The sequence below is a fragment of the Ziziphus jujuba genome, chromosome 2 (assembly GCF_031755915.1).
Source record: "Ziziphus jujuba cultivar Dongzao chromosome 2, ASM3175591v1".
In the NCBI taxonomy this organism is placed as follows: Eukaryota; Viridiplantae; Streptophyta; class Magnoliopsida; order Rosales; family Rhamnaceae; genus Ziziphus; species Ziziphus jujuba.
Genome location: NC_083380.1, coordinates 13,837,039 through 13,901,075, shown reverse-complemented (window position 1 = coordinate 13,901,075; position 64,037 = coordinate 13,837,039). Strand labels below are relative to the sequence as shown.

Here is a 64,037-nt window from a genome sequence, read left to right as displayed (position 1 = left end):
TATTGTTTAGGAGATAAAATGATATTAGTTTTTTATTTTTTATTTTTTGGTAAATGATATTAGCTTTTAATAATAACAAAACGTTGTTGATAATTGTAATGTCAATATCAAGACTAAGTTGTCAATCGAAATCAGCTAGAAAAGGCATTAAAAAGGTTTATTTTCTTAAATTGTCTTTTTAACACCCCACCAACGAAAATATTATTTTCTAAATGGGATGAGTGCAAATATTTTATCAGTTTAGGGGTACTTAAGGATAAAAATTAGATAAAAAGGTTGGGATATCATCTTCTTAATTTGGTCATTGGAAAATGACAATAGTACCAACCATTTATATTCATAGCAATACCAACCATTTATATTCATAGCAATAATGATTAATGTCTAAGCAAAACGAGAATAATGCACCTAATACTATTTTATTTCCCTCATTTACCAAATGTCGTTTAGCAAATGAACTGCACATATATAAGCAGTACTCTGATTTATTTTATTTTTTTATTTTATTCTCATGATGCTGTAAAAGAGGAACAAACATGCCACATGAATTTGTAGACCCATGACCAGAGTTGCTAATCTTTTTAATTAATATTTTTCTCTTTTTCTGAAAAAATAAAAATAAAAATAAAATTGCTAGATTCATAAATGGTGGGCTGCTGATTCTACTCATGATTTGCTTTTAGTTTCCCATCATTTAACATCCGTCGAATTCGAAGATATGATTTTTTATTTTCTAACTATCAAAGTGGAAATATATTTATTTTATCCTATCTTTTTCGTATTATCGCTTGCATGGTCCACCATATTAATTTCTCTTTCTCATATATAAAATACTTGGTACAAATTAAGTCTTTGGTATTGAAATTTATTTGGAAAAAAATGATAAAGGAAAAAAAAAGTCACGGGTTGATCATGACATTAAAGTGGAAAGAATTCATTAGGTTATATAGTTAGGATATGTGTGTGAAGAAAGATGTTTCAATTTATAAAATTAAGATTATCCTTCCTATTTTTCCAATTTGGTTAATTAAAACACATTATTTGATTAATTTTTTTTTCAAAAAATAGAAGCACTAATGATTTATTTTTAGCATGTTGTTAATTTAGAGAAATTTAATAAATTAATATATATATCAATCCTAATTGAATTGAATATGTATATATATATATATATATATATATCAATCCTTTAAATATAGAGACTTAAATTTATCTTTAGCCATTAGAATGCTTTAAGGGTAGATACTTAAAATATTGGTGAACTATTTTATGATTATAATGAAACATTAAAATCAAAATAAATTTTGTATGGACTTGGATAAACCCCTCTCAATCTTTAAAGCAATTCAAATCAATAAAAAAATGTTATAATATTAAAATTTCTATATATATAATATAATTTCTACAGTGATTGAGGTTGTCCCTTTTTTTGGTAGGAGCTTGCGGCCTATTACCAATTATAGGAGCAAACTGTCTGTCTGTGTATATATTTTATATATTTATAGGTAAATATTTTTATATCTACATAAAAAAACAACTATATATATATATATATTCAATTCCGATATAATTATTTTGATTTTATAAAATTATGATATAGATCAAATTAATCAAAATATATTGATCATTTTAACATAATATTTTTAATTATATTTTAACATTATAAAATTAAAATATTATAACCCTAATAACAACTTACATGCCAGTATGGACAAAAAATTAAAAATTAAAAAATATCCTGAGTCCAATCAAGAGGGAAAGAGAGAGGTTCCGAGTTGTTATTACAAAACAATGTGTTCATTAAATGAAACAAGCATGAGAGAGAGAAATAGACTCCTTAAGTCCAAGCCTTTCTTCTTTTTTGTATACATATTTATTTATGAAATGACTGACGGCCAACATTTTGAAGTACTTCAAGCATCGCAAGTTGCTTTATTGCGGGATTCTCTAACCAGTACGCTTCATTACCATCAATTGTACCAGAAGCAATATCCCAAGTTTGAATATATCAAGGATACTATATAGATAATTGGTTTTCAATAACTAGTCTATATACTTGCAACATTATAATGGTAGACGATCGTACACATAACAATATATTATTTAAAACTAAAAGGAACCTGAAAACGTATATTATGGATATATGAATTAAGAAAAATTAAAAATCTAATTGGATTGGTGAATCTAAGATTATTTGTCACGTCAATTTATTTCTCATTATAAATTGAGAGATATTTCCATAAGATCAATTTTGCTTGTGGCACACGTTAGGAAAATGAGTGTGCATTAATTTACATATTATATCAAATAATATATAACTACAAAATGGTTAAATTTTATTCAGGTAACATAATATAAAATATTAAGTAAACATAATATAAAATATTAAGTATTATACTAAATAATAGAATATATAAACATAAACATGACAACTTTATTCAAGAAACATGAAAATAAAATAATAGCATATAAGAATAAGTAAAGATTATAGAAAAGCCAGTATTAGATCAATGCTAGAATTGAACTTTATATCTTTAAGATGAATTTTTCCACCCTGTGTTCGTGGTTTTATGGCAATTGTTTTCCAATATATAACCATCTTTCTTAACAATAATAGTACTTCAAATCATCAAGATCAATGAATCAAACTTGACTTAAATTCCCCCACAAATTATGTAACACTTCATATACTTTAATTTATAAATATATGATTTTAAAATGAAATAATTTTTAAATAGGTAAAAAATAAATAGAATGAGTCTATTTATAAAAGTTAAAATAATATGTAACCAAAAAACATATCAATTTATAAAGATATATTTCTATATAAAAATACTTTCAAGTGATTAATAGATATCTTTATAAAGATAACATTTATTGTGAAATAATATAATTCTTTAAAAATGAAAAGGCACTTTTAATTTCTATTAAATATTGAAAAATTAATTAATGTAATTAAAATATTTTTCCAACAGAAAATTTTATAGACTACACCTTAATGAATAATCTAAAATCCGGATTACATTTTCAGATCTTCCATTATAAATTTGAGATAATTCCTATATCCCGTATCATATATGGATGGGCATGGTCTCTTATATTATTTGTGGTTTATTTAAGATGAATCTTAATGTCTAATTATATATAATTCATATTATATATATTATGTATACATATATATATATATATATATATATATATATATATATATAGTATTGATGAACATGGCCTCTCGTATTATTTATAATATGTTTGGATGTACAATTATATATAATTCATGTAATATATATTATGTTGAATTATATGTCATTGATGTGAGCCATAACGTGGGCCATGATGTACAACATAACATAACAAAATTTTATAAGTATAGCATTTAACTTTCTCCAGAAAGATAAGTTCTGTTAGGTCATGGAAGCTGTCTATTGAGCTGGAAAATAAATGCATATTTTCTGCAAATTTATAATTCAACCAGAAAATAAAAATTAAAAAAGAAAAAGGAAATGATACGTGAATGGAACAGATTAATACATGTCTCAACTATCCAACAAATTAACACTTGTAACATTTCCAGACATACCACGCAGCTCAGATGCTTTAATCTCTCTGTCTTTTTCTCTCTCACAGCCCACTCCACTAACAGAGACCTTCTATGCCCTCTCCGTTGGAGCCGTGTCAAAATTCACCAAAAAATGATAACAAATAAAAAATAAAGAAGAAGGAGATTTCAGCATTGAATGCAAAGGAATGGGCACAAAAATATAATTTCCATCTTCTAACTGTTCATGCAAAGCTGTACACACAGATTTACATTGTCCAACAATGACTTACCACTTTCCGTTTATGTATATATACATGGTAAGCTCTTTTCCTTTTTTCTCTCAATTATCCTAAACAGTAACCATAAAAAAGCAGCAAAAAAGTCCTTTACTTTTCTCCTAACACTTTACAAGAAACAAGCTTCTGAACAAAAACCCAAATATATGGCATTCTCCGTTTTCTCCTCGAAGTCCTTTGTTCACCCTCAGCTCCACAATATAGTGTCCAAAATGACTCTCCTCGACACCTTGCTGTTCTATGTTAGTTCTTCAACATTCTCTCTCCCTTTAATTTTTCATGTAATTAAACGTAAAAATTATCACGTTAGAATATCCTGATTACAAGTAGCTAAAGTCAGGATATTCTTGTGTGATCAAGATTTAGTAAAATATGTATGATTGAATGAATATTGTATATATGTAGGTTATACACTTTGTAGACAAGCTGGATTTGTGGCACAGACTTCCAGTTTTACTGGGACTAGCCTACTTGGGGATTAGGAGGCATTTGCATCAGCGTTATAATCTTTTGCATGCCGGAAAATTCACCGGAAATAAATACGATACAGAAGAGATTTCTTATCGGACCGCTGATGGAACTTGCAACCACCCTACTGATAATCTGATCGGCAGTCAGGGAACTCTATTCGGTCGGAACATGCCTCCATCCACTTCTCGGTATGGGGTACGTACGGAAATCTTTGTCCTTATCAAATTTTTCTTCAATTTTTTTTTAAAGAAAAAAATTCTTATAAGCATGAAGTACAGATAATGATAGAATATTTTAATAGTATTTTTTTTTTAAACGAAATTTTAGTCGTAGTTTTTTTTTTTTTTTTTTGAATGAAGTTTTAATGGAAGTTTGTAATCATAAAATAATAATAATAAAAGTCCATATAAAATCGTGGAATATAAATTGATAAACATTTTTTAAATAAAAATTTTAATTATTTCAATATCCATATTTGTATAAATATATTTGATTATGATTAACTCATTAATAAATTATTTATATTTACAGCTACAAAGTTATGGGCTCCTAAATACTTTTTCAAATGATAAAAATAGATATATATATATATATATATACATAATGACTATTTCATAGCAAGAACTAATAAATAAGAGAAGGATCAGAAATTCAGATAATTTGAAATGTAAAAAGATGAAAGAAAAAAGTCAAAGTCTTTGTTGACTGTTAAGGAGGAGATGTTTTTTTGAGCATTTTGAAGGCAATAAAAAGAACAATGTTATTTGTTATTGTTATTTGTTATTGGTGGTGACTACTATTATTATACAGTAAATTTATATATATATATATATAAATAAAAAAAATTTAAAGTAGATCTTTTATATATATATATATATATATATAAAAAATGATGATAATCAATACTTCAATAAAATAAAAAATGATGGTGGGGTGTTGTCAAATGCATCATAGTCAGCTCTGAAAAAGGTTACCAGAGGAGAATTATTAGTGGTGGACCCCACTGCATGCATTGCTCGGAGGTGGACCAAGAAAATGTTGCAAGTTGCATCCTGCACTTTTGCATGTCCAACATTGTTTTTAAGAAATTATTGGTCATCTTTTCGGCACAAATTTTGATCCACATATGTGCCTCTGTGGGGATGTGTGGATGAACATACAATCATCGTATATGTGCAGTTGTCTCCAAAAGAACCGTAAACGTGTTCTTAAAATTAATTATAATTATTGATTACAAGATTGAACAAAAATAATATTTTAAATCAATTCCAATAATTAGTTTAGGTTCCGTTTGCCTTTGCCATGGTATTATTTGATAACGGTTTCATTTTTGGTTTTTAATTTTTTCTAAATTTGCTCATTTTAAATATTAATTAGTAATAATTAAAATTTATTAACTGTCTTAATTAATTGTAAATTTAAAATTTTGGTATTTATCATTTTAAAAGATTATTATTAGTGGGACTATTGCTTATGTGGCAACTAATTGCTAAAAAATCTAATATAAGAAAGTGAACTTTAGTTTATCAGTGAATTAAATTTACATATGACATGTAAGTTTTAATATATTTTTTTCCTCTTTAAATTTATAGTTATTTAAGATACTTATCAAATTATAAAAACTATTAACCAACACTAGCAAACAATTTAAAGTAGGCTTGCTAATTACATGCAATTAAGTAGAAAAAAATCAATATATTAACAAACATTTACATCCTAATTAAGTTTAGTCCAATTTTTAAAACTAGTTCAGACAAATAAACTCCAATTTAGTTCCAAAGGCCAAATGGACCTAAAAGAGTAGGGATATTGATTCATATCACTCCAAGAAAAAAAAAAAAAAAGAACTATTAGAAATTTTAAGAAATAATTTATTCTAACAAAAAAGTTACCAAATTGTAATTCTATGGATACAGCTACTGGAGCCTCACCCAACAATTGTAGTCTCAAAGCTTTTGGCAAGGAAGAAGTTCATAGATTGTGGGAAGCAATTCAACATGATAGCCTGCTCATGGATACAGTTCATGATTCATGACTGGGTTGATCATTTGGAGGATACTGAACAGGTAATAACTCAACTAATAGCAATTGTCTTCAAAAATCATTTAACTTCTTGATAAATTAAATTAAAATAAACCATATATACAGTACATCCCATTTTTTCCTTTCCAAAAGTTTCTTTAACATCAATATTGTGCCAATTTTGGGCTTTACAGATAATGAGTTTTCTTTATATATAATGTTTGATGAACCATGAAAACAGGTGGAAATTAAAGCTGCTGAAGAAGTTGCTAGTGGTTGTCCATTGAAGTCATTCAAGTTCTTAAAGACAAAGAAAGTTCCCACTGGTTCAGCCCATATGAACACTGGATGTTTGAATTCAAGGACTCCTTGGTGGTAAATGTTCATAGCATCAAAGTCTTTGTTAGGATTCACAAAATTTTAAATTAGTGACATTTACCTTTTAATTCAACTAGATATTGGTAGTTGATACCCTATTTTTTTCAAGAATCTAGAAACCCTTAAATTTCGAAGGAATGTGAAACAGAGGATATAAAACATGAGTGAAAACAATAGGAAAAACCCAAAAGCTGAAAGATACTTTGAATACATTTTTTTCATACTTGAAATTTGAACTACTATGAAAAATATATTTTCCATGAAGAACAAGAATCATGCTAGGAGTAAATATTTTGAGTTGTTATGTAAGCAGGGATGGAAGTGTAATCTATGGGAATAATGAGGAGGGCATGAGAAGAGTGAGAACATTCAAAGATGGAAAGCTGAAGATCTCAGAAGACAATCTTCTTGAACATGATGAAAAGGGTATTCCAATCTCAGGTGATGTAAGGAACTGCTGGGCTGGATTTTCTCTTCTACAAGCCTTATTTGCCAGAGAACACAATGCTGTTTGTGACATGCTAAAAGTAAGTAAATGTTTTTTCATCATTCAATCTTTTTGCACATTGATGAATTTTATGGAAAATATATAAATATTTTGGATCTATATAGCTAATAATTTAGTGGGTATGCTTTGTTTTAGGCAAATTATCCAGATTTGGGTGATGAAAAGCTATATAGACATGCAAGACTGGTGACTTCAGCTGTAATTGCTAAAATCCACACCATTGATTGGACAGTGGAGCTTCTAAAGACTGATACTCTTCTAGCAGGGATGAGGATCAACTGGTAGATGAAAGAGTTTGAAAGTGTTAAACTTAAACGATAAGTCGTATAAAATACTGAGATTATCAGTTTATATTATTACGCTGTTGGCTAATAACAGTGTGTAAATTGTTTTTGGTGTAGGTATGGATTCTTGGGGAAGAGATTCAAGGATATGTTTGGACATATTTGTGGACCAATATTCAGTGGTTTGGTTGGAAATAAGAAGCCTAGAGACCATGGAGTTCCTTATTCATTAACTGAAGAGTTTGTGAGTGTATATAGAATGCATTCACTTCTACCTGATAAACTCATCCTCAAGGACGTCAAATCTACACCTTCAGAAGACAAATGCCCTCCAACACTTGAAGAGTATATCCCATATTACCCTCCTTCCAACTGTTTGATTATATGCATCACTTATATTAAGGCACCAATCACCATTCCATTTAAGAACATTTTTTTCACCTTCAATTTAGGCTCTTTTTTTTATTTTTTATTTTCTATTTTGTTCCTCTATTTTAAGAAATTGAAATTTAGCGGCAACAATTTTCAGGGTGCCTATGAGGGAGATGATAGGTAAAGAAGGAGAGAGAAGATTGTCAAAAATTGGAATGGAGCAAATGTTGGTATCAATGGGTCATCAACCAACTGGAGCTCTCACATTATGGAACTATCCATCATGGATGAGGAACCTTATTGCTCATGATATCAATGGAGAAGAAAGACCTGATCCAATTGACATGGCTGCCTTAGAAAGTAAACCATTTTTGTACCTTTTCAATGTCTTATCTTTATTTTGAAGCATTTCTGAGCCTCCATAGTTTTTCTGTTTTTCTCCTAATCACTCTTAAATGTTGGACTTGTAGTTTATAGAGATAGAGAGAGAGGAGTTGCGAGGTATAACGAATTCAGAAGAAACCTGCTAATGATTCCTATTAGCAAGTGGGAAGACTTGACAGATGATGAAGAAGTTGTTGAAGCTCTTCGAGAGGTTTATGGAGATGATGTGGAGAAGCTTGATTTGCAAGTTGGTCTACATGCAGAGAAGAAGATAAAAGGCTTTGCCATTAGTGAGACTGCTTTCTTCATCTTCCTACTTATCGCATCAAGGTATATTTCTTTATATTTTCTCACCCAAATCAATATATAATATATGGATATATACAAATTTGACCTCCTAAGAACTATCTTCCAACTTAACTAATAATAGGACATATGAAAGGACACAGGACGTGACAAATAGCTAGTGCTGCCATACCACAACTAGTTTATCAGTGTCAGCCATACAATTTGTCATGTCATTATGTCAACAATTATAAACTGAAAAATAGTTTGCACAAGAACATTTTTCTCTTTTTAAGTATAATATATATACACATTTGGCTTTGGATTCATAATATGCTTCTTTATATGTGATGGTGTAGGAGGCTAGAAGCTGATCGATTCTTCACAACCAACTTCAACTCCAAAACCTACACAGAGAAAGGACTTGAATGGGTAAACAAGACCGAGACATTGAAGGATGTGATTGATAGGCATTTTCCTGAAATGACAAAGAAGTGGATGAGGAGCTCTAGTGCATTCTCAGTCTGGGATTCATTGCCAACTCCTACAAATTACATACCTCTTTATTTCCGCCCTGCTCCTTGAAATTTTTTTATATGAACTTTTAGTGAGGAAATCTAATCATATATATATATATATGTCTTTTTTTCCTCCACATCAAGAAAACAGATTGTTTGGACTGAGAAGCTCCCTCCAGTCTGTATAGAAATTAAGAATACAAGTTCATATGATCAAAATCTCATATGCAATGCCAATTTACGAGTTTTAATGTAAGATAATGTATATATGTTTTTTAATGAATGAGATTTGGCTGTGGAATACATCAGCATTCAGCACAAAATTTCAAGTAATAGAAATCCTGAAAACAACTTACTATTTCTTCAGTTATAATGTTTCGCACTTGAAGTATCCCTTGATTTTGGTTGCAATATAATTTCATATTCAATTTCATTCTATGTTACTACTACGATTATAATGGCTAGTCATTCAAAAAAATTAATTTGTTAACAGAAATTGCTCTGATAATTGGTGTGAAAAAAACTTAAAAGAGATATTTCGATAATGGTTGAGAAACTAACCGCTGAATCCTTAGAAGCTGATGACTTCTTCATTGAAATTAACAGGACGCGAGGGTCCTTCTTCTGGGATAATGCTCTCCCGGTTCTTTTTTTGCAAGAAACTTGAAAATCTTTAAGAATTTTAACACGGTCCTTCAATTTTTTGTTCTGCTCAATTTTTGCTTCAATCTGAACCAACTTACTTCGCAGAAACCTCTGACAAGATCTATTCTTCTTAATAGCATCCATAAACATTTTTGCAGACTTTGGGAAACTTGAACAATTGGGAGGCAACGCCGATGGGTTGCAGGGATCTGATTGATGCCATTCAGTGGAAGCAGAAGGTTGCATTGCCAAATTTTCACCCAACCGGTGGGATGGATGTAGGACAATCATACTCAGAATCTGGAAACCTTTTACAACCATCAACATATAAGTTATTGGAAGTCTCCTTCTCTAAGGATATACCAGAAGCATGAACACGCTCCTCTTTCTCTGAAGAATTCTCTTTTCCATTGTCTAACGTATCTGGAATCATAAGTTATAAAATTTTAGAAAGAGCATAAAAGAGACATGGACAAGAAAACAAAAATCAATTAAAACCAGACAAAGAAAAATGGACAGAAGAGAGTGCATCCTTTGTGCATTATATTCGTCTAGAAAAAGATTGAATTTCTTCATTTGATCAGTCAAGAAAAAAGAATTCTTGCATATAAACATGGACTGAAGTATAAATTTTCAAAGCAAACGGTTAAAGTTATAATTTAAGAACTTCAAATTTGCAAATCGGGAACACATATTTGAGCAAGCATAAACTATAGGAACGCATTAGAACCACAAGGTAAAATGCCTAAACTAATATATTGATTTGATTATAATAGCAACAAAATGGGAAAAAATATTTAATGCATCGATCTGCAAGGTACATGTTTATGAAAAAAGAAGAGATGATTTACGATATGTTCATGCTTGTGTGTACCTGTGTGTGTGCTAGTTCTGTAAACGAATGCATGCAGAACTAAATCATAACGAATATGCTGTCAGAAACTGTCGTTGAGACAGGCAGTACCTAGCAAAGAAAGTCTGGCATTTGAGAATCATAACCACAAATTGAAAACAGTGTTAAAGATTACGAAATTGTCAGTTTTAATGAAAAGACTTCTTTTAGCACGAGCAGAGATTTCCTGAGGAAACAATTTGAAGCATTAAACCCATATGCTACCTAAAAAGTCAGTCTTTTACAAAATTCAATATCCAGTATCTACCATATCATACAACTGAAGCAGTTTAAAATTGAAATTAACAACAGCTCTTAAATTCAAACAACGAAACGCAAACGGTCCAAAATCCCTACATCCATGTAATTACATGGAATAAAGCAAACAAAAATTCAAGATATTACTAGCATACATGCGTTCTAAGTTTTGTTTGTGAGTACATTAGCATATAACTACATACTCTTACATACATATAAATTCACATATAAACGGATATACAAAGACCATACCATTATTGTAAGCCCCAAAACGCTTCTGAATTACACGCAGTGTTTCGAAATCATTATCTTCGAAATCATTAATCGAGAAGCGACACCTTATCTTGCGAAGCACCTGGACTTCATCTTCATCGGAGCTGGATTCTTGGGCGTCGAGAACCGATGAGTCGGCAGTGGCGGTGGCGGTGGTTGTTACATCAACAATTTTGAAGAGTTCAAATGCAGAGAACGAGTCTTGGGTTGATCAGTTAGAGTTACTGGAGTTTGGTTAATTTGTTAGCTTCCTATTTCTTTGATACTAGTTTCCTATTTTCTTGTATTAGTTTTCTATTTTCTTGCATTGAAACGTTGGGCTCCTTCTTTAAAAAAGCCTGCCAATTATTGAATAAAGTATTTCACTTGTCTTGTCTACGTTGGGAGGAGTTGGTCCCTCGAAGTACCAACACTTTTATTCATTATTTTTTCTTTGGTTCCCCGAAATATTCACACTTTTACTCTTTATTTATTTTTTTGAAAAAATAGACTTGATACTATATCATATTTTGGTGTCAGAGCTAAAATGAGCTGCAAGAAAGAGTTGAAAAATTATAAAAAAGTTTAGACGCTCTTGCTACTAGTAAAAAAGATCTGCTTTGTCATGTCACAAAGAGGTTGGAAAAGATGAGTTAGATGTTTTCAGGTAGGAATACTTAGGAAATGGGAGAAAATTCCACTCCAGGGTCACACAGATTCCAGGGAAGACTACTCATTCTGCACCACAAAGGATCACCACTTTTTTGAGCAATTTCATTCCTAAGACGATGAAACTTGACTTTCCGAAATATAACGGCAAAGAAGATCCTACTACTTGGGTTTGCCGTGCTGATCATTTCTTTGCACTTCATGAAATTGCTGAATCTGATAAGGTAACTTTGGCTTCCTTTTACTTAGAAGGTGATGCTCAACTCTAGTTTCAAATGTTGGAGCAGGAAATTATGTATGTTACTTGGGAAGGCCTCAAGAATGGACTTTTTGCTGGATTGGATCAAACCAGTTTGAAGATCAATTTGGAGAATTAATCAAGCTTCGCCAAATAGGGACAGTATTAGACTACCAAAGTGCTTTTGAGAAGCTATTGTCCAAAGTTGGACCATTGTCACCAGAAAGAAAGGTTAGCTGCTTCACAATCGGGTTGAAAGATAGCATTCAAACTAATGTGCTTCCTCATCGACCTACTACTCTAACTATGGCAATCGGGTTGGCAAGGCTATTTGAAGCTCAAGATCAAGTACAAAGAAAACCAGGTACTCAATTATTCCAGCCAACTAATATGGTGAAGGCCAATTAAGGAGTGCCGGGTCGCAACCCATCAATGGTTAAGAAAATAACACCAGAAGAATTGAACGAGCGATGGAAAAAAGGGTTGTGCTTTCACTGTAATGACAAATACTCATCTGGACACAATTGTAAAAAACTTTTCTTGATAGATCCAAGTTGGGAAGAAGACGATGATGAAGAAATGGAGATTGAGAGTGACACAAAGCCGGAAATCTCTTTGCATGCAATGGCGGGCATACAAGCTCCAAAGACAATGAGTATTTGGGGTGGACTCAAGGGACATTCGATGGTTTCTCTCATTGACTCCAGAAGCACACATAACTTTATTAGCTCCTGAATAGCACACCAAGCAGGAATTCAACCAAATTTTTCAACAAAACTTGAGGTAATGGTGGCATCTGGTGAAAAGTTAGTAAGCCCAAGAAAATGTGCTTCAATTCCTTTCAAACTTCAGAAGGTATCATTTTTGGCTGATTTCTTTGTATTACCATTAGAAGGATATGTTGTTGTGCTAGGTATCCAATGGTTGAGAACACTAGGGCCTATACAGTGTGTTGTGGAAAGCAGCAAGAACAAGAAATAAAATCAATGAGATGCACACACGATTTAACGAGGTTCGGCCAAATACTATTGCCTACGTCCTCGTGCTCAGGTTCTGAGCTTCTGCTATTATTGATAAAATGAGGAAAAACAAGAGCTTAACAGATTCTTTAATGGTGAATCACTCAGAACAACACCCAACCCAACCCGTAAGCCCACATACACCCTCACTCAATCTGTCTTAACCAATCTCACAAAGAAATTGTTCTCACACCTACAGATTATCTTGATGAGTTTGTATAAACACGAAGAACTCGACTTCCTCTCACAATCACTGATACACAAACTCAACCCTTAGCTCTGCAATTCTACAAAAACCAGAAGTAAGAATGAAGAAGACGAAGACCGTTATATATATATCCAGCATTGCTGTTGCTGATGTGGCAATCCAAAATGACGTGGACCAATGATACTTAGACCTTCATATAACCACCATAACTAATTCACATGGCCTGTACGTGATTCTGTTATCCAGATAAAACCACCATTGCGCCAATACGACACCGTCCTACTTAAATCATTAAAACCAGATGCAAAACGCTGTCGTTCTTCTTCTCAAAACTATGTAAATGTATTATATCCAAAAACGACATCGTTTCTTACTTCCTTTATGCACAAGCTTAAACAGCAGATGCACATCAGTTCTCAAACTCCTCAACTCTTGAGGATTATTTCTTTACATTTCTCCACCTAATCCTCAAGAGTGTAATTATAGCAGAAACTCTGTGAACCCTCCTTGCAATCTTCCCTTAAATCAACATTAACCTACCCCAATATTGAGCAAGGTTTTACATGAATTAAACCTGCTCAGGGGTAAAACTTTAGTACCCATATCAATAGGATTAAGTTCTGTAGGTACCTTTTCTAACTTTACTTCCTTCCTTTCCACCATATCCCGTATGAAATGATATTTAATCTGAATGTGTTTTGATCTCTCATGAAATACAGGATTCTTAGAAAGATGTATTGCACTTTAACTATCTGAATAGAGTATGACAGCCTTGTGTAACATATTAAGTTCTAACAGTAAACCTTTAATCCATATTGCTTCCTTTGCAGCATCTGTTATTGCCATATATTCTGCTTTTGGAGTAGACAAAGCTACTATGGCTTGTAAATGTGACTTCCAACTTACACAATTCCCACAAACAGTGAATACATATGCTGAGATTGAATTTCTCTTATCTCGATCTCCAGCATAGTCTGCATCTGTGTAGCCAAGCAATTCTATTCCATCCTTGCTGCCTTTAAACACCAATCCTTCATTTGCAGTGAGTTTTAAATACCTTAAGAGCCACTTTACTGCATCCCAATGACTCCTTCCAGGATTTGACATAAACCTGCTGAGCACACTTACTGCATAAGTCAAATCTGGCCTTGTACTGATCATAAGATACATAACTAAACCTATTGCACTTGAATATGGTACAGTAATCATATCTTCTCTTTCTTGTTCATTACTAGGACACTGTTCCATTGACAACTTGTAATGACCACCTAGAGGCACAGAAACAGGCTTAGCTTCACTCATATTGAACTTGGAAAGTATCTTTTGAACATATGATGTCTGTTGAAGTTTCATCTTTCTATTTCTTCTGTCCCTCTCAATTGTCATGCCCAAAATCCTTTTTGCCTAACCAAGCTCCTTCATATCAAACTCTGAACTTAGTAACTTCTTAACTGAATCAATAACTTTTGCATTTGGTCCTGACAACAACATATCATCTACATACAAAAGCAGAAATACAGCATTTGAGCTTGCTGTCTCCTTGAAGTACAAACAACTATCAAAGTTGCTCCTTATAAAACCAGCCTTCACCACAAAGGTATTAAACCTTTTATACCACTGCCTTGGTGACTGTTTTAGACCATAGAAAGACTTCTTTAGCATGCATACTAACTATCCACCCTTTCTAGTCACTTCATATCCCTCTGGTTGTTTCATGTAAATAGTTTCTTCCAAATCCCCATGAAGAAAAGCAGTCTTTACATCCAATTGTTCTAGTTCCCAATCAAAATGTGTAACTAAAGAGAGAATGATTCGAATAGTGGTATATTTGACTACACGTGAGAAGATTTCATTATAATCCACACCTTCAACCTGGGTAAATCCCTTTGCTACCAACCTTGCCTTGAATCTCACTGGATCTGACTTGGTCAACCCTTCCTTAACTTTATAAATCCATTTACAGTCAACAACTCTTTATTTTGCAGGCGCCAACACCAAATCCCATGTATGATTATCATGAAGTGACTGCATTTCCTCATCCATTGCTTGCTTCCATTTTGCTGATTCTGGAGACTTCATAGCTTCTTTATAATTCTGAGGTTCATTATCAGAGAATTCTTGAAATCCAACTAAAGCATATGCAATAAAATCTGCATAGTTGTATCTCTTATTTGGAATAATCCTCCTTCTGGCTCTATCTCGAGTCAACAGGTATCCTGGTGATGCAACAGTTCTTGAAGGTGAAGAAAGCTGTTGTCCTTGCCTTTCTTCATCTGATTCTGATTCTGAATGCTTAAGGAGTTCCATGGACTTCAGCTTCTGATGATGATTCCTTTGGTGCACTTCCCCCATTGTCTTGAAAATCAATGTCAGGCATTACTAAGTCCATTTGCCTTGACATGTGTTGTGGTTGTTCACTTTCAGTACCTGCACTGTTAGTATTCTTGCAAGGCATAATATTTTCATTGAAAATGACATCTCTACTAACAATGAATTTAAAACCATTTCTGTCCTTAACCCACAGCCTATAGCCTTTGACACCTTGAGGATATCCTAGAAAAACACATTTGATGCCTCTAGGTTCAAGCTTACCTTCTGACTGATGTGCATATGCTGCACATCCAAACACTCTCAAATTATCATAATTTGGCAACTTTCCAGACCAGACATACTCAGGTGTTTCAAAATTTAAAGCAGTTTGATGGTGACAAATTAACAAGATACATAGCATTCATAACTGCTTCACCCCAAAACAACTTTGGTAAGCCTGATGACACTAACATACACCTTACCTTATCAAGCAAGGTCCTATTCATCCTCTCAGCAACACCATTTTGCTGAGGGGTATGCTTGACAGTTCTGTGTCTCACCATTCATTGAGTCTTACAGAAATTATCAAACTCCCTATTACAGAACTCAAGACCATTATCTGTTCTTAAAGCCTTTACTGTCCTATTTGCTTGTTTTTCAACAAGTAGTTTCCACTCTTTAAACTTATTGAAGGCCTCATCTTTGGACTTCAATAAGATGACCCACACTTTCCTAGAATGGTCATCTATGATAAACATAAAGTATCTGTTTCCACTTTGAGTGGAGACTTTAGTAGGACCCTAAAGATCAGCATGAACATAATCAAGCACAGCTTTAGCTCTATTTGAATTCAAATTAAAACTGAGCCTATGTTGCTTACCTAAAATGCAATTTTCACAAAAATCTAATTTGCTTATCTGATCCTTACCAAAAACTTATTGCTTATTCAGATAATACATGCCTTTTTCACTTGTATGGCCTAATCTATTATGCCATAGCAGAGTTTTATCTGCAGAAGTATGAATTGAAGCATTGCAAGAATTAGACACAGCCTCACCAAGCAAAACATACAAACCATTTTTCTTAATGCCTTTAAAAGCAACAAAAGAGCCTTTTGAAATCCTCATTTTTCCATTCTCAGTTTTAGTGGTATAACCAACCTCATCAAGCATTCCAAGAGAAATTAAATTTCTCCTTAAACCAGGCACATATCTAACTGAGTTTAGAGTCTTAACAGTACCATCATCTAGTTTAAATTGAACATTACCTATACCAACAACTTTACAGGAATGATCATCACCAAGGAGAACTTGTCCTCCTTCATATTCCTTATAAGACTGAAAAATATCTAGTATAGGACTCATATGGAATGAACATCCTGAGTCTAGAACCCATTCAGTCTTATTTTGTTCAGTGTCAGCCACAAAAACCTCACCAGACTCTTCACTTGAGGTGACAGCAGCAAGATCACTACTCACCTGAGTCTTACTTTTGTCATCTCTCTTCTTCTTGTAGCAAAATTTCATTATATGACCTTCCCTCTTACAGTAATAACATTTTCGACCTCTAGTTCTAGACTTGGATTTGGAGTGATCTCTACTCTTGGCTCTAAACTCAGAATTACCAAAAGTCCTTGTTTGACTTCTTCCTCGAACATTAAGTCCTTCACCCTTAGACTCAGATTTCATTTCAATGTCCCTAGATTTTAAAGAACTTATCACCATATCTAAGGACAAGAAATCACGGCCATACTTTATGGCATTCTTGACCTCTCTATAAGACTCTGGTAAAGAATTTAACAAAATCACAGCATTGTGTTCATCATTGAAAGTGACTTTACAATTTGCAAGATCAAGTATTAAACGATTAAACATGTCAAGATTAGAGTCTAAATCTTTATTGGTGTCCATCTTAAAGCCAAAGAATTGCTCAAGCAAAAGAATACGATCAGGTAAAGACCTTACCAGATACAGTTGTTCCAGTTTATGCCACATTTCAGAAGTGGTGGTTACATCATCTACCTTTCTTAGCACATTATCTGACAAGTGAAGAATGATCGTACTTAGAGCAATCTCATCCATCTCCAATTTCTTGTCTTCTGAGAGATCTGCAGAGAATGTTCCATCTATGGCTCTTGCTACTTTCATCTGGACAAGAACAGCCTTCATTTTCTTCCTCCAAAGTAGGAAGTCCCCTTTGCCATTGAAGATCTCCACCTCAATCTTCGAGGCTATTCTTGATCATATGAAATTACCTAGTTCTTGATAAAGAATCTCCACCAACTTTTCTAACCTTGCTCTGATACCACTTGTTGTGGAAAGCAGCAAGAACAAGAAATAAAATCAATGAGATGCACACACGATTTAACGAGGTTCGACCAAATACTATTGCCTACGTCCTCGTGCTCAGGTTCTGAGCTTCTGCTATTATTGATAAAATGAGGAAAAACAAAAGCTTAACAGGTTCTTTAATGGTGAATCACTCAGAACAACACCCAACCCAACCCGTAAGCCCACATACACCCTCACTCAATCTGTCTTAACCAATCTCACAAAGAAATTATTCTCACACCTACAGATTATCTTGATGAGTTTGTATAAACACGAAGAACTCGACTTCCTCTCACAATCACTGACACACAAACTCAACCCTTAGCTCTGCAATTCTACAAAAACCAGAAGTAAGAATGAAGAAGACGAAGACCGTTATATATATATCCAGCATTGCTGTTACTGATGTGGCAATCCAAAATGACGTGGACCAATGATACTTAGACCTTCATATAGCCACCATAACTAATTCACATGGCCTGCATGTGATTCTGTTATCTAGATAAAACCACCATTGCGCCAATACGACACCGTCCTACTTAAATCATTAAAACCAGATGCAAAACGCTGTCGTTCTTCTTCTCAAAACTATGTAAATGTATTATATCCAAAAACGGCATCGTTTCTTACTTCCTTTATGCACAAGCTTAAACAACAGATGCACATCAGTTCTCAAACTCGTCAACTCTTGAGGATTATTTCTTTACACAGTGGGATTTCAAACAACTCCAAATGAAGTTTTTTTGGAAAAATAAAAAAGTGGTTCTACAAGGCATTACCAACGTGAGGAAAGTCAGTGATTTTATTTCTTTAACAAGAGTCATAAAACAACAACCTACTGTTATTTTACATATGATGGAAAGTGATGATTTAAAGAAGCCTAGCATGGATGTTCCGCCATAAATTTAACAACTCATGCAGCAATACCATGAAGTTTTGGAGAAGCCCACTGGATTACCTCCTCAATGAGATCATGATCATAAAATTCCTATCCTTCCTGGGCATAGCCCTGTAGCAGTACGGCCTTACCAATATCCTTATTTTCAAAAAAATGAGATAGAGAAGATCATTGAAGAGTTACTAGCTACTGGAATCATTCGTCCAAGTAATACTCCATACTCAGCTCCTATTTTGCTGGTCAAGAAACATGATGGCTCATGGAGGATGTGTATAGATTATCGGGCACTCAAAAAAAGCACAGTAAAAGACAAATTCCCTATCCCAGTGATTGATGAACTTCTAGATGAGCTGGCAGGAGCATAATTTTTTACTAAATTGGACTTACGGTCTAGATATTATCAAGTCAGAATGCATCCTGAAGACATTGAGAAGACTACTTTTTGGACACACCAAGGGCATTATGAGTTTCTAGTAATGCCATTGGTCTTACAAATGCACCTTCAACCTTCCAAGCTTTAATGAACAAGGTATTTAATGAATTATTGCGAAAATCTGTACTTGTATTTTTTGATGATATCCTTGTTTATAGTAGGACTTGGCAAGATCATATGGAGCATTTGCGAGCTGTATTTGATACATTAAGGGATAACCAACTTAAGATGAAGTTCGAAAAATGTCAATCTGGGAGACAAGAGGTGCAATATTTGGGACATGTAATTTCCAAAAATGGTGTCTCAGTTGATCCTACTAAAATAGAAGCAATATTATCGTGGCCCAAACCAGCAAATCCAAAAGCTTTACGTGGGTTCCTCGGACTCATAGGTTATTATAGAAAATTTATATAGAATTATGGGAAGATAGCGGCTCCACTCACTAACATGTTGTGGAAAAATTCCTTTAAGTGGTCTTTGCTAGCAGAAGAATCTTTTCAACAATTGAAGCAAGCTATGTCTCAAGCCCTAGTACTATCCTTACCTAACTTTTCTAAAATGTTTATTGTTGAATGTGATGCCTCTGGAGTTGGTGTTGGAGCTGTATTATTGCAAAACAGACCAATCGCTTATTTCAACCAAGCCTTGCATGGAAAAAACCTTCTTTTGTCTACACATGAGAAGGAGATCCCCACCTTGGTGCTGGCAGTTCAAAAATGGAGGCCATATTTGCTTGGAAGAAAGCTTATAGTGCGAACTGACCATCAAAGTCTCAAGCACTTATATTCTCATAAAATTACCACCATAGCTCAGCAAAAATGGTTATATAAATTAATGGATTTTGACTTCCAGGTGGAATACAAGAAAGGAGGTGAGAATATTATAGTTGATGCCCTCTCTAGACGTTATAAGGTTGGTGAAAACATGGGTATAGGTACATTATTGGCATTTTTGCAATTGACTCCCCACTAAATAGATGCCATTAAAAAAGACATTAAGGACTTCCAGCCACTACATGCTTAAGGAAAAGAATTTAGCAAGATGAAGCCATAAGACCTTGGAGCCTTTCAGATGGAGTAATCTTATTCAAGAATCAAATCTACCTTTCAAATGATTCAACATTAACAAAAGCTATCATTGAAGAATTTCATGGGAGCACACATGAAGGGTATGTTAAGACACTTCAGCGTATTAAGACCAATTTTTACTGGAAGGAGATGAGAAGCATATCAAGGAATTTATTTGGTGCTGTAATGTCTGCCAACAGAATAAATCAGAACAATCATCACTAGCAGGACTCTTGCAACCTCTTCCGATTCCAAAATTAATTTGGAAAGATATGTCAATGGATTGTGTGGAAGGTTTGCCATCCTCCAATTCTCTAGCTACCATCCTCAAACAGATGGGCAAATGGTAGTAGTGAATCGAACTTTGAAAATGTATCTGCGGTATTTTGCTAGTTCCAGGTCGAAAGAGTGGGAAAAATGGCTAGAATATTGCTACAATCCAGCTGCCATTCTACAATACAAAAAATATCGTTTGAAGTAGTGTATGGAAAAAGCCCTCCAAGATTGTTTGATTACATTCCGAGTACAGCTAGAGTGGAAGCTGTTGAACAGGAGTTGGTGAGCAGAGACCGCGTATTGGCAGAGGTACACGATCATATAATTCAAGCTCAAGCAAGAATGAAGAAAGTCTATGACTCAAAACACAAGAAAAAAGAGTTTAATGTGGGAGATTGGGTGTTTCTAAAGTCACAACCATACAGACAATCATCACTTGCTACAAGAAAAAATCTCAAGTTATCAGCTCAGTTTTATGGGCCATTTGAAGTTTTGGAAAAAATTGGGAAGGTAGCTTATAGACTCAATTTACCATCTACCTCTCGGTTACATCCTGTATTTCATGTTTCAATGCTTAAAAAGCAAATTGGTGATAAACAAACAGTGTTAGAATCACTATCAAAATTGGATCAAGATGACTTGCTTGTTCCTACACCTCAGGCCATTTTGGATCAAAGAAAAAGAAAAGAAAAAAATGAAGTTCTTATACACTGGTAGGGGTTATCTCCAACAGAATCTATTTGGGAGGTTATGGAGACAATTCAGGAACGTTTTCCAGAATTTGCCCTTGAGGACAAGGGTGTTTCTTAAGGGGGAAGGAGTTGTTACATCAACAGTTTTGAAGAGTTCAATTGCAAAAAATGAGTCTTGGGTTGATCAATTAGAGTTACTAGAGTTTGGTTAATTTGTTAGCTTCCTATTTCTTTGATATTAGTTTCCTATTTTCTTGCATTGTAACATTGGGCTCCTTCTATAGAAAAGCCTGCCTATTGTTGAATAAAGTATCATTGAAAAAGCAAATTCTTATTTCACTTGTCTTGTCTACATTGGGAGGAGTTGATCCCTCGAAGTATCAACACTTTTATTCATTATTTTTTCTTTGGTTCCCCGAAATATTCACACTTTTACTCTTTATTTATTTTCTTAAAAAAACAAACTTGATATTGTATCAGGGGTGGTGGAATGATCGACGAGGTCGTAAGGGTTTGCACCGGTGAGCATACAGGCACGTCGTAGGGCTTCCATGTCCTCATCGAAACCGCCATCATCGGAAAACTCTTTTTCTTCGTCTTCTTCTTGGTTTTCCAACAAAGGAGACATTGCTGTTTAGTTTGGTGCGTTAGCCAAAGAGAAAAAAGAAAAAAGAAAAATAGTAAAAGGGCAAAAAATGTATTTGAGAGAGAGAGAGAGAGAGAGAGAGAGAGAGAGAGGGAGCGAAAAAGAGCAGTGAGAGAGAAAGAGAGATTGTTTTTTATGCTATTTAAATGAATGGAAATCTAGTGTTTGCTTTTTGGCTATTTGTTTGCTTTTATATTGGATCTATGAAAATAGGCCCATTTACACAGAAACATAAGTCACAGCCATTTGGGTTTTTTTAATGGGCCTTCATCATGCTTATGAGTTTTTCTTTGGGAAATTTGGCCCAATACCCTCATAGGGATGAGGTTAACGATTTTTGCCCCCTCATTTGATATCTTTTTTTTCTACCCCTTCAATTTTTGATAATCCCAAAATACCCTTATATCCAAATTAAATATTTTTATTCTTTTTTTTTCTATGTTTTTTTCTTTCTTTTCTTCATCCGACTTTTCTCTTCTCCTTATAATCAATATCCAGCCCATTAGGAGCCCTCTGTTTCCTTTTGCATCGGCCGGATTGTAAGCTTGGAGACTGTGCGTTTTGAAGGAAATGGTGAAGAGGTGACTCAGAGAGAAAACTGCAGGGTTTTAGAGAGCCCTAGGAGCAGAAGCAGAAGCAACAGGTAGGCAACAGCGAAGTAGGAAAGCATAAGGCTCATTCTATCAATCACTGGTAATCTTCTCCTCTCCATTTTCAAATTCTTAAGCTTTTCCCCAGACATTTTCTTACTCGTTTCGCTAATAATGAAATAGTTTTTTTTTTTAAAATAAATAATATATTTTAGATTGTTATAATTCAGGGTAGCGTAATTCAGTGCTGCGAGAGGTGGGACGGCGATACTTCAGTGCAGTTTCAACAGAGGAATACGTAAGGAGGAACTACATAAGCGATGTCTCTAAGTATAACACTGTTATCGATTCTCTCACCGCGCAGAGAAGGTAGATTCTAATTTTGAGTTTCTTTTTGTGGTTTTGGGATTTTTTCTTTTTTTTTTTGGGAGAAATTGTGAAAGTTGTGTTCTTTTTTTTTTTTTTTTTAATAACGGTGGTGGTAGGCATTTCTTGCTGAGAGATGTGTATGATGATATGATGCTGGATGGAGTACCCCAGATGATGTTCTATCTGCTTTAAGACGACATTCTTCAATTTCTCAACATCGAAAATCTCTGGTTTCTAATTTTCCAAGGAAGTACAGAGGATCAAGATGGAATAAGGAAGATTTTAGTCATTCTAATGCTTTGGACCATAAAGATAGTGGTGCGAAAGGTGTTCAAGACTTGTGGAACAAAAAATCAAGGTCTACAGGTCCACCAGAACAGAAGGTGAGATTTTTTTCATCATATTTTTGTCCTATTTAATATGCATCTTATTGATCTGTGCATTCTTCAAAACATAAGATGAAATTATTATGTTATTAGTAATGATTTTCTTCTGTATCGGTACTAGATGCTGTAAAATCGAACATGTAAAAAGATGTTTCTGATAGGTGCTTGCCACATGCCAGTCACATTTACTATGAGGAAGCATTGACCACGTTACAAATATTTGATATTTTCAATTGCTTAGGAAGTGCTTTTTGGGTAGCATCCCAGAAGTCCTGGTGGCATTTTTCTCCTTTGTGGAATTTTTTGCTGAATAACCTTTCTTTTGTCTTGTGGAATTTTTTGCTGAATAATCTTTTTTTGGTTTTGGTTTAGTTGATTTACTGATATTTTGTTTTCAATCTTTTGATAATTTTTTTCTATCATGAGCTCTCATGTTCACCATTCTCAAGGCTTCCTGTATAATCAAGGACACATACTATTTGCACATTAAAACCTGCCTTGATTAGGTTTGCCAGTTTGCAAATATACTATGAAATACCCTAGCCATTTGGATTTGTTGATTCTATACTCTCATATATATTTCTCTTTCATCTCTCTCATATAATGTTGATGATCACCTCAATGTTATATATAAAAAACTAGCAAAGGAGAGTTCATCAAGAAGAAAACCAACTGGTCCTTTATTTATTTAGGATAGTTGTTAAGTAGCCTGCATTAATGGACGAATGAATGGTTTTCTCAAAACGGTTTCTAAAAGTGAAGATGCTGAGGATGTTGTGTCTCCAATAAGTAAGCCGCAGATTGTTGCTAAGTCACAGTAGCTAACAATGAATGTGGAAATCTTAGCTTAAGTACTTGGAAAAGAAAGTAACTGCTTTAAAGATTGATCTGTATAAAAATTGAGGGAAAAGGAGCTCTGATTTGCAATAACTGGTGAAATTTTTTTTTTTCTGGACTTCTTTTGCTCACCATTAAATCCCCAAGTTTAATTGAAATATCCTTTGCATAAAAAGGAACTGGAAAACAAGATTTCCACTATAGTGGAATCCTATTTACATTTCCCATGTTTCTTTGACTTGTATATGACTGATTGATGTATGCAGTAATTGTTTCTCTTGATTTTATGTTTGTGTGTGTCTATGTTATTAACTTATGTTAGTAGAGTCCATAAACATGAGCCCATACATTATTTTTGCCCTACATTTTTTTTTCATTTTTTTTTTCTTTTTAACACTTTACTTTTTAGTTTCATTGTTATCTCTTCTAGTCTTTTATTTCTATTTCCTTTATCTTTCCCTCAAGTGTTTTTTACTCTGTAGGTTAATGCTAGTGATGATCGGTCATCATCAACAATTGAAGCAAAAATTCTTGATGTAGTGCAGATGAACTCTATCACTGTTGACTCGAGGCCAAAGTGCTTGGTTGGTATTATTTTTTATGGTTACCCTTCTTATTCTCGAATGTATGCAGAAGAAACAAGTTACTACTTTTTCTCTAGGTGATTGATGAAATAGATGGAGCTCTTGGTGATGGCAAAGGTGCTGTGGAGGTTATTCTAAAGATGGTAATTGTGTGTTTTATATTATTATTATTTTTTTGGGTCTTGTGTGTTTTCCATTATTGAATACTGCTTACTTATTAAATTTAATTGTCTGCACGCTTATTTGTATTTTAATATAATTGTAGTTATAGTTATTTTATTACTATAATTGCTGTTGGTGATTAAATATAACTACTTTCGTTGTTATCAGTTATTGTTGTCATGTATAATTCTTGTTTTCCTTAATGTTTAATGCAAACTGTCAATTATTGCATTTACTTCATTATCAACATGAGAATCATAAGGGAAATTTACTGTTTAAACTCCATGGTTGCACATTCTATACGTTAACAGAAACCTCCATTTCTACCGAGGGTAATATATTCAGCTATGGTGGTTTTTATTTCCCAGTGCTCATTATATTTTTCACTTTTATTTTATGTTGTTCATATAGGTTTCTGCAGATAAGAAGTCTGATACAGGGAAGGAGAATTTTCCAAATGAAGAAAATCATGAAAGTACATAGAAAGTTTATCATTCATATGGAGTTTCCTTTTCATGATTCCCTGGAAAAAGGTACGTAGAAAGTTTATCATTCATATGGAGTTTCCTTTTCATGATTCTTTTCATGTAAACTAGATAGTATTTTTTGCTTATTGACAACTACTTGCTTTCTGCAGGGTTCATATATTTGTTCAACCAATAGTTAATCGTGTTGTCAGTCGGTGATCCTTGACTACCATGGCTGATGTTTAATTGCTATGACAATTTCAAGCCTTTCCATTTCTGATTTCATTTGTTTTATAGACATTTTAGATACTTTGTTGCTTTCATGATTTCTGAAATTTCCTTAGAATTTCTGATATGAAGTCAGTGAATGGAAATAGGATCTTTAGATGGAAGACTTAATTATTTTGATTATCCAATTCAATCTTCGAGACAACATATCCACTTGCATACTTACTACTTACAAGACAGTTTGATAATGACTCGCTTTGTGATATTTTTCTTCCTTTGTTGATGTCTAGACCAATAATTCTACTCTTCACAGTTTGCATATAGCATTTATTGCATATGAGGACAGCTAAGCTCTTCAGTTCTCATTATATTTATTTAAAATTTTTTTGAGGGAATCCCTTATTTTATTAAATCAGATATGCTTTTTTGTCAAGTATTAAAAAAAGTTAGTCATTTTTTTAGGTTGAGATTTAAAACAAAATGCTTCTGTAATTTTCCTTAATTATTTACAATAATTTTTCTTTTTAAAATATTTCGAATCCAAGATCGTTTGTATGAATCCAATAAAACAAATAAATAAGTGTATATATAAGTGGTCTCTCAACTATTTTGTGAATTTGTGACTCCTATTTTGGTTTTAACAATCATATCCTCCAACTCATCCAAACACTCCACCACCATTAGTCCTTTTTTAATCTTTGGTTAAAAAACTTTAATAGATTCAAAACATTTATGTCATGAGACATCAAAATATTAGAGTCCTTTTTTATTTTTTTGTTAAAAAACTTTAATAGATTCAACACATTTATGTGATGAGACACCAAATATTAGCTAATTTGTGGAATTTATTATTATTATTATTATTATTTGGGGAATTTGGCCCAATGCCCCCATAGGGATGAGCTTCACGATTTCTACCCCTTCATTTGCTATCTTTTTTTTTTCTACCCTTTTAATTTTTAATAATCCCAAAATACCCTTATATCCAAATTAAATATTTTTATCTTTTTTTATTTTATGTTATTTCTTTCTTTTCTTTCACCCGACTGTTCTCTTCTCCTTCATCACGCTTCCCTAAAGCTGGCTCATCTCTTCTCATTCATCCATCAAGCTTTCTTTACCTAGTTTCCGTTTTGCCAAATAGCCCCGTTTCGTCTCTTCGGTCACCAAAATTCCATACAAAGAAAGAAATTGATGGTTTGGAATTCGAAATTAGGGTATTGTGAAGAAGGAGGATGTGGATTTATATACGAAGCTCAAGGGTGGTACTGCATGGCGGAAGCAGATGCATAAGCTTGCTGTTTCACTTGGCCTTTCTGATAAAATGTCTGGTCTGTTTGCTTCATTTTTCCTTTGACTTTTCTATTTGAGTGGTTTCAAGGGTTTATTGAAAACATTTGTGGAGTGTATTTTTTTTTTTCTAATTGCTTTTGGGATAAGTTGGAATCGAAATTAGGGTTATGTTTTTTTGTTTTTGCTATTTCTGTAATTTTTTTCCTTATGCTTTTGTAATTTTTGTTTTAGGTAGTGTTCGGTGTGCGATCTGATGGTCTGATAATGGAAATCAGCAAGGATTTGGGAATGGAGGATGGGGATTTTGTGGTGGAGACTTGCATTACGCATAGTCTACCCCCGACATTGACTCTTGAGAAGGGATTAGAGAGTATCAAAGATGCTGTGGGGAAGTTGAAGCTGAATCCTCCTTCTACCTCATGTGGGTTCTTTCGGTTTCAGGTACTGGAAAATTCCGTATGTGATTTTCATTTCACATACTATGTCGTTTCACTTTGCTGTTTTGATACTATGTCATTTTGTTTGGTTTTCATTTCATATGTGATTCTGTGAGGATTTCTAAAGGTCGCTGTGCCTTCCAGTGCGAAAGCTTTGGATTGGTTTGCCTGTCAGTCAGAGTCTTGCGAGGTTTCCTCTGTTTTTATGTCGAAGGAAACAGAAAATCGTGATTGTATGTGAATGAAACCGTTGGAGTTTTTGGAATTGGGTCTGCTGTTCACTTTACACGGAGTTCTTCTTCTATCTCAGGAGAGAAGACAATGAGCAAAAGGTTTAGATTCTCGTATCTCTTATTTCTCACTCATCAAAAGCGTCTCCTATGATGATTTAGGGGTTGCATTTGGTTTTTGTTATTTGTTGTCTGTTGTTCATTATATATATATATATATATATATATAAAATTAATTTTAACCTTATTAGGACAAGAGTTTCCTTTTTTCCTATTGAGCTTAATGGCTGAACTGGTTAAAGTTGGGGGTTTGTAATAGGGTTCCCCAACTCCATAAAAGAAAAGGTTTCCCTTTGAATAGTTAGTCTGAAAGATGAATATTTCAAACTTCTATTTGGAGGGTCATGGACAATTTTGGAGCTATTGAGACTTACGGCTTACCCTATTCCATTGACATCAAGGTGCAGGAGGTTATGTAATCATTTTTTTAAGTGGCTTTAGGCTAACGAACGGAATATGTGTTGAATAAGAACCCAAGATTTGTTAGTTATTTTGTTGAAAGGTCTATTTGGAAAATGACAAGGCAAGAATGAAATTGAATATTAACGTGAACTCTTCATTGGTAATTATGTAAGGAATGTTTCAACATATATGCTAAAGGCTCTAAAACATTTTATAAAATTTAGAATAATTTTGTCCATTTATTGGAAATTTATGGTTGGTATGAAAAATTGATTAAGTAATGATGGTTAGTTGCTTATGGTTATGCATCTAATTATGATGCAAAATCTGTTGCCTTAAAAGGTTCCTGCGTGTTTGATAATTTGCATTTGGTAATGCAAATATGATGCATACTGTAGTGGCAATTTTTTTATCTGCATTTAGGTGTACATTTTACCAATTTTTTGGGCCCCACAAGTCCCCTTACGTGTGTTAAATGAAAAACCATGCAAAATATGAATTCTAAAATTATCCTAAGGAGGGAAAACCCCAAAATATCTGAAAAATTTCTCAAATTGGCCAAAAAATTACGATGACTGTAGACCTTCGGTAATTCCCGATGAAACCTTCAGTAACCAACATATACCCTCTGGAAAAATTACCGAAGGTTTCATCGGGAATTATCGAAACCCCTATGGTAATCACGTTTTACCAATTTTTTGGGCCCCACAAGTCCCCTTACGTGTGTTAAATGAAAAAACATGCAACATATGGATTATCCAATGATCGTAATGAGAGAAAATCCCAAAGTTGCTTAAAAGCTCTCAAATTGGCCAAAAAAATACGATGACTGTAGACCTTCGGTAATTCCCGATGAAACCTTCGCTAACCAACATATACTCTCTGAAAAAATTACTGTAGGTGTCATCGGTAATTACCAAAACCCCAGTGGTAATCACATTTTACCAATGTTATGGCCCCCACAAGTCCCATAATGTGTGTTAAATGCAAAAACATGCAAAATATGGATTCTAAAATTATCCTAAGGAGGGAAATCCCCAAAATCTCAGAAAAAGTTCTCAAATTGGCCAAAAATTTATGATGACTGTAGACCTTCGGTAATTCCCGATGAAACCTTCGGTAACCAACATATACCCTCTGGAAAAATTACCGATGGTTTCATCGAGAATTACCGAAACCCCTATGGTAATCACATTTTACCAATTTTTTGGACCCCACAAGTCCCCTTACGTGTGTTAAATGAAAAACCATGCAAAATATGGATTCTAAAATTATCCTAAGGAGGAAAAACCCCAAAATCTCTGAAAAAGTTCTCAAATTGGCCAAAAAATTACGATGACTGTAGACATTCGGTAATTACTTATGAAAGCGTCGGTAACCAACATATACCCTCTGGAAAAGTTACCGAAGGTCTACAGTAATCATATTTTTTTGGCCAATTTGAGGATTTTTTAAGCAATTTTGGGATTTTCTCTCCCTAGGATAATTTTAGAATCCATGTTTTGAATGTTTTTGCATTTAACACACATTATGGGACTTGTGGGGTCCATAACATTTGTAAAATGTGATTACCACTGGGGTTCGATAATTACCGATGACACCTACGGTAATTTTTCCAGAGAGTATATGTTGGTGATCGAAGGTTTCTTCGGGAATTACCGAAGGTCTACAGTCATCGTAATTTTTTGGCCAATTTGAGAAAATTTTAAGATATTTTGGGGTTTTCCCTCCTTAGGATAATTTTAGAATCCATATTTTGCATGGTTTTTCATTTAACACACGTAAGGGGACTTATGGGGCCCAAAAAATTGGTAAAATGTGATTGCCATAGGGGTTTCGGTAATTCCCGATGAAACCATCTGTAATTTTTTCCAGAGGGTATATGTTGGTTACCGAAGGTTTCATTGGGAATTACCGTAGGTTTATAGTCATTGTAATTTTTTTGCCAATTTGAGAAAATTTTCAGATATTTTGGAGTTTTCCCTCCTTAGGATAATTTTAGAATCCATATTTTGCATGGTTTTTCATTTAACACACGTAAGGGGACTTGTGGGGCCCAAAAAATTGGTAAAATGTGATTACCATAGGGGTTTCTGTAATTCCCGATGAAACCATCGGTAATTTTTCCAGAGGGTATATGTTGGTTACCGAAGGTTTCATTGGGAATTACCGAATGTCTACATTCATCGTAATTTTTTGGCCAATTTGAGAAATTTTTCAAATATTTTGGGGTTTTCCCTCCTTAGGATAATTTTAGAATCCATATTTTGCATGGTTTTTCATTTAACACACGTAAGGGGACTTGTGGGGCCCAAAAAATTGGTAAAATGTGATTACCATAGGAGTTTCGATAATTTCCGATGAAACCATCGGTAATTTTTCCAGAGGGTATATGTTGGTTACCGAAGGTTTCATCGGGAATTACCGAAGGTCTACAGTCAACATAAATTTTTGGCCAATTTGAGAACTTTTTCAGAGATTTTGGGAATTTCCCTCCTTAGGATAATTTTAGAATCCATATTTTGCATGTTTTTGCATTTAACAAACATTATGGGACTTGTGGAGGCCATAACATTGGTAAAATGTGATTACCACTGGGTTTTCGGTAATTACCGATGACACCTATGGTAATTTTTCCAGATAGTATATGTTGGTTACCAAAGGTTTCATCGGGAATTACCGAAGGTCTACAGTCATCGTATTTTTTTGGCCAATTTGAGAGCTTTTTAAGCAATTTTGGGATTTTCTCTCATTACGATCATTTGATAATCCATATGTTGCATGTTTTTTCATTTAACACACGTAAGGGGATTTATGGGGCCTAAAAAATTGGTAAAATGTGATTACCATAGGGATTTCGGTAATTACCGATGAAACCTACAGTAATTTTTCAAGTAAGGACAAATTGATTACCGTAGGTTTCATTGGTAATTACCGAAGGCCCTACAATAATCAAATTTTTGTGCAAATTTGAGAACTTTTTCAAAACTTTGTCTTAGTCTCAACCACTTTGCATCCCTCATATGTTTGACTCATGCAGCCTTGCCTCATTCCTCCGTCACCATGCAATTTTCCAAAGACTCATATACTAATGTAACATGCAAGGTCAGGAAACTATCAAATGACATATTTAACAACCAAAGAATTAAAGAGTGGGCCTTTAAATGACATATTTAACCAGGGAAAAAAAAAATCAAAGGTCGTGCAAATTTATGGTTCAAATTATGAATATATTAAATACTCTAAATTATCCAGGATTGTAGAGTTTCATTAATGATGTTTAACTCTCAATATCTGGTTGACATTGAAAATGAAAAGATCGGTCGTGTTTTGAAACTTGATTCCCTTAAAAATGGTGATCTATGAAAGGAAGGACCTAAGCAACTGTATGATCATTTTTATAAACTAAAAATACCAGAACAAGCATAACAATTATGAGAAATGCATAAAAATTTGATTCCAAGTATCTAGAAGTCCAACAATACACCAATGGTTACAGTCCATGCGCCTAAAGCCATTATAAAAGCCAGGATGTGCATCTTTTCTGAGTTGTGATATAGTTGTTATGTCCAGTAGATGAACATGTTTTCTCATTCCAGTTAATACATCTTTCACCACATATAATTCCTTGGGCAATCCGCCTCGATAGACTGATCCACTTAGGAGTTTTGTCTCATTTCCACAGTTTGTCACCCCTAGCTCATTCCAATCCCTTGCCACTAAATATGAAAAGGAAAAAAAAAAGAAAGAAAAAAAAAAGCATCAGAGAAATTCATGAAATTAATTTTTGGTTTTCAAAAAAAAAAAAATTGGTGATGGGAAAGAAGTAAACTTAATGGTAGTGGGTAAGAGAAATTCCTTGGAAGATGACTTTGGTTTTACTATGATTCATAGTAGAATCCACCCACTTAGCCCATGTTGTCAAACCCTTATGAAAAGCAACCATACAATTCATGTCTTTGAGAGTTTGGTTACCATCTTGAGAATTTAAATGCTCTCTTTCAAGTCCTCGGGAACTAAAGTGAAGGCAGTTCATGGGGATGCAGATTGGACAAAATAGGAAAACAAAAGTAGCAGAGAAAAGAAGTTAATAATATGTTTATAGCAACTTCATTAAAAACTCTATGAGCAACAGAGCATTTAAATTCTTTTTTAATCATATGCTTATAGCAATTTCATTAAAAACTCTATAAGCAATAAAGCATTCAAATTATTTTCCTCTTTTGTTTTCTTTTACCTAGTATCACCTCTAACTAGACCCCATTTGTACCCAACAAGGACTGATTCCTTAAAGCCAATATTAAATCCCTCTTGCACTACAGCTTCTTCTCTTGCTATGAGACCATCGTGATATCCACTCTATTAATACACCAATTGTTACATGAAATTCACAGAAAGGGTGTGGGGGCAGCGATTATTACTTATAGACAAAAAATAAATAAATAAATAAACCCACAACTTCAATATGTTAAGGAGGGACACTACATCAACCTCATAACCAAGTGCACAAGGATAATGATATGCACCTGACCTAAGGCATTTTCAAGCACATTTTTGGAATTGTAACCAATAGTATGGGTTTCTCAATCTGTAAATATCAGTTTATCATGGAAGTCTTGAGTGCCATTAGCCTATAATACAAAACCACAAGCAAACTAATACCACATCTCGGCAACCAACCTCAAATTCATAAAATAGGAGTAAGTATAAGACAGTTCACCTATCCTATCCCCAACTGCATATTTGTAATCAACTTGAAAATTAATAATGTTCCACCAGCCAAGCCTAAGAAATTCCAACCTTGGCTGAAAACTAAACAGAAAGAAATTAGGGCAAACTAAACAACACAGATAGTATACCTCATGGTCCGTATAGCATGTATAACATCTTTTTTAAATATTAACTAATTGTAAAAAAAAAAAAAAAAAAAAAAAAAGTTTACTTATATAATTCGCCATAGGACATATAACTAAAAGGATACCATAAGAATCACTTTGGTCACATCGGGCACTTGGCATAAGATCACTTTCTATTTGATGCTGCAAACTTTCCAAGTAAAGCTCCTCTACACAACTACCGCTCACCTTCATAACCATAAACAAGAAACCAACATAAAATCAAAATGAAGTTATGTAATTAAATTATGATATCTAGCAAGATGGTGAGTGTCATATAAACAAGAAAACAAATGATTCAACATTTGAAGCAGATTTTAACCATAACCGCTTTCAACTTATTCTTCAATTTTGTTTTTTTGGGTTTTCTTTTCTTTCAATTTCCTTTAATATTCTGTTGCAATCAGAAAATTCAACAAACACTCGTGAAGTGTTTCTGACCATAAAGCAATATAGAAACCGACCCTAAAGCTCACTCATAATATTTAATTACCCCACTAAATTGTATAACCTACTACTACTACTACTACTTGATTTCGACTAGTTTCCTCCATTCCAATCATCGTCTTCGCCTTTCGCCAATCAAGCAAAAACCCAAGCTAAAAAAAACAAAAAAACAAAAAACAATCAAAATACACAGATCCTTACCTCAAACACAATTTTTCCTTAGTCTTTCATATGTTTGCAAGAGAAGAGGTAAGAGATGCAGGGAGATGGAGCATGGAATTTTTTTTTTTTTTTCTTAATGAGATTGTGTGTGGGTTTTCTGGGGGATGAAGAAAAATAAAAAAGCAGAGTGCAGAAACTAAAGACTCTGGGTTTCTCGAACTGAAGGAATGAAGAAAGGAAAGTAGAGTAATTTTTTACTTTCACTGGGGATAAAATAGAAAGCAGAGGGCAGATTAAAAAAAACTAAGAAATGAGGGATATATTTCATTAGAGGCTTTAAAAGAAGGATATTGGGCCAAATTCCCCTTTTTCTTTCTAAACAACCAACATGTTTCTATACTTTTTGATATAAAATTTAAAAAAAAAAAAAAAACGTTTTGACATTTGATTAAACATTTATATTTTATTTTAACATTTTTTTTTTTTTATTTCCATACGACCAAAGCAGATGAAAGCTGGTGGCTACCCACAAACTAACCCCACAAATGAAAATTTCTAAAAAAAGAAAAAAAAATTAAAAGAGAAATAAAAGAGTCAAAAGAGGTTTTTTAGGACTTTTTGGTAAATTAGGAATTTTAGTAAATTTACATGAATTGAAGTGGCGGGAAATATTTGGGTCGTATAAAAAGAACTTCCCTAGGCTTTTATGCTTTTATGTTGGACCTATGAAAGAAGGCCCACTGAGATCACAACATAATAAGCAGCCCTTTAAAGGAAAATCTTAGTTAGAAGGCCCACTGAGATCACAACATAATGAGCAGCCCTTTAAAGGAAAATCTTAGTTTGGGCTTAAGGTTGGGGCCTTTTGTATAATTTTTTGGAATTTTAAGCATAATACCGTATGGTTTCTAACATTTTTTACAGTTTCTCTGTAGCATGGAATTCAATTAGTATTGCATCGTTATTTAACAAAAGAAAATGAAAATGGAATTCACTTCTTGTCAGTTGTCAGCACAACCTTGAAGTTTGTAAATAGTGCAATATCAGTTTAAACCTTTATTCCATGACTTTTTAGCCGATAAATTATATTAAATAGAATGTTAAATTTTTATTTTATTTTGATTATATCTCAATACAGAAAGAGAATTTCCTCGCATGCAATGCACATGCACTTTAATAGTTAAAAGTTTTTTATATAAAAGTTTTCAACTAATGTTACATTATTCATAAAACATGCTAATTCAATATTATAAAAAGTAAAGTGCAAATATGTTAAAATTATATAAGACATCGATGCCAACATTATTACTATTATTATTTTTTTGGAGATTTATGATGAGAGGAAAGAAAAAATTGGTATACGTTTTGTCCAAAGAGATAATGTTACTCGTGACAATGCAACTAACAGTGTCAATTTACTAACAAAAGAAAAGGCATGCATCAGTATTCTTGCTGGGACAACCGTGGCAAAGTTTTGCTTAGACAATGACTCCGAATTTGGATTCTTTTTTGGATTCATGGGTTTAGCTGAAGAATATGATATTGTGAAATGTTCTCTCAGTTTTAAAAGCTTTTACTTTACAATTGACTTTTACTTCAAATGATGAGTATGTTTTTCACCTATCTATAAACTTTAAAAATAATATATATATATATACAGGATGATTTTATGATAAAAACTGTTTGCATATAGATCAAGAAAAATAAAAAACATCGATTTTTAAAATAAAAAACATGGATTTTTTCTGGATGTGTGACCGAAAAATCAATGTTTTTTAAAATTTTTTTCTAAAACGTGTTAGCTTAAAAATCATTTTACTACAGTTTGGATAATTTTGTCTCATTTCAATAAATTTTATTTTTTAACCGGTACAAATAGCCGACTAATTAGTATTATCGTTCATTAATGCTTAGTTATACTCTCAAACTAAAAAAATAAAAAGTAGAAAATGAAAAACATAAACATAAAAATTTCAAAATTGTTTACTAAAGAGCTTCTGTAAATATTATTTACCAAAAAAAAAAAAGCTTGTGTAAATATTGATTGACTAAACCCCGGTAGACAAGATAAGTAAATAAATAAATAAAGAGAGAAAAATAAATTATAATCTGTAAAGTGACAACACGTTTATAAGTCTGTTGACATAAACTGATATCACCTTTCTTAATCTCTGCTGACTTTTGCAGGAATATCAGAATTTAAATATTCCTTGATTAATTGTTCCGAATTGACATTCAAGACTTGTTGATTTTTGCAAAATGAAAAGGTAAGACAATACCCTAGATGTAATTTACTTGCAAAAAAAAAAATATCGATTAAAAAAATATCCAATACAGTAGAAGCATTAGTAATAAGTATTTGATCATTTTTTTTATACTAAGCTTATTCCTTATTACCATGCCTTGTGATTATACTTAAATATATAATAAATAATAAATTAAATCAATTTACTGCTTTGCAAGCAATAATCTCAAATTTGAGTATCCGAATATGAATATATATATATATATATAGAAAGAAAAAAATAAGGATATGTTAAAAATATGATTTTAACTAAAGTTTAAAAAATTCGATATTGATGAAAATATCAAAAGTTCATATAATGAAAATATCCATAAAATTATTGAAAATTATCGAATATTAATAAAAATTTATATAAAAACGATGAAAATTGACATAAATTTAATTTAAAAAATATAATTTTTTATTAAAACTTTAGGATTATTTTGTTTAATTAATTAATAATCAAATTAATTAGAAAATTTATAAAAATATTGAATAGATATTATATTTCTCATAATCAATCAATTTATAATAAGCGTTAATGATTATAAATATACTATTATTAATAAAAATGTAAAAATACATATTTAATAAAATAATTTATTAGCTAAAATATATAAAATAATTATTACAATTACATTATATTTTATAAATGTCATTTTAATGTCATAAAGAATTCCTGAATAGTTAGAAATTATTGGTCTCTTTATTATTTTTATTTATGTAAAATATAAAAAATAATTATTTAAAGATATATTTATTTAATAATTTTATATATAATTGCTAATATATTAACAATATAAATATTTAATAGTTAAGTTTGTAAATAATATATTTCCTGCATATCATCAATTTTTGTCTACATTATAATTTTAATCTACTTTATAATATTTATACAAATATTAAATTTATTAATGTAAAAAACATAATAATAGATAGATAGACTTATCTAATACAACTTTGAACATTGTTTGTTAAATATAAATTTCTTATTTTTATTTGCTTAATAATATATTGAAAGACAATTAATAAGTAATGCTAATTTGGTAAAAGTTTACTAAATATCCATAATATTTATAAAATTTTATGATAAAAATTTTAAAAAATATATTATAGATTTTTCTAAAATTTATATGGAAATTTTTATAATTTTTATGAAAAATATAAATTTTTTAACCAAATTGTAAGAATTTAATGTGGATATTATAACAGAAATTTTTATAAAAATTATTATTAAACGGAGGATACCATTTCAATTAATCATTTAAATCTAAAGATCTAACTAACAAACAGCAACTGTCAGCATTTGCAACCTTTTCCCAACTGAGCAAAATCGAATAAACATCTATATGTACTTGGAACTTGGAAGAGATACATATATATTAAATAAAATAATTTTTCTAGGGAAGCCAAAATCTTATATAATAAAATAAATACTAGTGGTCCTCGTTAATATCCGTAGGGGAAAAAAAAAAAAAAACAGATTAAAATTCATGACCTGTACATATAACTCGAATTTATGATAATATTTCGTCACTTAAAAAACACATACAGTAGATGACAAATTGGAACAGTTCCAAATTAGGAAACTTTTTATCGACGAACCATTTTATGGGGGGGTGGCAGAATATAACATCAAGCTAACATTTAATAACAGGATCTGCCAACCAACAATTTGAACCCTTAATAAGAGGATCTGGTCAAGGCCATGCTTCTGTTCCATCCCTGCCCATTTCGAGTGGCAGTGTGGCAATGCTGCAAAAACTATCAAAATAAAATAAAAAAACAATTTGACCCCTTTAAAAAATATATATATACATACATATACACAACAGAATGTGAAAATTAACTACAAAACAATATACATAATGTAGCTTAATATACATATCCTACCAAAATAGAATATAGAATACTTTTTGTATGTTTCCATTAGTCATAAAATATTATATTATATTATATTCTAAAAGTTTCTTCTCAGAAAGAAAAAAAGAAAGAAAACCAACGTTTATACTTCTTTGCTTATGATTAGACTTGATAATAATAATGAAGCATGGAAGTGTTAATTTTTTTTTTTCTTTGAAGCATTAATTGATAATGAAGTCGATATGTATTTTAGGAGACTCTCAATTCTCATCACAAAAGGAATTTTGATTGGATAAATTTATATGAGTTTTGTGTATGATTAATTTTATTATATTTACACTAAACTTACAATAAAAGGTTCCATCATAAATAATGTGAGAACTTTTGTAGTTTAAAAAAGCAAGATGTCATGGTTTAGAAAGTAAAGTAATATTAACCAAAACAGCAGCCGCTGCTTATCCATATTTTCAATCTTGCAGTTCTCCTTAATGTTGAATTCACGACAATTTCGTCATGCTTTGATGTTTGTGTCCAATCAGGTCTTAAGGAGGAGAATTATTTTCAGATTCACAAGTGGCTGTTCAGTTAGTTAATAGTTCTGAGCTTTATTTGGGTATTGATTTTTTTTGGCTAGTGGACTCAAGTATTTGTTAAAGCATTATGGTAGTTTTAAGATTTATGTTACAAATAGGTAGAATAACTTTGTTGCTCATATTGTTGCACAACATGCTGTAACTTTAAGTAAGTTTCATTCCTAGATGGAAAAGGAGCCTGCATAGTTAAATGAGATCATTCTAGCTGATATTTGTAATTTTGAGATATTCTTAATAAATTATCTCTTCTTGCCAAAAAAAAAATAATAATAATAATAACAATAATATCAAGAGGAATGATAATATTACTCTACACCTACAATTAGGACCATAAATTTATTTTTACTTTTTTATTTTTGCAAGAGGACCATAATTGTTTACGAGGTTTATATTATTTTACATTCCAAACTATGATACAAAATTTTCTCACATTGATTTGCCTCCAAATATATTGCTTGTGTGCCACTTTAGTTTAATAAACACTTAATTTTGATAATTTTTAAATAGAAATTAATTAAAATTAAATTACATGATACCCTTGAAATTTTTTATCGAAGCAGTATTTTTATTTTTTATTTAATTTAAATAGTGTAGGATTAATTTGAACAAATTTATTTCTTCATCTATTTTTTTTTTTTAAAATGCATGATTAGACTAAAATGATAAAAAAAGAAAAAAGAAAAATAATAGTACGTAAGACCAATCACAAGCAAAGTGAAAAACATATTATTGTTTAGGAGATAAAATCATATTAGTTTTTAACTAGCATTCATCCCTGTGCTCTGCACGGCATGTATAACCATAATAGATGATGTAACCATAATATATAATATTAAATATAATCTATAAAAATTAATTATATTTGAAAATTTATTTAAAAAATTTATTGTTAATAAGTATATTTAGATCTTCTTCTTTTTTTCAATCTATACTATAAATTCAATCTATACTATAAAAGTTTGTTAAAAACTATAAATTTAACTTCTATATATAATATTATTCAATTATGGAATTCAAATTCAAAAATTACCTATATAAATTACTTATTAATTTTTTTCATTTATAAAAATTTTCTATTTAATTTTTCCATCTATGAAATTTAAATTTAAATTCAAATGGATTTATATAATTTAATTTAAATTCAAATGTATTTAAATAATTTTTTCCATTTATAGAATTCAAATTCCAATTCAAATGTATTTTATTGATTAATTTTCATATATTAAATACTCATAATATAATTTAATTATTTATCATTATTATTATTATTATTATTATCCTATACAAATATTTTTATTTTATGAGGTAAATTATTTATGAAATTCAATTAAATTATTGTTTACCTGTTTAGATGTATTTATATGATTTAATTCAAATTTAAATATATTTATATAATATTTTCCATCAATAGAATTTAAATTCAAATTCAAATATATTTTTTATTTTTATAAATAATTAATTTTTCTATGTTAAATTCTTATATTTAATTTGATTAGGTAAAGAATTTGATTTAAATGAAATAATAGCATCTTCTATATCTCTTCCATCATCTAATATATATCTATATATATATATATATGTATATTTAATTTTAGGGATTTTTTATATATATTTTTTAAAATGTTTTTGATAAAATAATTATTTTCATTAAATTTTATAACTCATTGTTTTTATTTACAATTATTTATATCGTATATAAAATATTTTATATTGTAAATATTAGTCAAACTCTATACAAATACATATACTTACGATTAATAAAAATCATGCCTTAATATACTCCTGAAAAATATTCAATTTTGTTTTATATTAAATATTAGATATTAGATAATTTAATATTGAATATTAAATATTAAAATTAAAAATAATTATTAATTTTTCAATTTAAATTTAAATTTAATAATTATCAATCCAAATCGAATGTATCCATTTTTATATTTAAGAATATAACATTATAATTATAAAAAATAATTAAATACTAGAATAATTATTTAATAATATTATAATTTTTGTTAATAAAATAAAATCAGCACGGGATAGCAATATACATTCGAAATTGAATAAGATTACAAAAATCAACTTAATCATAATTACAAATAAATAGCCATTAATCTTGTACAATTTTCATTATATTATAAGTATTTAGTTATACTTTTCAATATGAAATCAACCTTTTATATAAAATTAATTTCATATTACTTCATATTAATTAAACCTTGTCATATTTGTACATATATATATATATATATATATATACATATATAAAAGTACATTTTGAGCTTTTTTGAAAAATATTGAAAAACAAATGTATTATCCATTTTAATTTTTTGATAAAAAAATCAATTTTATTAGTAATTATCATATATTAATTTTATTATTTTATAATGAAGTTTTATTTATTGCATGTTCATATATAAATATGTATTAGTATATAGAGTTTTTATATGAAATATGTTTAATAATAAAAACATCTTTTATTATATACATATTTTTTTTTACCTAATCTTTAAAAAATTCTAAAAGTAACCAAATAAGGAGAGAAAAAAATTTCTCTTGCCAAGTTTTATTCCATCACCAAAAAATAAAATCTTCATACCTACATATTATGGAAATTTTCAATAACTAAAATCAATTTTTTATTCCAAATTTTATGAAGATTGTATAATTTTTATTTTTGAAAATATTATTTATATAAATTATTTGTGAAAATATTATTTATATAAATTATACTAAAACCGTTGTGTATGTTATTGCAAAGATTTATAGCTAAATCTTGATAATGTCCATGCAATATGGAAATTTTTCAAAAATTAAGATCAAATTATTTCTTTCAAATTTTATTAAGATTATGGATTTTTTTTAAACAATTTTATTTCTGAATTTTAATTATTTATAATGCCTTTTGAAAGAAATAAAATGAATATAAAGAAATATATGGCAATGATTTTAAGATTGTAGAATTCTTAAGATAATTTTATTTTTGAATTTTATTTTTTTAATTTGAAGCAAACATAATGAACATGAAGATGACAAATGGCTTCTTTTTTTTTTTTTTTCTGACTTTCATACTTTTATATATTATATAGTTTATATAATATATGCGATAACATATAATATATTTTATATTATATATTAGATGTCGATTGTAATTTCATTATTATAATAATGATTTTTAAAAAAAAATTATATAATAATAATAATAATAATAATATAATTTAAAAAAGGTAAAAATATATATTTGGTAAATAAGATTTTAAATTTATTTCAAAATTATTATCATATGTAATTTTATCAATTATTTGATAGTTATAGATAGTTATATCAAAAATTAATTTTATATAATTTCTTGTTAATAAAATAAAATCAGCAGGGATAGCAATTAAGATTCGAAATTGAATAAGATCACAAAAATCAACTTAGTCATAATTACAAATCAAATTAATAGCTATTTTTTTGGTACAATTTTTATTATATTGTAAGTATTTGGTTATACTTTTCAATATGAAATCCACCTTTTATATAAAATTAATTTCATATTGCTTCATATTAATTCAATCTTGTCATATATATATATACATATATAAAAGTACATTTTGAGCATTTTTTGAAAAATATTGAAAAAAATATATTATCCATTTTAATTTTCTAATAAAGAGATCAATTTCATTAGTAATTTTCATATATTAATTTTATTAATTTATAATAAAGTTTTATTTATTGCATATCCATATATAATATGTATTAGTATATAGAGTTTTTATATGAAATATGTTTAATAATAAAAACATCTTTTATTATATATATGTTTTTTTTACCTAATCTTTCAAAAATTCTAAAAGTAACCAAATAAGGAGAGAAAAAAAAATTCTCTTGCCAAGTTTTATTCCATCACCAAAAAATAAAATCTTCATACCTACATATTATGAAAATTTTCAAAAATTAAAATCAATTTTTTATTCCAAATTTTATGAAGACTATATAATTTTTATTTTTGAAAATATTATTTATATAACTTATACTAAAATCGTTGTATATGTTATTGCAAAGATTTATAGCTAAATTTTGATAATGTCTATATAGTATGAAAATTTTTAAAAAATTAATATCAAATTATTTCTTTCAAGTTTTATTAAGATTATGGATTTTTTTTAAACAATTTTATTTTTTAAACAGTTTTATTTCTGGATTTTAATTATTTATAATGCCTTTTGAAGAAAATAAAATAAATATAAGGAAATATATGACAATAATTTTAAGATTGTAGAATTTTTAAGATAATTGTATTTTTAAATTTTATTTTTTTTAATGTTTTTGAAGCGAATAAAATGAACATGAAGATGAAATATGGCAAAATTTTTTTTCTGACTTTCTTACTTTTATATATTATATAGATTATATAATATATGCAGTAACATATAATATATATTATATTATATATTAGATGTCGATCATAATTCCATTATTATAATAATGATCTCTAATATAATATTATTTAATAATAATAATATAATTTAAAAAGGGTAAAAATATATATTTGGTAAATAAGATTTTAAATTTATTTCAAATTATTATCATATGTAATTTTATTAATTATTTGATAATTATGGATAGTTATATCAAAAATTAATTTTATGTATATTTGGTTATATCCATAGTAAAATAATAAATAATAAATAATAAATAACAAAAAAATATTTTTGGATGAAATTTAGAATAAAAGTATGCTAAAATATGGCTTATACACTTTTTCTTTTATATATTATATAGATATAGATATTAACAAAAAATTGAAATGTCAATATCAAGACTAAGTTATCAATCAAAATAAGCTAGAAAAGGCATTATAAAGGTTTATTTTCTTTAATTTTCTTTTTAACACCCCACCAAATAAAATATTATTTCCTAAATGGGTTGAGTGCAAGTATTATATCAGTTTAGTGGTATTTAAGGATAAAAATTAGACAAAAAGGTAGGGATACCATCTTCTTAATTTGGTCATTCGAAAATGACAATAGTGCCAACCATTTTTATTTATAGCAATAATGATTAATGTCTAAGCAAAACGAGAATAATGCACTTAATAATATTTTATTTTCCTCATTTAGCAAATGTCGTTTAGCAAATGAACTGCATATATATACGCAGCACTCTCATATAATTTATCACAGTACTCTCATTTTTATTTTATTTTATTTTATTTTATTTGATTCTCATGATGCTGTAAAAGAGGAACTAACATGCCACATGAATTTGTAGATCCATGACCAGAGTGGCTAATCTTTTTAATTAATATTTTTCTCTTTTTCTCAAAAAATTAGGATAAAATAAAATTGGTAGATCCATAAATGGTGGGCAGCTGATTCTACTCATGATTTGCTTATAGTTTCCCGTCATTTAACATCCATCGATTGGAAGATATGATTTTTATTTTCTAACTATCAAGTGGAAATATATTTATTTTATCCTATCTTTTTTGTATTATCGCTTGCTTGGTCCACCATATTGATTTCTCTTTCTCATATATAAAATACTTGGTACAAATTAAGTCTTTGGTAATGAAATTTATTTGAAAAAAAATTGATAAAGAAAAAGAAAAGGTCACGGGTTGATCATGACATTAAAGTGGAAAGAAATTATTAGGTTATAGTTAGGATATGTGTGTAAAGATAGATGTTTCAATTTATAAAATTAAGATTATCCTTCCTATTTTTCCTATTTGGTTAATTGAAACACATTATTTGATTTTTTTTTTCAAAAAAAAAAGGCACTAATTGATTTATTTTTAGCATGTTGTTAATTTAGAGAAATTTAATAAAATAATATAGAACTTTTTTTTTTTTTCCAATTGCAAACCAACTATTTACAGTCCCTTAAATAATAAAATTTACCAAACATCCCTCATTTATACAATTTCTCCTTCTTTAATCAAAAGCGATTTTGCCATTATATATATATATATAACAGAAAGAAGAACAAAACATTCTGCACAAAATGGTAGACTATGACGATTAAAAAAAAAAAAAATCCAGTTATTTAATTAGTTGTGGGTGAAGGATCAATATTGACTTAGAAGATTCTAGAATTAACTAGTATATTTGATATACTTGGTTGGAAGTTGAGCATTGGAATTTGTGAAAAAAATATCTAAAATTGGGGATGAGAGCAAGGACATAGTGGAGAAGTCTAGAAGCTTTGAGAACGCCAAAGCAACCGACTTTGTCAAGTATAAAAGGAAGCTTTGGCTTCCTTGCTTGGTGAGCTACACAAGTGAGCTCCAAGGAGGCTCTCGGTTGGTGTGAGTGAAAGAGCTACTCAATTGAGTAGAGTAAGCTCTTAGAAAGAGAGAGCTTTCATGTGTTAGTAAATGTTAAGAGTTGTGTTTATGTGTTAAGTCTTAATTATGTGTGTGGGTCCTGCTGCACGTGTGTGAGTATTTTATATTATGTCAATGTATTTGTTTGTATAAATTATTAGTATAATAGAATTAATTTATTTTCTCCCCCAACAATTTGGTATCAGAGCGGGGTAAGAGTCAATGGGATAATAGTTTAAAGGGTTTAGTAAGTTTTGGTGTCTTGCTTGGTATAAAAGAGTGGTATGTAAGAGTTTGTTAGGGATCAAGGCATGAGCATTGGTGACCACAATATTGGAGGGAACGGTCAAAGACCGTATGGTGAACGGTTAGAGACCACAAGTGCCAGAGGATGGTCAAGGACCATGAAGTTGTGAGGCAATCAGGGATCGCGGTGATGCATGGAGGCAGTCTAGGACTGCGGTGGCAAGAGGTGGTCAAGAATCGTTGTTGGTGGAGCTTCGTATGATCGTGCACAATCTGGGATTGTGGAGCTTGCTGTTTGGGACCAAGCTTGTTTGGTGCGTGAGCGGACCACCAAACCACGATGAATGACCTTCAAAAGATAGAAGGTATGTGGAAGCTCAATAGTATAGATTACAATATATGTGGTCGTTGCAGGGATAGAATTTCTGGGAGATCGTTGGAGGCGACAAGATTATGTCGCTGGTGAATGTCGCTGCTTTGATGAAGTGGAAGATCAAAGCTAGTAAGGCATGTTGGTAATTAAGACTACCATGGAGGAGATAATTTCGAAGCCTACTGGAGATGCCAAGACACCAAAGGAAGAATGTGATAATTTTTCAGCACTCAAGAAGAAAAGAAAGAATGGGAAGTCAATATTGAGGGGGAGAGTTGAAGGATCAATATTGACTTAGAAGATTCTAGAATTAACTAGTATATTTGATATACTTGGTTGGAAGTTGAGCATTGGAATTTGTGAAAAAAATATCTAAAATTGGGGATGAGAGCAAGGACATAGTGGAGAAGTCTAGAAGCTTTGAGAACGCCAAAGCAACCGACTTTGTCAAGTATAAAAGGAAGCTTTGGCTTCCTTGCTTGGTGAGCTACACAAGTGAGCTCCAAGGAGGCTCTCGGTTGGTGTGAGTGAAAGAGCTACTCAATTGAGTAGAGTAAGCTCTTAGAAAGAGAGAGCTTTCATGTGTTAGTAAATGTTAAGAGTTGTGTTTATGTGTTAAGTCTTAATTATGTGTGTGGGTCCTGCTGCACGTGTGTGAGTATTTTATATTATGTCAATGTATTTGTTTGTATAAATTATTAGTATAATAGAATTAATTTATTTTCTCCCCCAACAGTGGGTAGTGAAAATCATCCCCAAAAAAATAAATAATAATAATAATCTCAAAATTAAACTTAAAAAAAAAAAAAAAAGAAAGAAAGAAAGAGAGAGAGAGCGGGAAAGAAAGAATGGGAAATTTATACGCTTTGGACTTCCATGGAGTTCTCTGTGAAAGCTGTGGGGAGAGCTCTCTCAAAGTCTTATCATTATTATTATTATTTTTAAATTCAAGTTCAGGTTTATTTTACATAGCTATAATTGCTTTGTAATTCTGAAAATGTTTATGAGGGAAGCGGAGAAGTTTCTAAAAAAATATTCTAAAAACATTGATAAATAAGGATACTTTGGAAAATTCAAGGAGTTGGGACTGTGTAAGTCATTTTGGTGGTGCAACTATAATTTCTCTAAATAATAACAACACATTCTTATTGATTTGTTAATGAAAGTCTGAAAAATATAAATAGACAATATATATAATCCAACAGTTCTAAATAATTAGTCTTATGGTTGAAGATATCCTAATTGAAATATATATATATATATATTTATATATATATATTATTCTTTTTATATATAAAGACTTAAGTTTATCGTTAGCCATTAAAATGCTTTATGGGTAGATATTCAAAATATTGTGAACTATTTATGATTATAGTGAATATTAAAATCAAAATAAATCTTGTATAGACTTAGATAAATCGCCTCTCAATCCTCTCAATCTTTAAAGTAATTCAAAAATCAATAAAAGATGTTCGAATCTCAAATTTTCTATATATATAATATAATTTCCACATGGTTGAGGTTGTCCATTTTTTGGTAGGCGTTCCCGGCCTATTACCAAGTATAGGAGCAAACTTTATGTATATGTGTTTATATTTTATATATTTATATATATATATATATATACATATTTATAGATAAATATTTTTATACTTATACAAGAAAACAACTATAAATATATAACTTTGATCTAATTATGATATTATAATTTTATAAAATTAAAATACAGCTTAAATTAATCAAAATAAATTAATCACTTTCATTTTAATTCGATTTTTTTTTTATCATATTCTAACTTTATAGAATTAAAATATGATTTGTATATCTATATAATCCTAATTACAACTTTTTGCCAGTATGGACCCAAAAAAAAAAAAAAAAAAAAAAAATCCCGAGTCCAATCAAGAGGGTAAGAGAGAGGTTCGAAGTTGTTATTACAAAACCATGTGTTCATTACACTAGCCAAAAAAAAAAAAAACATGTGTTCATTAATTGAAACAAGCATGAGAGAGAGAGAAATCTCAGACTTCTTTATGCATATTTATTTGTGAAATGATTGACAGCCAACATTTTTGACTTCAAGCATCGCAAGTTGCCCTATTACCGGATTCTCTGGCTAATAGCCTCGTTACCATCAATTGTCCCTCAAGCAATATCCCAAGTTTGAATACATTAAGGATACTATACGTATGATTGGTTTTCGATAACTAATCTCTATATTTCCAAGATTATAATGGTAGACGATCGTATACATAACAATATATTATTTAAAGCTGAAAAAGAACCTGAAAGTGTATATAGTACATATATGACTATATTTTCTACCATAAATTAAGAGATATTTCCATAAGATCAATTTTTCTTGTGGCACACCTTAGGAAAATAATGTGCATTAATTTATATATTATATCAAATAATATATAACTACAAAATGGTTAAATTTTATTCATGTAACATAATATAAAATATTAAGTATTATACTAAATAATAGAATATATAAACATAAACATGACAAAACTTTATTCAAGAAACATGAAAATAAAATAATAGCATATAAGTAGAGATTATAGAAAAACTAACATTAGATTGAGGGTAGGATTGAACTCTATATTTTTAAGATGAATTTTCCCACCTATGTGCTCATAGTTTTATGGTAATTGTTTTCCAATATACAATGAATATTTCAAATCTTCAAAATCAATGAACCAAACTTGATTTAAATTCTCCCACAAATTATGCAACACTTTATGTACTCTAATTTATTAATATATGATTTTAAATTGAAATAATTTTTAAGTAAGTAAAAAATAAATAGAATGAATCTATTTATAGAATTTAAAATAATATGTAACAAAAAAACATATCTATTTATAAACATATATTTCTATGTAAACGTACTTTCAAGTGATTAATAGATACTTTTATAAAGCTAACATTCATTGTAAAATAATATAATTCTTTAAAACTGAAAAGATATTTTTAATTTCTATTAAATATTTAAAAATTAATTAATATAATTAAGATATTTTTCCAACAGCAAATTCTATGGACTACACCTTAATGAATGATTTAAAACCCGGATTACATTTTCAGGTCTTCGATTATAAGTTTGAGATAATTCCTATATCATGTATATATATAATATTGATGGACATGGTCTTTTATATTATTATGGTGTATTTTAATGTCTAATTATATATAATTTATATAATATATATTATTGATGGATATGGTCTCTTGCATTATTTATAATAAATTTTAATGTTTAATTATATATAATTCATCTTATATATATTATATTAAATTATTTGCTATTATTAATCTCTTTCTGTGCTTTTCTCTCTCACACCTATGCCCTCTCCGTTAGAGCCGTGTCAAAATACACCAAAAAAATACAACAAATAAAAAAAAAAAAAGAAAAAAAAAAGGGAGATTTCAGCATTCAATGCAAAGGAATGGGCACAGAAGTTTCCAACTGTTCATGCAAAGCTATACACAGATTTGCATTTTCCAACAATGACTGCGCATTTTCCAACAATGACTGCTACTTTCTGTTTATGTATATATACATAGTAGGCTCTTTTCCTTTTTCTCTCAATTATCCTAAACCATAAAAAAGCAGCGAAAAAGCCCTTTACTCTTCTACTTTTCTCCTAACACCTTACAAGAAACAAGCTTCTAAACAAAAACCCAAATATGGCATTCTCTGTTTTCTCCTCGAAGTCCTTTGTTCACCCTCAGCTCCACAATATAGTGTCCAAAATGACTCTCCTCGACACCTTGCTGTTCTATGTTAGTTCTTCAATATTCTCTCTCCCTTTAATTTTTTATGTAATTAAATGTAAAAATTATCACGTTAAAATATTTTGATTTTAATAAGATTTGTATACAGCACAAGTAACTAATTTTTTGGTGAAGAGAAATTCTATTTAGGATGTTATTAAAGTCAGAATATTCTTATGTGATCAAGATTATATATTTGTACTAAAATATATATGATTGTATGAATATTGTATATATGTAGGTTATTGATCAAGATTATGTATTTGTATTAAAATATGTATGATTGTATGAATATTGTATATATGTAGGTTATACACTTTGTAGACAAGCTGGATTTGTGGCACAGACTTCCAGTTTTATTGGGACTAGCCTACTTGGGGATTAGGAGGTATTTGCATCAGCGTTATAATCTTTTGCATGCCGAAAAATTCACCGGAAATAAATACGATACAGAAGAGATTTCTTATCGGACCGCTGATGGAACTTGCAACCACCCTACTGATAATCTGATCGGCAGTCGAGGAACTCTGTTCGGTCGGAACATGCCTCCATCGACTTCTCGGTATGCGGTACGTACGGAAACCTTTGTCGTTATCAATTTTTTTTCTTTTTTTTTTAAGAAAAAAAATTCTTATAAGCATGAATTATAGATAATGATAGAATATTTTAATAGTATTTTTTTTTAAATGAAAATGTATTCAACTCAGAATTTAATAAATTTTAAATTTAAAATGAATTATAGTGTTTAAAGGATTTGATGAGTTGTTATAAAATTTTATATATTTTATAAATAATTTATAAGAATCTAATAAAATTTTTGGATTTAAAACTGAATTTTAAATTGATAATTTTTTTCACAATCTTACTGTTAAAATCATTTTAAATCCATTAAAATTTATTATTTTTTAAAATCAATAACTTTTTAAATATCATTAGATTTTTAAAAAAATTTATAAAATTCTAATTGAATATATTTAGATTTTAATAAACTTTTTAAATTGAATATTATTAGATTTGTATATATTTTTTTAAAATCAAAATTGAATACCTTTAACCTTTTAAACATTTTAAAAATATTTAAAAATCTAAATTTGAATACATCCCTTAATAGTAGTCTGTAAACATAAAATAATAATAATAAAAATATAGGTGGAATCATGGAATATAAATTGATAAATATTTTTTAAATAAAATTTTTTAATTATTTCAATATCTATATTTGTATAAGTCTCATTAATAAATTATTTATATTTGCATCTATAAGGTCATAGATCCTAAATACTCTTGCGAATGATAAAATATATATATACATAAAATATATTTACATAATGATTATTTCATACGAAGAACTAATAAATAAGAGAAATATCAGAAATTTAGATAATTTGCAAAGATAAAAAGGAAAAAAAAAAAACAGTCAAACCCTTTGTTGACTGTGAAGGAGGAGATTTTTTGGAGCATTTAAAGGCAATAAAAATACGGTGGAGTGTTGTCATATGCCTCATAATCAGCTCTGAAAATGGTGACCAGAGGAGAATTTTTAGTGGTTGACCCCACTGTATGCATTGATAGGAGGTGGACCATGAAAACGTTGCAAGTTGCATCTTGCACTTTTGCATGTCCAACGTTGTTTTTAAGAATTTATTGGTCATCTTTTTGACACAAATTTTGATCCAAAAAGAACCGTACACGTATTCTTAAAATTAATTATAATTATTGATTGCAAGACTGAACAAAAATAATACTTTAAATCAATTCCAATAACTAGTTTAGGTTCCGTTTGCCGTATTATTTGATAACGGATTCATTTTTGGTTTTTTGTTATTTCTAAATTTGTTCATTTTAAATACTAGTTAATGAGAGATAAAATTTATTAACTATCTTAATTAATTATAAATTTAAAATTTTGGTATTTATCATCACAAATGATTATTATTAGTGGAACTATTGCTTATGTGGCGACTAATAATTACGGGCATTCAATTGTTTCTTACTTTTCAATGCTAAAAAATTTAATATAAGAAAGTCAACTTTATTTTACCAGCAAATGAAATTGAAATATGATATATATGTTTAAGTTTTTTTTCTCTTTAAATTTACAGTTATTTGAGATATCTATCAAATTCTAAAAACTATTAACTAATACTGACAAAGAATTTAAAGTAGGCTGGCTAATTATATGCAATTAATTAAAAAAATGAATAAATTACTAAACATTTACATCTTAATTAAGTTTAGTCCAATTTTTAAAACTAGCTCAGACAAATTAACTCCAATTTGTTTTTCCAAAGGCCAAATGGACATTAAAAGAGTAGGGATATTGATTCAGATCACTCCCAGAAAAAATAAATATGAACTATAGAAATTTTAAGACATAATTTATTCTGACAAAAAAGTTACCAAATTGTAATCCTATGGATACAGCTACTGGAGCCTCACCCAACAATTGTAGTCTCAAAGCTTTTGGCAAGGAAGAAGTTCGTAGATTATGGGAAGCAATTCAACATGATAGCCTGCTCATGGATACAGTTCATGATTCATGACTGGGTTGATCATTTGGAGGATACTGAACAGGTAATAACTCGATTAATAGCCATTGTCTTCAAAAAATCGTTTAACTTGAGGTTGATAAATTAAATTAAATAAATCATATATACAATAAATCCAATTTTTTTCATTTCCAAAAGTTTCTTTAACATCATTACTGTGCCAATTTTGGGCTTTATAAAAAATGAGTTTTCTTTAATATAATGTTTGATGAACCATGAAAACAGGTGGAAATTAAAGCTGCTGAAGAAGTTGCTAGTGTTTGTCCATTGAAGTCATTCAAGTTCTTAAAGACAAAGAAAGTTCCCACTGGTTCACCCCATATGGAGACTGGATGTTTGAATACAAGGACCTCTTGGTGGTACATGTTTATAGCATCAAATCCTTTGTTAGGATTCACAAAATTTTAAATTATTGACATTTACCTTTTCATTCAACTATATATTGGTAGTTGATACCCTATTTTTTTTCAAGAATTTTGACACCCTTAAATTTCCAAGGAATGTGAAACAAAGGAAATAAAACATGAGTGAAAACAATAAGAAAAACCCAAAAGCTGAAGGATACTTTGAATACATTTTTTTCATACTTGAAATTTGAACTACTATGAAAAATATATTTTTTATGAAGAACAAGAATTATGTTAGGTGTAAATATTTTAACTTGTTATGTGAGCAGGGATGGGAGTGTGATCTATGGGAATAATGAGGAGGGCATGAGAAGAGTGAGAACATTCAAAGAGGGAAAGCTGAAGATCTCAGGAGACAATCTTCTTGAACACGATGAGAAGGGCATTCCAATGTCAGGTGATGTAAGGAATCGTTGGGCTGGATTTTCTCTTCTACAAGCCTTATTTGCCAGAGAACACAATGCTGTTTGTGACATGCTAAAAGTAAGTACATGTTTTTTCATCATCCAATTTTTTTGCATATTGATGAATTTTATGGAAAATATATAAATATTTTGGATCTATAAAGCTAATAATTTAGTGGGTATGCTTTGCTTTAGGCAAATTATCCAGATTTGGGTGATGAAAAGCTATATAGACATGCAAGACTAGTGACTTCAGCTGTAATTGCTAAAATCCACACCATTGATTGGACAGTGGAGCTTCTAAAGACTGATACTCTTCTGGCCGGGATGAGGATCAACTGGTATAAAAAAGAGTTTGAAAGTGTTAAATTTAAACGACAAGTCGTATAAGATACTGAGATTATCAGTTTCTATTATTACCCTTTTGGCTGATAACAGTGTGTAAATTGTTTTTGGTGTAGGTATGGAATCTTGGGGAAGAGATTCAAGGATATATTTGGGCATATTTGTGGACCAATATTCAGTGGTTTGGTTGGAAATAAGAAGCCTAGAGACCATGGAGTTCCTTATTCATTAACTGAAGAGTTTACGGGTGTATATAGAATGCATTCACTTCTACCTGATAAGCTCATCCTCAAGGACGTCAAATCTACACCTTCAGAAGACAAATGCCCTCCTACACTTGAAGAGTATATCCCATATTTCCCTCCTTCCAACTCTTTGATTCTATGCATCAATTATATTGAGGCACCAATCACCATTCCATTTAAGAACTTTTTTTTACCTTCAATTCAGGCTCTTTTTTTTTTTTTTTTTTTTTGGTCCCTCGATTTTAAGAAATTGATATTTAGCTGCAACAAATTTCAGGGTGCCTATGAGTCAGATGATAGGCAAAGAAGGAGAGAAAAGATTGTCAAAAATTGGAATGGAGCAAATGTTGGTATCAATGGGTCATCAACCAACTGGAGCTCTCACATTGTGGAACTATCCATCATGGATGAGGAGCCTTATTGCTCATGATATCAATGGAGAAGAAAGACCTGATCCAATTGACATGGCTGCCTTAGAAAGTAAACCATTTTTTTAATGTCTTATTTTTATTTTGAAGCATTTCTGCCCTCCATGGTTGTTCTGTTTTTCTCCTAATCACTCTTGAATGTTGGACTTGTAGTTTATAGAGACAGAGAGAGAGGAGTTGCACGATATAACGAGTTCAGAAGAAACCTGCTAATGATTCCTATTAGCAAGTGGGAAGATTTGACAGATGATGAAGAAGAAGTTGAAGCTCTTCGAGAGGTTTATGGAGATGATGTGGAGAAGCTTGATTTGCTAGTTGGTCTACATGCAGAGAAGAAGATAAAAGGCTTTGCCATTAGTGAGACTGCTTTCCTTATCTTCCTACTTATGGCATCAAGGTATATTTCTTTGTATTTTCCCACCCAAAACAACATATAATATATCCATACATACAAATTTGGTCTCTTAAAAATTATCTTTCAACTTAATTTATAATAGGATACATGACGTGATAAATATAATTTTATCTATTGAAAATTATCTTTCAACTTAACTTATAATATGATACATGACATAATAAATATCTAGTATTGCCATGCTACAACTAGGTTTCTAATGTTGCCCATGCGATTTCTCATATGTTATTATGTCAACAATTATAAACCGGAAGGTAACTTCCAAAAACAATATTCTCGCTTTGTGTATAATATATATATATATATACTCATTTGGCTTTGGATTCTTAATATGCTTCTTTTTTATGTGATGGTTTAGGAGGCTAGAAGCTGATCGTTTCTTCACAACCAACTTCGACTCCAAAACCTACACAGAGAAAGGACTTGAATGGGTAAACAAGACAGAGACATTGAAGGACGTGATTGATAGGCATTTTCCTGAAATGACAAAGAAGTGGATGAGGAGCTCTAGTGCATTCTCAGTGTGGGATTCATTGCCAACTCCTACAAATTACATACCTCTTTATTTCCGACCTGCTACTTGAAAATTTTTTATATGAACTTTTAATGAGAATATCTAATCATATATATCTTTTTTTCTTCCACATCAAGAAACAGATTGTTTGAACTGAGAAGTTCCCTCCAATCTGTATAGAAATTAAGAATGCAAGTTCATATGATCAAAATCTCATATGTAATGCTAATTTGAGGTAATCTATATATGTTGTTTAATGAATTTGGCTGTGAAATACATCAGCATTCAGCACAATAAAAAAATAAATAAATAAATAAAATCCCTTTTTTCTTTTTCTTCTTGTATTTTCTTTTTTTCCATCTCTTAAATGAAAAGGAGTTGTAGATGACATTTATATATATCATCCAAGGATTTGCTAGCAAAATCTTCAACTATATTTGAGAGAGAGAGAGAGAGAGAGAGAGAGATGTAAATTGGATGTTAGTGTAATGACACTTTTGTTGCTGTCTTAGTTGCTTTTTGATGCTTAGTTACTTTATATTCAGCCTTTTGCTAAAACACTATTGTATTAGGTAGCCAAAATATGACTTGTCTTTTGGTAGTATGATTACTGCAGTGTTAGGTAAAAATTAGATGGTTTACTGTTTCTACAATTTTGTGTTTATATGTTTTGTCCAAAAATGAATGAAGGGTGTTCACCACACCAGTTTAAGCTTCTTTTTCTTTCTTTTTCGTTTTGCTATGTTTTTTGTCTAAAAATCCTACAAGTGGTATCAGAGCTCTAATGATCTTAGTGAGGCTGTCAGTGAAATAACAAAAAAAAATACAGAAACCTTCCTTCTACCTTTCCTTTCTTTTTTAAATGGCTTCAACTCATTTTTCTGCTCCATCACCTCCTATATTTTCTGGAGAAAATTATGTCATGTGGTCTATAAAGATGAAACTTACCTTCAAGATTTTGATTTGTGGGAAGTTGTAGACACCAAAAGAAATTCTCCCCTTTGACAGTAAATCCTACTATTGCTCAAATAAAGCAACATAGTGAGGAAGTTGCTAAAAAGTTTAAGGCATTATCTGCCTTACATGCTGGTGTTTCAGATGTGATGTTCACCAGAATTATGGCTTACACTACAGCTAAAGAGGTCTAGGACAAACTGAAAAAAGAGTTCCATGGTAGTGTAAGAATAAGACAGATGCAAGTGTTGAACTTGAGGGAGTTCAAAACTTTGAGAATGAAGGATTCAGAGTTGGTTAAAGACTTCATTGATAGACTCATGAAGGTAGTAAACCAGATCAGAATTCTTGGAGAGGAGTTGAGTGACAGACGAGGGGTGGAAAAAGTGCTGGTTAGCTTACTGGAGAAGTTTGAAGCAAAGATCTCATACTTGGAGGAGTCAATAGACCTGAGTTAGATTTTTTTATCAGAGCTGATAAATGCTTAACAAGCAACTGAACAAAGAAGATCTATAAGACAAGAAGAGGCTTCAGAAAGTGCTTTTCTAGCACTACAAAAGGCAAGGCTCCAGCAAACAATAATCAAAGGAAGTAGCAAGATGGAGGAAGTAGTGACAAAGGAAGACAGGGTGCTAGTACATGCAAAGAGGGTGAAAGAAAGAAGTTTGTGAAATGCTCTCATTGCAAAAGGGACAAACATTCTAAAAAATACTGCTGATTTAGTCCTAATGTTCAATGTAGAGCTTGCAAACAACTTGGATATGTTGAAAAGTTTGCAAAAATAAAGGAGGACCAATACAACAAGCACACAGGTGTAAGTTGCTGATGAAACACAGCAAAATGAGGAAAGGCTATTTGTTGCCACATGTTATGTAGAAAATGGCAGCAAAGAAGCTTGGTTGGTGGATAGTGGCTGCACTTAACATATGACTCATGACGTCAATCTCTTCCAAAGCTTGGATAGAAGCTTTGTTTCTAAAGTCCAAATAGGAAATGGAGATTTTATTCAAGTTCAAGGCAAAGGATATGTGGCTGTGGAAACTTCAAAAGTTACTAAATTCATTTCAAATGTACCATATGTATTTGAAATTAATCAAAGCTTGTTGAGTGTGGGACAAATGCTTAAAAAAGGATATTTTTTGAATTTTCAAGATAAGTCTTGCACAATATATGATCAACATGGAAGTAAAATTCTAAATGTTGGAATAAAAGATAAAAGCTTTGTAATAGAGTGGAACAAAAAGGGAAATAATATTTTTTTATGCCAAATTTAGTGATGAATCTAAGTTGTGGCATAAAAGGCTTGGCCATTTTAACTATAACTCCTTAAATCTAATATATGAAAAGAAATTGGTAGAAAATATGCCTGCTGTTAGCAAAAATCTAGAAGTGTGTGAAGTGTGTCAGCTTGGTAAGCAACAAAGGCTGTCATTTCCTTTGAAAGGTGCTTGGAGAGCCTTTGAAAAGTTTCAGTTGATTCATAGTGATATATGTGGACCTATGGGTGAGAATTCTACCAATGGTAGCATATATTTTCTCACTTTCATAGATGATTTCTCTAGAATATGTTAGGTGTATTTTCTGAAATAAAAATCTAAATTTGCTGAGATATTCACCAGCTTTAAAGCCATGGTTGAAAATCAAACAAAATATAGAATCAAGGTGATAAGAACAGATAATGGGACTGAATATACAACTCAAAAGTTTGAGTTGCAATGCAAAGAAGCTGGAATTCAATATCAACTGACTTCTTCCTATACTCCTCAGCAAAATGGGGTTAGTGAGAGGAAGAATATGACTATTATGGAGATGTGTAGATGCTTGTTGTTTGAAAAGCAATTACCAAAGAAGTTTTAGGCTGAAGTAGTGAATACCTCAGTATATTTGCTAAATAGATTACCAATTAAAATATTGGAGTTCAAAACTCTATATGAGGTGTGGTATGGAGTTAACTCTACTATGGTGCATTTGTTATACACATGTTCCTGAAATTAAAAGAAACAAGTTAGATCAAAAAGTTAGTGTGGAAATTTTTGTTGGTTATAGCAGCGACACAAAAGGGTACAGAGTATATCATTTGAAGACTAACAAGCTGATTGTTAGTAGGAATATTAAAGTTGATGAAGCTGCTACTTGGAATTGGGAAAATAGTGAAGTTTAAGTCTCAGAAGAGAATTTTATTCAAGAACATGATGAAATTTAGGAGGAGACTGATTCAAATGATGAAAATGCTATCGGAATCTAAGGTACAAGACCTTTGACTGATGTATATGAGAGAAGCATATGAAGTACAATGTCTTTGACTGATGTCTTGACTGATGTCCGAGTTATAAGACCCTTGACTGATGTCCGATGTGAAGTTCCACATCGGTTGGAAAGGGGAACGAAGCATGGCTTATAAGCGTGTGGATACCTTTCCCTTGTAGACGCGTTTTAAACCCGTGAGGGTTGGGTTATAAGAGGATTCTCCAGGCCTAAAGCGGACAATATTTACATGCGGGTGGTCTGGGCTGGGCTGTTACAGATGATATCGGAGCCAGTACCCAGATCGGTGTGCCAGCGAGAACGCTGGGACCCAAAGGGGGAGGATTGTGAAGTCCCACATCGGTTGGAAAGGGGAACGAAGCATGGCTTCTAAGCGTGTGGATACCTTTCCCTTGTAGATACGTTTTAAACCCGTGAGGGCTGGGTTGTAAGAGGATTCCCCAGGCCCAAAGCGGACAATATCTACATGCGGATGGTCCGGGCTGGGCTGTTATCCACATCAATTGGAAAAGGGAACGAAGCATGGCTTATAAGCGTGTGGATACCTTTCCCTTGTAGATGCGTTTTAAACTCGTGAGGGCTAGATTGTAAGAGGATTTTCCAGGCCCAAAGCGGACAATATCTACATGCATGTGGTCTAGACTGGGCTGTTACAGATGGTATCAAAGCCAGTACCCGGATCGGTGTGCCAGCGAGGACACTGGGCCCCAAGATGGGAGGATTGTGAAGTCTCACATCGGCTGGAAGGGGGAGCGAAGCATGACTTATAAGGGTGTGGGTACTTTTCCCTTATAGACGCGTTTTAAACCCGTGAAGGCTAGGTTGTAAGAGGATTTTCCAGGCCTAAAGCGGACAATATCTACATGCGGGTGGTCTAGGCTGGGCTGTTACATCCGAGGTACAAGACCCTTGATCGATGTCCAAAGTACAAGACCTTTGATCGATATCAGAGGTACAAAACCTTTGACTGACGTATATGAGATATGCAACCTAGCACTGTGTAATCCAATTACTTTCTATGATGCAAATCAATTCGAGATATGGAGAGATGCCATGGAAACTGAAATCAGCATGATAAATAAAAACAAGACTTCGGAGTTGGTGAACAAACCTCAAGACGAAAAGGCAATTGGAGTGAAATGGGTCCTTAGGACCAAGCTCAATATAGATGGTACAATAAACAAGCATAAAGCAAAATTGGTAGTTAAGGGTTATGTGCAGCAACCAGCTATTGATTATGGAGATACGTTTGAACCAATTGCAAGGCATAAGATAATCAGATTTCTACCAGCTCTTGCTGCTCAAAAAGGTTAGAAATTTTACCATTGAGATATGAAATCTACAATTCTAAATAGTTACTTACAAAAAGAAGTGTATGTTGAACAACCTAAAGGCTTTGTTGTTTAAGGAAAGGAAGACAAATTTTATAAGCTGCATAAGGCTCTTTACGGCTTGAAACAAGCTCCTAGAGCTTGGTATAGTAGAATTGACTCACACCTTGTGGAGAAGGGATTTAAAAGGAGTGAAAATGAGCCTACTTTGTATTTGAAGTCAGGTTCAAATGATGAAAAATTAATTGTTTTTCTATATGTTGATGATTTGTTTGTTATAGAAGGAGATTCACAAAGTGTGTTGGAGTTCAAATCTGAAATGCAAAAGGTGTTTGAAATATCAGATTTAGGAGTGATGAACTACTTTCTTGGCATGGAAATATATCAATCTAGTCATGGCATTTTCTTATCCCATAGGAAGTGTGCTGTGGAACTACTCAAAAAATTTGACATGGAGAAGTGTAATCCTGTTGATACTCTAATGGTTTACAATCAGAAATTTGAACTCGAAGGTGGTGCTAACAAGATTGAAGTTTAAGTTTACAGAAGCCTTATTGGGAGTTTTGTCAGGAAGCGTCTAAAATTCCTCACCGGAACCCTAGACAAGCCTTGATTCCAGGGGAACCCTACCGGACCTTCCAATGGAAAATCCAGCAGAACCTCCCCTAAAGGTTGGACTTACCACAAATTTCTTGCACTGAAAACATACTTCTATATACACCACCTTATTCCTCCTACATTACTACAATTTAATCCCACAAATTTACAGCACTTCAAATGAATAATAGAAAATCAGTGCATAATCAATAAATAAATATCCAAAACAGTATACAGAGCTTCATAGAGTACAAGGATAAAAGAAATATTATAATAAAAATAAATGAAAATAAAGAGAACTCCTCGAAATATGACAGTAACGAAGATTAAGCTCGCTCCGGACGAACGTCTACCAATCCTTGTACCTAGGGGAATGCAATTTAAAAATATGAGATGCTAATCATCTCACTGAGTGACCCTATCTACTGTACAATTATAATAGTAACGATAATTATGGCATATTTGATTAATTAAAAATAAATACGTAAATAAATAATAATTAATTGAAAATAATATTTTCTCTCAAAACCCTCATCATTCACTCCATTGGAAAGGTTTCCCTTTTAAAACATTTTCACAAAACCCAATTTTTTATGCCCCAAAAATCAAGTAATAATTAATTTAATAAAATTTAAATAATCCAAATAAAAATAAAATATAATAAAATAAATTCAGGATACTTGCATTAAAGAAATATAACATAAAAGTGAAATTCAATATATAATTCATAAAATTTGATTTAATAAACTAAAATAAACAGTATCAAAAATATAATTTAAATAATTACAAACAGTCTTGTAAAATAAGTGGAAAAAATATTGTAAAAATTCATTTTAAAATATTCAACCAAATTATATAATAAAAATACGGCAAGATGCATTTTAAAAACATTGATTTAAAATAAGTGACATAAAATATGAATAATTATATTTTAGAAAATACTAATTGGAAATAGATGATAAAACAAATTAAATACATTTAATTTAAATACGATTTTAAAACATCTTGGTTTGAAATTCGTATCGAGAAAATAATTTGACGTACCACACTATATACCAGTGATGCCCTATGATACCTAGCGTCCCGAGCACCATCTGGCGGGAGGTTAAAAAGAGAAACTTGTATACTGTCGCTTCGGCATCCCGACAGCACCGCTGCTTAAACCGTCAACCCGGCCTTGGAGGGGGGCGGCTTATGTGCACTATATAAAACTTGCATGCCCTCGGTCCGATGGTAACTCACGGGAGACATTATAACTTGCGTGCTCATCTACATATACAGTCCAGAACACCAGTACTGTATGAGTGCGTCTAAAACAAATAACCAAATTTATTATTAAAATACGCAATTTTTTTCCAAAATTCACCGTGGGAATTAGGGGTGGGCTCGGTGCGGATTGGTTCGGTTTTTGGGGTTTTTTTAAACCTAACCGACCAATTCGGTTTGGGTTGGTTACATAACCGAACCGAACCGAACCCAATACAAAAACCGAACCGAACCGAACCGACCATACTTGATCGGTTTGGGTTGGGTTTGCGGGTTGGGCCGGTCTGGGCTTCGTGTTGGGCCTCGGCCCAAATTGTATATATATATATATATATATATATATATATATATATTTCGAATTTGGTATTTTTTGGACCAAAATTGTATAAAAAAATTTTTAGACCTTTTTAATCATCAATCTATATTTTAAATTAGATATTCTTTTCAAATTATTCTTTAAATTAAATAATTTTAACATACATCCATCCACCTAAACAAAAATACCAAATAAGTTAATTATTAAGCATCAAACATATTAAATAATACAACACATAATCATACAACTATAATACAAATCTACTACTACCACCACCCAATTATAAACCATACATCAACAAATAAAGTATATAACAAGTCTACAACCATTATTAGCTACAAAATAAAATACAACCCATATTTGAAATCTAAAATTTTAAAATAAACTTATAATTAAATAAACTAATAATCCATAAAAATAAAAATTAGTTTAAATATTGTTTTCTTCCACATTCTCCATTGCATGAAAAGCCACCAGCAGCAACCACAAGCTCACTACCTCAATAAACCAAATTCCATTCATCCTTCAACAAACATTAAAATTATAAATAAACATTAAACATTAAGCATTAAATGTAAAGAATTAGCAATCAATAAACATTAAGTGTATTACTAAAATATTATCTAACGTAAAAGATAATTGATGATTTGGAATTAACAACAAACTTACCAAGTAATCATATATCAATTAGGTGGAGGTAAACTTTGTTTTGTAACCCAAGATGCTCCTAAACAAATTAAAATATGATATTAGATTAATTAGTAAGCTAAACGAAGTTGTAAATATTACTAAAAAATTCTAAAAACTCTAAAATAGATAATAAAAATAAAATTACAAATAATAATAATAAAAAAAATTCTTACCCGATTCAATAGAATCATAATATGCGACATCTTCTATTGGTATTTCAACTCTATAATCATACGTCATAGGCTTTGATTGCAACCAATTTTGAGAACAAATCAAAGCCTCCACCATTTTTGGACCCAATGAACTTCTGAATGCATCAAGAATACGCCCTCCGGTACTAAAAGCAGATTCGGATGCTACTGTAGAAACTGGAATGGCGTATACATCTCTTGCAATTTGAGATAAAATTCGATATTTTGTCCAATTATTTTTCCACCAAGCCAAAATATCAAATTTCTCACTCTCCACATCCTCACATGGATCAAACAAAAATTTATCAACCTCATTCTTTATTTCCAATTCATTTTTTTCCATTTTTCTTTTTTTAAATTGTGATTCTTTCAAACGCCGACGATCATCTATGCTTCCATCATCCAATGAATCCATCATCATCCCACTTTGTTGTGCTTGCATTGATTGACCATCATTTGAATTTGATACTTTAGAACTCCCATTCATAGAATCAATTTCCTTATAGAAGTTGTAAAGGTTAACTAAAGTATCTTTTACATCCCTAGTCAAAGATTCAACCATACCACTTTCATAAGTATCCTCAAAAAGATATGATACATATTCCAGCTTATATCGTGGATCAAGCACAATGGCAATAAGCAACAACTTGTTGACATTTCCAAGTGAACCCCAATATTTGTCAAACTTTATCAACATTTTCTTTGCCATATCGGCCATCAAATGATTTTGACTATTACTCCATTCAACAAGTGCATTATACATCAAACTCAATTCATGAAAACATATATTAGAAGTAACAGTCAAAGAGGCACTAAACTTTAAGGTAACTTCATAAAAAGTAGCAAGAAATTTCACAAAAACCCTTGCACTATCCCAATCTTTAATTAGAGGTGGTCCGGCTCTCTTCCTTCCTACTTCATCTTCCTCAAAATATCTAAGATAATGTCCATCAGCATCTATCATCCTATCAAAACCTTTTTGATACTTCAAAGCCGAGTTCAACATCAAATAGGTGGAATTCCACCTAGTAGACACATCCAAAACCACGGTTTCTTTATATTCAATTTTCTCATTCTCTACACATTCTTTAAATTTGTTTAACCTTAAAGGAGATGATCGAACATATCTAATAGCATTACGAATTCCAGCAATACTATCATGGATTTCCTTTAATCCAAATGTCACAATTAAATTTACAATATGTGCAGCACAACGAACATGTAAAAACTCACCATCCAAAACATTTCCTTTCCAATAATTTAATTTTTCTTTCAAAAAATTAACAGCCACATCATTTGAAGAAGCATTATCAACCGTTATTGTGAAAACCCTTTCAATACCCCATTCAATCAAACAATTTTCTATAACCTTACCAATTGTCTCACCCTTATGATTTTGCACAATACAAAAATTTAAAATTCTCTTATGCAACTTCCAATCATCATCAATGAAATGAGCGGTAAGAGTCATGTAATTGTTATTTTGAATGGAAGTCCATGTGTCCGTCGTAAGACAAACCCTTTGCTTCCTCAATGAAAACACACTCTTCAAAATTTTTTTCTCATCTAAGTACAACTGAAACACATCTCTAGAAATTGTTCTACGAGATGGCGGTTCAAACTTAGGGTTCAAAGCATTACAAAACTTTCTAAACCCTTCTCCTTCAACATGGCTAAATGGTAACTCGTCCATGATGATCATTTCTGCACATGCAAGCCTACATGCCTCTTTACTAAATGTTGTACTCATAGAGACCAAATTGCTACTACCACTTTCAAATGAAAGAACTTGTTGCTTTTTATCCTCCATCCTATTAGGGTATTTTTTGCATTGGTTCATCAAATGGTTTCGCAATGTACTAGTTCCACATCTCTTGGTATTACATGCATAATCTACCCCACAATGTTTACATTTGCACCTAGGATTATTTGGATCATAATCTGGAATTTTTTCAAAATGTTCCCAAACCCAAGATGGAGCCCTAGAAGGTTTTCTCTTTTGCGTTTTATAAGGTTTATCCAACTGTGAAGGTTGAGATTCAGCTTTATCTGATTCATTTAAATACTCTTCCAATTCATTAATATCATACAAATCATTGTGGCCTTCATCCATCTAGAACCTATTAAAAACAAAATAAACATATACATATATGTATATATATATATACAAATATATATACATATAGCTGTCAAAATCAGCAGGCCAGGTTATATTAACAACTTC

At 31.1% G+C, this 64,037-nt stretch overlaps 5 protein-coding genes and 1 long non-coding RNA gene across 16 annotated transcripts; 3 read left to right on the top strand and 3 right to left on the bottom strand.

Moving 5' to 3' along the window:
• The first annotated feature begins 3,607 nt into the window (after positions 1 to 3,607).
• Positions 3,608 to 9,380, top strand: LOC107418715 (alpha-dioxygenase 2). Of its 2 annotated transcripts, none has more exons than XM_025073609.3 (10): positions 3,608 to 3,858; positions 4,243 to 4,503; positions 6,225 to 6,374; positions 6,572 to 6,705; positions 7,022 to 7,235; positions 7,352 to 7,497; positions 7,618 to 7,845; positions 8,030 to 8,232; positions 8,343 to 8,586; positions 8,901 to 9,380. In XM_025073609.3, exons 1-10 carry the CDS (start codon positions 3,823 to 3,825, stop codon positions 9,124 to 9,126), a joined length of 1,842 nt encoding a protein of 613 aa, XP_024929377.3. In that variant the 5' UTR covers positions 3,608 to 3,822; the 3' UTR covers positions 9,127 to 9,380. The 2 variants fall into 2 exon arrangements, with proteins under 2 accessions (XP_024929377.3, XP_015882907.4); XM_016027421.4 differs by lacking the exon at positions 3,608 to 3,858 and adding an exon at positions 3,877 to 4,079.
• Positions 9,103 to 10,119, bottom strand: LOC132800439 (uncharacterized). The gene is made up of 2 exons (XM_060814087.1): positions 9,621 to 10,119; positions 9,103 to 9,239 (listed from the first exon to the last, which is right to left on the bottom strand). The coding sequence occupies exons 1-2, from the start codon at positions 10,029 to 10,031 to the stop codon at positions 9,159 to 9,161; spliced, it is 492 nt and encodes a 163-aa protein (XP_060670070.1). The 5' UTR covers positions 10,032 to 10,119; the 3' UTR covers positions 9,103 to 9,158.
• A 3,865-nt stretch (positions 10,120 to 13,984) lies between these two features.
• LOC132800727 (secreted RxLR effector protein 161-like) lies at positions 13,985 to 14,593 on the bottom strand. The gene has a single exon (XM_060814977.1). It carries the CDS (start codon positions 14,591 to 14,593, stop codon positions 13,985 to 13,987), a length of 609 nt encoding a protein of 202 aa, XP_060670960.1.
• Positions 14,594 to 22,782: 8,189 nt separating this feature from the next.
• LOC132800612 (uncharacterized) lies at positions 22,783 to 25,357 on the top strand. The gene is made up of 5 exons (XR_009635798.1): positions 22,783 to 22,851; positions 22,968 to 23,234; positions 24,557 to 24,658; positions 24,736 to 24,801; positions 25,232 to 25,357. It is a non-coding gene; the product is annotated as an uncharacterized LOC132800612 (long non-coding RNA).
• A 5,780-nt stretch (positions 25,358 to 31,137) lies between these two features.
• Positions 31,138 to 33,750, bottom strand: LOC107426298 (protein trichome birefringence-like 40). Of its 10 annotated transcripts, none has more exons than XR_009635522.1 (5): positions 33,481 to 33,750; positions 32,919 to 33,021; positions 32,658 to 32,749; positions 32,175 to 32,296; positions 31,138 to 31,656 (listed from the first exon to the last, which is right to left on the bottom strand). XR_009635522.1 is itself a non-coding variant. In XM_060814054.1 (5 exons), exons 2-5 carry the CDS (start codon positions 32,919 to 32,921, stop codon positions 31,370 to 31,372), a joined length of 453 nt encoding a protein of 150 aa, XP_060670037.1. In that variant the 5' UTR covers positions 32,922 to 33,021; positions 33,481 to 33,750; the 3' UTR covers positions 31,138 to 31,369. The 10 variants fall into 10 exon arrangements, 1 of the variants encoding a protein (XP_060670037.1); XR_009635525.1 differs by lacking the exon at positions 32,175 to 32,296 and adding an exon at positions 31,913 to 31,953; XM_060814054.1 differs by lacking the exon at positions 32,658 to 32,749 and adding an exon at positions 31,913 to 31,953.
• A 14,938-nt stretch (positions 33,751 to 48,688) lies between these two features.
• Positions 48,689 to 54,533, top strand: LOC132799059 (alpha-dioxygenase 2-like). Its single transcript, XM_016011479.4, has 10 exons — positions 48,689 to 48,905; positions 49,205 to 49,465; positions 51,321 to 51,470; positions 51,671 to 51,804; positions 52,122 to 52,335; positions 52,452 to 52,597; positions 52,718 to 52,945; positions 53,124 to 53,326; positions 53,428 to 53,671; positions 54,048 to 54,533. The coding sequence occupies exons 1-10, from the start codon at positions 48,810 to 48,812 to the stop codon at positions 54,271 to 54,273; spliced, it is 1,902 nt and encodes a 633-aa protein (XP_015866965.3). The 5' UTR covers positions 48,689 to 48,809; the 3' UTR covers positions 54,274 to 54,533.
• The last annotated feature ends 9,504 nt before the right edge of the window (positions 54,534 to 64,037 follow it).

Excerpts from the sequence above, each read along its gene's own strand:
- LOC132800727 (XM_060814977.1), bottom strand. The coding sequence starts at position 14,593 with ATGAAACTTCAACAGACATCATATGTTCAAAAGATACTTTCCAAGTTC.
- LOC107418715 (XM_016027421.4), top strand. The coding sequence starts at position 3,984 with ATGGCATTCTCCGTTTTCTCCTCGAAGTCCTTTGTTCACCCTCAGCTC. Across the intron at positions 7,236-7,351 it reads CTGTTTGTGACATGCTAAAA|GCAAATTATCCAGATTTGGG; the intron begins GTAAGTAAATGT and ends GCTTTGTTTTAG. Across the intron at positions 7,498-7,617 it reads GCAGGGATGAGGATCAACTG|GTATGGATTCTTGGGGAAGA; the intron begins GTAGATGAAAGA and ends TTTTTGGTGTAG.
- LOC107426298 (XM_060814054.1), bottom strand. Across the intron at positions 31,954-32,174 it reads CTAGTTAGAGGTGATACTAG|TTCCCGAGGACTTGAAAGAG; the intron begins GTAAAAGAAAAC and ends CCTTCACTTTAG. Across the intron at positions 31,657-31,912 it reads GCATTTAAATTCTCAAGATG|TGGCAAGGGATTGGAATGAG; the intron begins GTAACCAAACTC and ends TTTCATATTTAG.
- LOC132800439 (XM_060814087.1), bottom strand. The coding sequence starts at position 10,031 with ATGTTGATGGTTGTAAAAGGTTTCCAGATTCTGAGTATGATTGTCCTA. Across the intron at positions 9,240-9,620 it reads CAGCTTCTAAGGATTCAGCG|ACTGGAGGGAGCTTCTCAGT; the intron begins GTTAGTTTCTCA and ends ATTTCTATACAG.
- LOC132799059 (XM_016011479.4), top strand. The coding sequence starts at position 48,810 with ATGGCATTCTCTGTTTTCTCCTCGAAGTCCTTTGTTCACCCTCAGCTC. Across the intron at positions 49,466-51,320 it reads CATCGACTTCTCGGTATGCG|CTACTGGAGCCTCACCCAAC; the intron begins GTACGTACGGAA and ends CTATGGATACAG. Across the intron at positions 53,672-54,047 it reads TTCCTACTTATGGCATCAAG|GAGGCTAGAAGCTGATCGTT; the intron begins GTATATTTCTTT and ends GTGATGGTTTAG.